Source organism: Hyla sarda, chromosome 6, assembly GCF_029499605.1.
Source record: "Hyla sarda isolate aHylSar1 chromosome 6, aHylSar1.hap1, whole genome shotgun sequence".
Taxonomy (NCBI): domain Eukaryota; kingdom Metazoa; phylum Chordata; class Amphibia; order Anura; family Hylidae; genus Hyla; species Hyla sarda.
In genome coordinates this window covers 267154571-267226659 of record NC_079194.1, presented here as the reverse complement: position 1 = coordinate 267226659, position 72089 = coordinate 267154571, and the positions used below count along the sequence as shown (strand labels likewise).

The 72089-nt window shown below is 44.0% G+C and overlaps 1 protein-coding gene across 4 annotated transcripts; it reads left to right on the top strand.

Annotated features, from left to right (window-relative positions):
* Positions 1-24467: 24467 nt before the first annotated feature.
* LOC130277025 (actin, alpha cardiac muscle 1) lies at positions 24468-58686 on the top strand. Of its 4 annotated transcripts, none has more exons than XM_056527230.1 (7): positions 24468-24517; positions 55540-55687; positions 56628-56952; positions 57059-57220; positions 57681-57872; positions 57963-58144; positions 58363-58686. In XM_056527230.1, exons 2-7 carry the CDS (start codon positions 55559-55561, stop codon positions 58504-58506), a joined length of 1134 nt encoding a protein of 377 aa, XP_056383205.1. In that variant the 5' UTR covers positions 24468-24517; positions 55540-55558; the 3' UTR covers positions 58507-58686. The 4 variants fall into 4 exon arrangements, with proteins under 4 accessions (XP_056383205.1, XP_056383201.1, XP_056383202.1 ...); XM_056527226.1 differs by lacking the exon at positions 24468-24517 and adding an exon at positions 25422-25447; XM_056527227.1 differs by lacking the exon at positions 24468-24517 and adding an exon at positions 44617-44667 and having other exon boundaries at positions 58363-58685.
* Positions 58687-72089: the final 13403 nt, after the last annotated feature.

Below are 72089 nucleotides of genomic sequence, written 5' to 3'. Positions count from 1 at the left end.
CTAAACTGGTGATTTGCACTGGGGTGGCTGCTGGTTACAGCAGTTGTGATATAAACACAATAAAAAATAAAAAAAAACACCCACATGTGACCCATTTCAGAAACTACACCCCTCACGGAACGTAACAAGGGGTATAGTGAGCCTTAACACCCCACAGGTGTCTGACAGATTTTTGGAACAGGGGACCAGGAAAATGAGAAATGTAACATAGGAACATAGTTCGTAAGGTTGAAAAAAGACCAGAGTCCATCAAGTTTAAGCTATTACACCGAAGGAGTCCCTACTGAGTTGATCCAGAGGAAGGCAAAAAAAAAAAACTCATATTCAAAAATTCCTTCCTGACTCCAAATATGGCAGTCAGAATAAATCCCTGGATCAACCTTCTGTCCCTATAGATCTAGAATCCATAACCTGTAATATTAGTATTTTCTAAAAGTGCATCCAGACCCCTTTTAATGTAGTTTTCATTTGCACAGCCCAGTGTTCCAAAGATCTGTCAAATGCCAGTGGGGTGTAAAAGCTCACTGCACCCCTTGTTACATATTGTGAGGGTGCAGTTTCCAAAATGGGGTCACATGTGGGGGGGTCCACTGTTCAGTTCTGGCACCATGGGGGCTTTGTAAATGCACATGGCCCCCGAATTCTATTCCAACCAAATACTCTCTCCAAAATCCCATTGTCGCTCCTTCCCTTCTGAGCCCTGTAGTGCACCCTCAGAGCACTTTACATCCACATATGAGATATTTCCTTACTCGAGAGAAATGGGGGTCACAAATTTTGGGGGACATTTTCACCTATTACCCCTTATAAAAATGAAAAATTTGGGGTAATATCAGCATTTTAATGAAAAAAATAATGTTTCATTTTCATGTCCAACTTTATTGAAAATTCGTCAAACCCTGTGGGGTGTTAAGGCTCACTGTACCCCTTTTGACATTCCTTGAGGGGTGTAATTTCCCAAATAGTGTGTGCCATGTGGGGTGTTTTTTGCTGTTCTGGCACCATGTGGGCTTCCTAAATGAGACATGCCCTCCAAAAACCATTTCAGCAAAATTCGCTCTCCAAATTCCCATTGTCGCTCCTTTTCTTCTGAGCCCTCTAGTGCACCCACAAAGCACTTTCCATCCACATACTGTATGAGGTTTTTCCTTACTCGAGAGATATTGGGTTACACATTTTGGGGGGCTTTTTCTCCTTTTACCCCTTGTAAAAATAAAAAAAATATGGGTCTACAAGAACATGTTAGTGTAAAAAATGAAGATTTTGAATTTTTGCCTCCAATTTGCTGCTATTCCTGTGAAACATCTAAAGGGTTAACAAACTTTCTGAATGTCATTTTGAATACGTTGAGAGGTGCAGTTTTCATAATGGGGTCCATTATGGGGTATTTCTAACATAAAGATCCTCAAATTCACTTCAAAATTCAGATTTAGAAATTTACGAGAAAAATTTGGAAATTGCTGCTTTAATTGTTTTAATTTAATTTGCCCTCTAATATCTTCAAAAAGTAAAAAAAAACATGTCCACTTTATGATGCCAACATAAAGTAGACATACCTTAAATGTGAATCAATATATAATTTATTTGGTATGTACACTTTCCTTACAAGCAGAGAACGTCAGAGTTAGAAAAATGCAAAATTTTGAAATTTTTCATGAAATTTTGGAATTTTTCACCAAGAAATTATACAAGTATCGACAAAAATTTACCACTAACATAAAGTAGAATATGTCACGAAAAAACAATCTTGAAATCAAATTCATAAGTAAAAGCATCCCAGAGTTATTAATGCTTAACCCCTTAAGGACCCAGCCCATTTTAACCTTAAAGCGTACCTGTCATAGTGAAAAAAAAAGAAAAAAAAGTGATATGTTACTCAGGACCCAATCCTGATCATGTGCATATAATATTTATGTGTCTCGGACCTATATATCCAGAGATATAAGCATTTATCTGCTGGTGAGCTACTTTTTCATTGTGCAAGCTGGAGGGGGCGTGTCAGTCTGTCTCCCTCACAGGAGCAAGCCTGGGCAGTCAGCCAATCAGTACTCTCTACTCTGTAACCCTTTCCTCTCTGGTTTTATGCTATGTCATGTGTCAGAGGAAGATACTTGGAGCTTGCCTGCAGTAATCAGAAGACATTATGGTGAATTCATAACAGGATAAAATGTATAAATATAAGAATAGATCTTTATAAAATTAGTGCAAGGATTTTTTAGATAAAAGTACAGCATTTTTATGAATGCATGTTCTATCTGTTTTATCTTCTCCTAGTAAAGCTGGATGCTAATCAGCATAGCTGTCACTATGTGTGTCATTCATCTTTCACAGACTCCTGAATGTCTGATCAACTTCTTTGTCATTCAGGAGTCCGAGAAAGCTTTGACTATTTCAGCATGCTGGGAGTTGTAGTTTAGTAACAACTGAAGCTGCAATGTTTGTAAATAACTGTGTTAGAGCAGCGTTGCCTCCAGCTGTTTTAAAACTACAGCTCCCAGCATGTCCACACATCCTTTATCTGTAGTTTTGCATACACAATAGAAATCTCCTATACTGGATACCGGTATGCTTTACGGCCGGTATCCAGTATGCTGTAAAATCTAGACTAGTCTGTCTGGCTAAAAGACAGGCGACCCCTAGTGGTGGCTATTTTGAGCTTGAATTTCAGGTGAAAATGTAAAAAAATGTTAACAGGTGTATATTGTGAAATGTCATATTATAATGAGTCCTGCAATATATGAAAAGTTTTTAACAATGACAGTGCCTCTTTAAAGGAGAACTCCGGAATATAAAAATTGTTGCCCATACTGCCGGCAGTTAAAAATAAAGATGTACATACCTTCCCCTCCGCTCCCCTGGGGCATTCGGTAACCGGCTCTGGTCTCCGCCGCGATCCACTTCTTGGTTGCCGGTGGTCGGATGAATCATACTGCGCTCAGCCAATCACCAGCCGCAGCGAAGTCAGACTCGTCCGGCGATAGGCTGAGCGGCAGTGTGAAAACGCTTCAGGACACAAAATTCTTCACTACACCGGCACCTGCGGCCGGGGCCAAAAACGTCACACTGCCGCTCAGCCTATTGCCGGCCGAGTCGGGACTTCACTGCGGCCGGTGATTGGCTGAGTGCAGTAAGACTCTCCGACCACCGCCAAGCAGGAAGAGGATCACGGCGGAGGCCGGAGCCGGTTACAGAAGGCCCCTGGGGAGCGCAGGAAGGTATATTTTTTTACTGCCGTCAACATTTTTATGTTCTGGAGTTCTCCTTTAAGGACCCGAGCATTTTTTGCAAATCTGACCACTGTCACTTTAAGCATTTATAACTGGGAGATGCTTTCACTTTTCATTCTGATTCCGAGATTGGTTTTTCGTGACATATTCTATGTTATGTTAGCGGTAAATTTTTGCCCATACTTGCATCATTTCTTGGTGAAAAATTCCAGAATTTGATGAAAAATGTGAAAATTTAGCATCTTTTTTTTAACTTTGAAACTGTAGGGTTCTTACCGTAACGGCAGAGGAGAGGTGGACCTGCTGTCCTGTGTGGACTATGACTGAACCTTACCAGAGCCTGCCGCAAAGCGGGATGGACTTGCAGTGGCACGATCCATCCACACAGGTTGCCCAGGTGATGCTTGGCACAGAAGAAGGAGAAGTCAGACGAAGCACGGGTCAGGAGGCAGGAAGCAAAGTAGCGTAGTCAGGTCACAGGCACAAGGTTAGGAGGCAGGTGGCAAAGGAGCATAGTCAGGTCACAGGTACAAGGTCAGAAGACAGGGGGCAAAGGAGCAAGGTCAGGTCACAAGCAAAGGGTCAAGAAAACAATATGGCACACAGAAGGTCACGCTTTCTCTTAGGCACAAGGCACGAAGATCCGGCGAGGGTTAAAGGAAGTGCGGGGTAAAATAGGGTCAAACTATACAAGCACCAATTAATGGTGCGCTGGCCCTTAAAACTTTACAGAGCCAGCGTGCACGCGCCCTATGAGGCGGGGCCCGCGCGCCGCTGGACACAGGAAGCAGAGGAGTGGGGAGGTGAGTGGACGCTCGGGACTCGGATGCGGGCGTGTCATGCATAGCGAGGCCCGGAGCCGGCGGGGGCACAAGTTGGGGAGTGCTCACGGCCAGACGGAATGGCCAGAGTGTTGCCCCTAGCAACACCCGGGACATGCGTTTGTGCGCGTCCCGCCCCTTGACTCCCGGATCGAGCAGTAACAGAGGAGGGGGTGCGCTCACGGCCAGGATGGATGTCCCTAACAGAAACTCTCGGCTTATAAGGAAAATGGACATCCCAAATAAATGATATATTGATTCGCATATACAATAAGTCTACTTTATGTTTATGCATCATAAAGTTACTTTTGGAAGACATCAAAGGGCTTCAAAGTTCAGCAGCAATTTTCCAATTTTTCACAAAATTTTCTAAATCTTAATTTTTCAGGGACCAGCTCAGTGGATTTGAAGGGCCTGCATGTTAGAAATACCCCATAAATGACCCCATTATAAAAACTGCACCCTCAAAGTATACAAAATGACATACAGAAAGTTTGTTAATCCTTTAGTTGTTTCACAGGAATAGCAGCAAAGTGAAGGAGAAAATTCAAAATCTCAAATTTTTTTTTACACTAACATGTTCTTGTAGACCCAATTTTTGAATTTTTACAAGGGGTAAAAGGAGAAAAAGCCACCAAAATGTGTAACCCAATTTCTCTCGAGTAAGGAAATACCTCATATGTGACAGTAACCTGCTCTGTGGGTGCACTAGAGGGCTCAGAAGCAAAGGAGCGACAATGGGATTTTGGAGAGTGAATTTTGCTGAAAGGGTTTTTGCGGGGCATGTCACATTTATGAAGCCCCTATGGTGCCAGAACAGCAAAAAAATAAGTTGTAACCTCATTTCTCCTGAGTATCGAAATACCCCATGTGTGGACGTAAAGTGCTCTTCATGTGAAATGCAATACTCAGAAGAGAAGGAGCCACATTTGGCTTATTGAAAGCAAATTTAGCTGAAATTGTTTTTGGAGGGCATGTTGCATTTTGGAAGCCCCTATGGTGCCATAACAGCAAAAAAAAAAAAAAAAAACACATGGCATACCATTTTGGAAACTACAACCCTCTAGACATGTAACAAGGGGTACCATTTCTTCTGAGTATGGAAATACCCCATGTGTTGGTGTAAAGTGCTCTGCATGCGCACTACAATGCTCAGAAGAGAAGGAATCACATTTGGCCTTTTGAAAGCAAATTTTGCTAAAATGTTTTTTCGGGGGCATGTCGCATTTAGGAAGCCCCTATGGTGTCATAACAGCAAAAAAAAAAAAAAACAACACTATGGCATACCATTTTGGAAACTACACTCCTCAAGGCACGTAACAAGGGGTACAGTGAGCCTTAATACCCCACAGGTGTTTGAAGGATGTGTAAATGAAATATTTTTTTCTCACTAAAATGCTGATTTTTTCGTCCCAAATTTACAATTTTTACAAGAGGTAATAGGAGAAAATGCCCCCAAAATGTTTAACCCCATTTCTTCTGAGTATGGAAATACCCAATATGTGGATGTAAAGTGCTCTGCGGGCGCACTACAATGCTCAGAAGAGAAGGGGCGCCATTGGGCTTTTGGAGAGAGAATTTGTTTAGAATGGAAGTCAGGGGCCATGTGCGCTCATTCTCTTCTGTGCCCTGTAGTGCGCCAGCAGAGCACTTTACATCTACACATGGGGTATTTATATACTCAGAAGAAATGGTGTACAAATTATGTTTTTTTTTTTTCCAATTACCCCTTGTGAAAATGAAAAATTTGGGATAACACCAGCATTTTTGTGAAAAAATAAAACATTTTCATTTTCACATCCAAATTGAAGGAAAATGCTTCATACACCTGTGGGTGTTAAGGCTCACAATACCCCTTGTTACGTTCCATGAGGGGTGTAGTTTATGTCAGAACCGCTGTAACGATCAACCACCCCTGTGCAAATCACTTCAAAATGAACATGGTGCGCTCTCACTCCTGAGCCTTGTTGTGCGCCCGCAGAGCATTTTACGTGGGGTATTTATGTACTCAGGAGAAATTGCGTTACAAATTTTGGGGGTCTTTTTTTCCTTTTACCTCTTGTGAAAATTAAAAGTATGGGGCAACACCAGCATGTTAGTGTAAAAATTTTTATGTTTTACAATAACACGCTGGAGTAGACCCCAGCTTTACCTTTTCATAAGGGGTAAAAGGAGAAAAAGCCCCCCAAAATTTGTTAGACAATTTCTCCCGAGTATGGAAATACAACAGGGCTCCAAAGTGAGAAAGCGTCATGCGCATTTGAGGCTTAAATTAGGGATTTGCATAGGGACAGACCCGGATGCAAGAATTGCCTCTGATACTAAAATGACCCTACGGCAGTGTTTCCAAAACAGGGTGCATCCAGCTGTTGCAAAACTCCCAGCATGTCTGGACTGCCAATGGCTGTCCGGGTATATGTTTATGTAGTGTTTTACTTTTTATTTTGTGTAGTGTAGTGTTTTTAGGGTACATTCAGATGGGCAGGGGTTCACAGCAAATTTCCAGCTGGGAGTTTGAGCTTAAGTGGAAAATTTGCTGCATCTCAAACTTGCTGTAAACCCCCGCCCATGTGAATGTAACCTATACATTCACTTGGGGGGGCGAGTGAATACTGGGGGTTGTAGTTATGCAACAGCTGAAGGCACACTGGTCGCAAAACACTGAGAGTTTGTTACTTAACTCAGTGTTTCGCAACCAGTGTGCCTCCAGCTGTTGCAAAACTACAACTCCTAGCATGTACGGTCTATCAGTGCATGCTGAGAGTTGTAGTTTACAACAGCTGAAGGCACACTGGTTGCGAAACACTGAGTTAGGTAACAAACTCTGTGTTATGCAAACCAGTGTGCCTTCAGCTGTTGGAAAACTACAACTCTCAGCATGCACTTGCAGCCGTAGGGCATGCTGGGACTTGTAGTTATGCAACAGCTGGAGGCACAATACTGCAACTCCCAGCATGCCCTTTGGCTGTCAGTGCATGCTGGGGGTTGTAGTTATGCAACAGCTGGAGGCACACTTTTCATAGTGTAATGTCCCAGTACAGGATGTAATCCTGTACAATAACCTTAGGCCCTGTCAGGTTGAGTTCCTCAGTGTCCTGGGGGCTCTCCTGCAGTGTCTCCCCCATAACGAAGTTGGTATTACTGTCTAGCCAGTCAGGTCACATGATATGTTCACATGATGTTATCACATGTTACCCAGAGAGCACCAGCTTAACACATGACCCGCAGCTTGACCAATGGGCTTCTAGTACAGCCCCCCCTTATAAGGAAGGGAGGTGCTGCATTCTGCCTCTTTTGCTGCTGAGGAACAGAGAGAACAGATATCTCAGTGCTAGTGTCCAGCTACCTGGAAGGCCTCAAATCTACAGCCACTTCCAGTAAGTCAAGTCTATGTCTGCTGTCACTACCTACAGTCCAGTCAAGCCTAAAGTCAATAATCTAAAGTCCATTACAAGTATAATTGGTCCCAATTGGTCCTTCTGTGTTCCTGGCCACCTCTCTGGGATTCTGTAGAGACTATAATAACTGTCTGACCTCAGTAAAGCCTCCATTAAACCAGATCATCTGAGGAAGGGGAATTTACCCCGAAACGCGTCATGATCCTTTTGTTGTTTTGTGTACAATAAAATTGCTTGATTAAGAACACCTACCTGCATCCTGTGTATACCTGGATAGAGCAGCGCCTGGATCCATTGGTCCTTTTTCTTACAAGTATTCCAGTTCCTACAGGGCGTTGACACGCTCCTGTGACCATCAGGCTCGGCAGCTCATCCAACTCTATCTGGTACCCCAATCAAGGGGTGAAATGCGCAATTCTTCAACTTTAAGGTGAGCGGCCACCCTGACTTAAGTCCTGGGTGTACATTTAGCATACTTTTTGGTTTCCTCACCTGCCAAGGGTAATACACGAGGCGCTGCCTCCCGGTTGTCTTTTTTGTCGTTATTTCTCCATTAAACCATAACCTGGTTGTGAACTCTCATTTCACTGCCTAGCCATTGGGATAGCTGAGATATACCCAAAAACCACTCTGTGTGGGGTTAATAACACCTTGTCCCTGGGGTTAATACCATCTGCCCAATCCACCTACACCGCTACAACCCATGGTCCAGGCTCACCACAATAGAAAAAACATTCCTCCAGCTGTTGCATAACTACAACCCCCAGCATGCACAAACTACGAAAGGGCATGCTGGGAGTTGTAGTTGTGCCTTCTGCTGTTGCATAACAACAACTCCCAGCATGCTCTGCTGGGAGTTGTTGCTAGGCAACAGCAGGAGGCACAGCCCCACCGCCGATGACGAGGATCGAGGGCCCCCAGTTCCAGGTGACAACTCCCGGCACCCTCTCTCGCCCTCCGTATTAGGGGCGGAGCTGGTGCCATTAGGGACACCCCCACAGCAGGAGTCCTGATTCGTCGACCAGTAACGGCCGACAAATCAGTGCCACCTTACTCCTGCTGCTAAAAGGTGATAGGTGCCGCCTTGGACAGCACTATCACCCTTTTTTTCCAGGGTCACCGGGGACCCGATTGACCTGAAATCGACGCAAATTGCCGATCTGAATAATGTCAGCAGGCATCCCGGTCCAGTCCATGCACGGCAGGGACCGCAATTCCACGCAATTCCGTACAGGTACGCCCTGTGTCCTTAAGGAGTTAAAGTGACAGTGGTCAGATTAGCAAAAAATGCCTTAAGGTCATAATAGGCTTTGTCGCCAAGGGGTTAAGTCAGGAGTGGCCCCCAGCTGATTCCTTTAGCTATTAGCTGACATGTGGCGATCACTGCGGCCGGTTATTAACCCTTTATATCGTCTGAAGGGACATTTAATTGGACCATGGTTGTCTAGTGGGGTGGATCACATCATATCCCAGAGAAAATGAAGTAAAAAGCAATTGAAAAAAACTATCAATACCAAAATGTTACCGATAAAAACTAAATATCAACTAAAGATTAAAGCAAAAAATGAGGCAGATGAGGAACCATACAAGGTGGTGTACTAAAGCAGGGGGTTGTCATGCAGGGGTGCGCATACCCCTAGCCGTACGCCAAGGGTTATGTGGGGGTACGGCAAATCACTGACAAATACTGGCCATGCATTGGCCAGCATTTGTCAGTGCAGAGCGGGGATTGGATATATCGTACCGCTTCTGGAGCTGCAGCCTCTTTACGTGAGTTGCAGTGGCTGCCAGGCCTGACATGTGTCGTCCCTGATGTTGCACGGAGATGCCGGCACAGCGCCGACTCCCGCCGAACAGGATAGACACAGGCCTGGTAAGCATGTTAAACTAAGTGTAACACTGCATTATGGGAGGGTGTTATTGTATGTATCTCATATATTGGCCCAGGAATCAGAGGGGGGAATAATGGCACAAGGGGATTAAGATGGAGGGGGGGGGGGGGGATAATGGCACAAAGGGAATTATAGGGAGGAGGGGAATAATGGCACAAGGAGAATCATAGGGAGGAGGGGAATAATGGCACAAGGAGAATCATAGGGAGGAGGGGAATAATGGCACAAGGGGTGGATTTACAAATTAGCCACGCTAGTCTCTTCAGGGTTGAATGAATTAATCGAAAACGTTCAATAATTTATTTACTAAATTAATCTAAAACATTTAGCAACCAACTTATTTTATTATTATATAGATTAATATTGCCGGTTAGACTGTGGAGCATATTCACCACCTATTGTGCCATTTTCTAATGTAAATGCAAGCTAATTAGCCTTTTTCAGTTTTGTATATTTTTGTTTATTTTCCTTGTTTTTTATGATATATAACTGCTACAGGTGTATACATGAACCAGCGTTTTTATGTCCCGTTCACCTTCATTTTTTTTTGTTTTTTTCTTTGCTCATTGTCTTTTATAACATATATGTATTATAACTAGAACAATATAATAAATATTTTGAATATGTTTGAAGATTTTTTGTAAATTATGTGTCATCTAACATGTAAAGGGTTAAATCTTGGGTACATAACCCTGTCTGCATCTACGTTTGCCATGCCAGAGGAAGCTGCGCTTGCGCAGTGAAACGCGTTGCATCTTGGTCAAATAAATAAAGTTTTACCTGAACCACTGCACCTGGATTGTGTTTGTTCCGATCAGCGCCATGAAAATCCCTGCTATCCTCGAAGTTGCACCGAGCTGCTCAAGTTTCTATGGGAAGGCTGCAGACTGAAACCTGCTTACTCCTGCTATTCACTACCTGCTATTGTTGTGTATGTCGGTACACAATCGGAGCGGGTAAGAGACCACCTGTACCCCCTCCGATCCTATCCAACTTAAGCATGTGTTATCCTCCACATGGAGCGCCTCTGCTTTGTGTTTTAGGATGGTATGCTGGGAGTTGAAGTTTTGCAACAACTGGAGGCCCCCTGGTTGGGAAACACTGCTTTAAAAGGTTTATTAACATGTGGTAGCTTTATTGCAGAAAGTATTTGTTTCAGTTTCTAAGGGTGCTTCATTTTCTGGTAGTTGATTTTGCTACTCACTGAAGTCAATGGACATCAAAATCTGCAGCAGATCTGCAGCCAAAATAAGAATGTGTGAACTCACCCTAAGGGTACGTTCTCATGAACAGACCCACAGCGCATTTTATGCTGCAGATCCACCGCTGAAGGACTGCTGCATGGTGGCTTTACATGTGCCTGCTCGGAGTGGCAATACGCCGCTACGAGCAGACACACTGCGATGTGCGAGTTGCCGCGCATACGCTGTGTACTCGCACACATCGCGGCTGCTCCCCTGCTCCATGAGCTAGGCTGAAAGCTGCCGCGATGTGCGAGTATACTGCGCATGCGCACTGCGACTCGCATATCGCATTGTGTCTGCTCGAAGCGGTGTAATGCCGCTCCGAGCAGGCACATGTAAAGCCACCATGCAGGGGTCCTTCAGCGGCGGATCTGCAGCATAAAATACACTGTGGGTCCGCTCGTTTGAATGTACCCTAAGGCTAAGTTTCAACGGCAGAAGAAACATCAGAAAAACTGCCACAGCTTTTTCCTGCGTTTTGGCAGTTTTTCTTGCGTTTTTTCTGGTGTGTGGAAACAGCCATTTTTGTAACCTGTGGCAGTTTTTTCACTACCTTCAGGTTACCACTCTGGGGGTTGGATGTAGGCTGTCTGCGCTTTCTGGGAGTTGTCGTTTTGCAACAATTGGAGGCTCCCTGTTTAGGAAGACATTGCATTATGGGTGCCAAAAATGCAATAACCATTTTTTTGCGGATTTTTTTTCTTTTAATAAAATGACTAACAAGAGCTGTGGGGGAGTGTTTTTTTTTTTAAATAAAATAATTTTTCCAATATGTTGTGAAAAGAAGTTAAAAAATATGTACATTAAGGCTTTTCTAACAAGGTAAAAGTCCGAAATCTCAGACTGCGACCAGCACACATACCGAACACAGTGCCCCTCCCTGCCTGTCAATCAGACAGGCGGGAGCGAGAGCTGTGCCCGCAGTAGCACCGGCCTTCAGCTAAAGTCGAGGCAGGAGTGACTCAAAGCAATAAGGAGAGTTTTAGCAGTTTCAGTAGTGAGAAATGGGCGGATTCTGGAAATGCTTTTGAGATACAGGTGACAAGAATGTGAAAGGGACTGAATATGGGGAGTGAAAGACAGATCAGAGTCAAGTAGCACTCCAAGACAGCGAGCCTGCTGCCCGGGAGTTATGGTAGTACCACATACCGAGATGGAAATGTCAGGATTAGGTACAGTATCAGTTGATGGAGAAAAAACAAGAAGTTCTGTTTTAGAAAGATTTAGTTTCAGATATAAAGAGGACATGATGTCTGAGACGGCAGAGACAGTCACTGGTATTCTGTAGGAGTGCAGGGGTGATGTTGGAGGAAGAGGTATAGAGTTGGGTGTCATCAGCATAGAGGTGGTACTGGAAACCAAATCTACTGATTGTTTTTCCAATGGGGGATGTGTAGAGTGAAAAGAGGACCCAGGACCGATCCCTGGGGAACCCCGAAAGCAAGGGGAAGAGGAGAAGAAGTAGAGCCAGAAAACTAGGCGCTAAAGGAGCGGCCAGAGAGATAGGAGGAAAACCAGGCGAGAGCAGAGTCCTTGAGACCGATGGAGCGGAGACTACAGAGGAGGAGTTGGTGATCCACAGTGTCAAAAGCCGCAGACAGGTCCAAGAGAATCAGTAAAGAGAAATTTCCATTTTATTTGGCTGTCAGATCATTAGTGACTTTGGTTAGGGCCGTTTCTGTGGAGTGAAGGTAGCGGAAACCAGACTGTAAGGGGTCAAGGAGAGAGTTCTCAGAGAGATGGCGGATAAGGCGGGAGTAGACCAAGCGTTCCAGGAGTTTGGAAATAAAGGGGAGATTTGAGACAGGTCGATAGTTGGCTGCACAGGACGAGTCCAGAGATGTTTTTTTTCATGCTTATTACCAGCAATCTGACACTTAGGATAGGGGTTAAGTTTTTGTATTCTGGAATACCACTTTAAGGACAGTGGACATAAATGTACGTCCTGATGCGATGGGACTCAGTGCACCAGGAAGTACATTTACGTCCTGTACATTAAGCGATCCGTGATGCTGTAATCAATACCATGATGGCATCTATGGCATTAGCGGTGCTGCGGGTGACTGATCGGACACACCCACGCTGAATATGCTGGGGTTGGATCAGTCAAGTTGGCTGTCGGATGTCCCCTTACCTGCCTCCCGATGGCTCCGGCGATCTGCTGCTATGGTTTGCCTTCTAGCAGACCAGAGCAATAGATTGCTGATATCGCTGATCAGTGCTATGTATATGCATAGCAATGATGAGTAATAGCAATCTAATGATTACTTTTTTTTAATGTCCCCATAGGAGACTATACATAGCAAAGTAAAAAAGAAAGTTTTAATAAAATAAGAATAAGCCCCTCCCCAATAAAAATTAAAATCCCCTATTTTCTCACTTTACAAAAAAGTGTAAAAAAAAAATTTAAATAAACATATTTGGTATTTCCACGTGCGTAAATGTCCGAACTATTAAAATATAATGTTAATTATTCCAAATGGTGAACAGCGTAAGCGTAAAAACACAAAGTCCAAAATTGATGCTTTTTGGTCACATCACATCCCATAAAAATGAAATAGAAAGTGATCAAAAAGTCACAAAAGTTGGGGTTGGATCAGTCAAAGTTGTACTGATAAAAACTACAGATCTCAGTGCAAAAAAATTAGCCCTCATATACCTCCGTATACGGAAAAAGTTATAGGGGTCAGAATAAAGACATTTTAAACATACAATAATCCTGTCCATGTAACCATGGATAAACAAAAATGCAAAAATTAAATTGAGGGAAGCAGCCGTGGCATGGAACATGGAAGCTTGGAGCTTCCGTGTTTGTGACTTTATACCACGCCCCCTCCATTCATATCTATGGAAGGGAGCATGGCGGTTAGTACGTAGCTGTCACGCCTCCTCCCATAGACATGAATGGAAGGGGCGTGGCGGTTGTAGTCACCAGTCATCCGACACAGAGCAATGTTCGCTCCGCGCATAGATGACCGGGATGCCATGCCGGAGATTGCAGGGGTCCCCATCGGCGGGACCCCTGCGATCAAAGATCTTATCCCCTATCCTTTGGATAGGGAATAAGATGTTTTTCACTGGAGTACCCCTTTAAGGACCAAGCTTATTTTGACCTTAAAGGGGTACTCCAGTGGAAAACTATTTTTTTTCCAAATAATTGGTGCTAAGTTAAACATATTAGTAAATTAGTAATTAGTAAAAAATCTTAATCCTTCCAGTAGATTGGTCCCCTGACATATGATAGTTTCAACATACGATGGCCTCTCAGCGCCCATCATATGTTGAAGGAAGCATCAACATACGATGCGCCTGTGTGTCGGGGCTATGGCTAAAACGGCTATCCGGCAGCGATGACAGTTTCAGCAGCCGCCGGACGGCCGTATAACCAGTTAACCGGTTTAACAGCAACCAATGTATGGCGCGGGCTCTTGACTTGAGCCATACCGGCCGGCCCCCAGCTGATTCCTGTAACCAGCTGATTCCTGTGCCACGGCCGGCTATTAACCTTTTAGATCACCGCTGTCAAAGGTGACAGCGACGTCTAAAGGGACTGTAAAAGAGTCCCTGGTGGTCCAGTGGGGTGGGTCGCCCTCCTGCACAGTGAGGTAGCTTGAGGGCTTACCTCTCCTTCCATGGCTGCCATGGCTCTTTATTTGATTGAGGCTTAAAGGGGTATTCCAGGCAAAACCTTTTTTTTATATATATCAACTGGCTCCGGAAAGTTAAACAGATTTGTAAATTATTTCTATTAAAAAATCTTAATCCTTCCAAAAGGTATTAGCTTCTGAAGTTTTCAGTCTAACTGCTCAATGATGATGTCACGTCCCGGGAGCTGTGCATGATGGGAGAATATCCCTTGCATGATGGGAGAATATCCCCATAGGAACTGCACAGCTCCCGGGACGTGAGTCGTCAGAGAGCAGTTAGACAGAAAACAACAGCTCAACTTCAGAAGCTAATAACTATTGGAAGGATTAAGATTTTTTAATAGAAGTAATTTACAAATCTGTTTAACTTTCCGGAGCCAGGTGATATATATATATATATATATATATATATATATATATAAAAAGTTTTGGCCTGGAATACCCCTTCAACCAAATGAGCACATAGCACACAGATCAATGGAGTTCTATGGAACTCTATTGATCTGTATGAGAAATCTAATGATTCCCCTAAGGGAACTAATAAAGTCCAAAATTGTGTATTTTTGGTCACTTTGTATACCTTAAAATGTTTTATAAAAAGTCCCACCAAAACAAAAAATGGTACCGATAAAAACTACATACCACGATGCAAAAAGCTAGCCCTCATACAGATAAATTACGTATTGATTCACATAAACAATATGTCTACTTTATGTTTGCATCATAAAGTTGACATGTTTTTACTTTTTGAAGACATTAGTGGGCTTCAAAGTTTTGCAGCAATTTTCCAGTTTTTCACGAAAATTTGAAAATATAAATTTTTCACAGACCAGTTCACTTTTTAAGTGAATTTGAGGGTCTTTATGTTAGAAATCCCCCATAATGAAAACTGCACCCCTCAAAGTATTAAAAAGACATTCAGAAAGTTTGTTAGGTGTTTCTCAGGAATAGCAGCAAAGTGGAGGAGAAAACTCGAAATCTCTATTTTTTTTACACTAACATGTTCTTGTAGCCCCATTTATTTTTCATTTTTACAAGGGGTAAAAGGAGAAAAAGCCCCCCAAAATTTGTAACCCAATTTCTTTCTCATCTTCTTAAATTTTAAAAACAAATACACGATTCGTTTGTGCTTCATTTGTGCTTGTTTGTGCTGCAAAAATGTAAGTTTTTGCCGCTTTGGTTTCCGAGATATTACGCGCTCAAATTGCTGAAACTCCGCCCACTTTCCATCCCATGTTGTTAAATTTCAAAAAGAAATACACCATTTGTTTGTGCTGGTTTGTGCCTCAAATATTAGCATTTGTGCCGCTTTGATTTCCGAGATACTGCACACTCAATATGCTATAACCCCGCCCACCTTCCACCCCATGTTATTAAATTTTAACAACAAATACACCATTAGTTTGTGCTGCATTTGTGCTGGTTTGTGCCACAAAAATGAATGTTTGTGCCGCTTTGGTTTCGGAGATATTGCACGCTCGATATGCTGAAACCTCGCCCACTTTCCATGTTGTTACATTTTAAAAACAAATACACCATTCATTTGTGCTGCGTTTATAATAAATAAATAAACAGGTTATTATTAAGACGACGAGACGTGAATTATTAACAGAATTGGATGAAAGTTCACTACAATGCGTACCACTATAGACACTTTGGAGAAAAATTGTGATTTCAATACATTTCAAGATAGTTTGTGTAAGAAACTTGATTCAGTTGAATGGGAGATTATTGATAAAAAAAAATAAAAAAAACAATTGTGGAGAGAAAAGAAAGCAGAATAGGCGGAAAAAACTGAGAATGATATAGGTACACAACAGATACAATATCATCCATCCAAATACATCCCAAAAAATGTCTGCTCTCTCAGATGGAAGCCATTTTGTAGGGTCATGCCCCTCTCCAACACAACCATCACACCATCAATCACCACACCATCCATTCCTCGCACTCACCTCACTATCAGAGTCATGCATGATATCACAACAGATCATATCCGAAATATATTAACTCACTTCACAGAACATACACACATTACCACAAACACAAGCCACACTACAGATCACACTTTTACCAGTACACTCCAGAGAAAAGGTACACACAGCCAGATCACAGCCATTACCACCATCAACCAGTTCCATAATTTCACAACATGCCCCCAGTTCAGTCCCCTACGAGGAAGACTGTGGAAACAGATACACCCAGCTCCCCAAGCTTCATCACAAACACTGACCCCGATCACATCACAAAACCACCGAAAAAAAAAGGTGGTAGACATAATAGAAGAGAATGCGCAAACTGAGCAAAGCCTAATGAAGAAAGATGCTATTTTCAATCTAAGCTCTACCACCTAACTAAAAGTCAAGTAGATCTTCTAAATAAGGGCCTTACATTTGCTTCTAGTCAACCTTTGAGTTAATTTGACACATTTATTGGTGTTGAACAATATATGAGAAAACTTTGTCTTAACCCGTTAACGACCATGGACGTCTATGCTCGTCTATGCTGATTCCTGTAACTGGGGCCCGGCGTTAATAGCTGGGGGCCAGCGTTAATAGCCGACATGCGCCGATCACCGCGGCCGGCTATTGACTATTTAGATCAGCTTTGACAGGGGCGTCTAAAGGTGCCTGTATCCCATCCCTGGTGGTCCAGTGGGGTGGATCGCCCCCCCCCCCGGAGCGCGATCCACTGTGGAGGTAGCCTGAGGGCTTACCTTTCCTCCTATGCCGGCTCCGATGCTCAGAATGCTAAAGCCTGGCAGGACCCTTTTCCCAAATTCCATATAAAAAATATATAAACATAATATAAATAAACATATGTGGTATCGCAGCATGCGTAAATGTCCAAACTATAAAAATATATTGTTAATTAAACCGCACGGTAAATGGCGTATGCGCAAAAAAACTTCCAAAATACAAAATAGCATATTTTTTGGTCACTTTTTATACCATAAAAAAAGGAATAAAAAGCGATCAAAAAGACTGATCAAAACAAAAATGGTACTGATTAAAACTTCAGATCATGGCGCTAAAAATGAGCCCTCATACCACCCCGTGCGCGGAAAATAAAAAGGTTATAGGGGTCAGAAGAGGACAATTTTAAATGTATTTATTTTTGTGCATGTAGTTATGATTTTTTCCAAAAGTAAGACAAAATCAAACCTATATATGTAGGGTATCATTTTAATTGTATGGACCAACAGAATAAAGATAAAGTGTCATTTTTACCGAAAAATGTACTGCGTAGAAGTGGAAGCCCCCAAAATTTACTAAATAGTCTTTTCTTCAATTTTGTCGCACAATTATTTTTTTTCTTGTTTCGCCGTTGATTTTTGGGTAAAATGACTGATGTCATTACAAAGTAGAATGGGTGGTGCAAAAAATAAGCCACCATATGCATTTTTAGGCTCAAAATTTAAAAGGTTATGATTTTTAAAAGGTAAGGAGGAAAAAACAAAAGTGCAAAAACAGAAAAATGCTTGGTCCTTAAGGGGTTAAACATTTTTTTAAAATGAAAAATCAGTTGAAAACGACATCAGGAAAATGAAAACCCCAAAACAGGTACGGGGTAATTTATCTCCCAGTGAAACCAATGCCATTAAACAACTTGAATAAGATGTTTCCATCACTATTAGGCCTGAGGACAAAGGGATGGGGGGGGGGGGGGGGGGGAATCGTAGTAATGGATACTGATAAATATATTACTGAATGTGAGAGACAGCTGAATGATACAAATACATACATGAGATTAAAAGAAGATCCTACCATAGAATATGCGAGCGAATTAGTAAATTTCTGTAAAAAAGCATTAGAGAAAGGCATATTATCTAAATTAGAATTTGATTTCATCACAGGTACACATAATAGAACACTAATTTTTTTATACTATACATAAGATCCGCAAGCATGCCACTGAACCACCAGGGAGACCAATTGTATCTGGGATAGGTTCTCTTACAGCAAACTTATCCCAGTACATTGATCAGTTTTTACAACCGTATGTTAAAGCTACACGGTCTTATATACGTGACACCACACGCATTCAAGTTGTTGAATCTTTGTCTTGGAATCCTGCTTGGTTTTTAGGGACATTAGATGTAAGTTTCCTTTATACGATTGTCGATATCCAACAAAGCCATTCGTAATACATTTTTGAAACATGATGACTTACACATTGACCAGATTACATTTTTAATAGAGAGTATTTAATTAATTTTATCCCACAACTATTTCCTGTTTGGCTCCTCCTACTTTTCACAGACCACTGGCACAGCCATGGCCACAAGGTTTGCCCCAGTTATGCTAATCTGTTCATGACATGGGAAGATGGAGTCATCCAACCTGTTATTGTATATATTTGTATGGAGTGGAGCCAAACAGGAATTAGATGATTTTATTATTTCTCTCAATTCTATTACTTATAATTTACAGTTTACGCCTCATATTAGTTCCAGTTCAGTTGAATTTCTAGATCTTTTGATTTCAGTGTCCGAAAAAAACTTAATATGTAGTACTTATCGCAAGCCTGTGAACAAAAATGGCTTTATACTGTATACAAGTTGCCATTTACCTCACTGGCTACATGTACCGACTAGCCAGTTCCGTAGGTTGAAACGCAACTATACTTATCCAGATCAATTTGAAGCAGAAGCTGAGATACTAACAGAACCATTTTTGTAAATAAAGTATTCAATTCAAAATCTGAGATATTCACTGGAAAATTTATGCCAGTTAGATAGGTCTTTTTTTGTAGTTACAGAGACTAAAGATAAAACCAGCTCCCAAACAGAAGAAATACCCAAGCTTATTATTCCATATAATACACATCATAAAAAGGTTGAAGCCATCATCAACAAATATTGGCCCTTTTGTGTCGGGACAAAATACTGGGTGATCATCTACCAGCAAAATTCCCCATTATTTATACAAAAGCCCCTAATCTAGCCATAAAAGTGGCATCGACAGTTCGTCAACACACTACATCCAAGTCCAATTCAGACACTAATTTTCAAAAGAGGACATTAACAGTGACATCTCCAGTGAATAATTTTAACCCCTTCATGACCCAGCTAGTTTTGGCCTTCATGACCCAGTCCGTTTTTTCAAATCTGACATGTGTCTCTTTAAGTGGTAATAACTTAACCCCTTCATGACCCAGCCCATTTTCACCTTCATGACCTGGGCATTTTTTGAAAATCTGACCACTGTCACTTTAAACATTAATAACTTTGGAATGCTTTTACTTATCATTCTGATTCCGAGATTGTTTTTTCGTGACATATTCTACTTTATGTTATCGGTAAAATTTCACTGATATTTGTATCCTTTATTGGTAAAAAATCTAAAAATTTCATGAAAATTTTGAAAATTTAGCATTTTTCTAACTTTGAAAGTCTCTGCTTGAAAGAAAAATGGATATTCCAAATAAATTACATATTGATTCACATATACAATATGTCTACTTTGTGTTTGCATTAAAAAATTGACAAGTTTTTACTTTTGGAAGACACCAGAGGGCTTCAAAGTTCCGCAGCAATTTTCCAATTTTTCTCAAGATTTTCAAAATCGTAATTTTTCAGGGCCCAGTTCAGGTTGGAAGTGGATTTTAAGGGTCTTCATATTAGAAATACCCCATAAATGACCCCATTATAAAAACTGCACCCCCCAAAGTATTCAAAATGACATTCAGTAAGTGTTTTAACCCTTTAGGTGTTTCACAGGAATAGCAGCAAAGTGAAGGAGAAAATTCTAAATCTTCATTTTTTACACTCGCATTTTCTTGTAGACCCAATTTTTGAATTTTTACAAGGGGTAAAAGGAGAGAAATCACCCTAAAATTGGTAACCCAATTTCTCTTGAGTAAGGAAATACCTCATATGTGGATGTAAAGTGTCCGGCGGGCGCAGTAGAGGGCTCAGAAGGGAAGGAGCGACAATGGGATTTTGGAGAGTGAGTTTTTCTGAAAGGGTTTTTTGGGGGCATGTCCCATTTAGGAAGCCCCTATGGTGCCAGAACAGTGGACCCCCCCCACATGTGACCCCATTTTGGAAACTATACCCCTCATGTAATTTAATAAGGGGTGCAGTGAGCATTTACACCCCACTGGCGTTTGACAGATATTTGAAACAGTGGACTGTGCAAATCAAAAATTTTATTTTTCATTTCACAGACCACTGTTCTAAAAATCTGTCATACACCAGTGGGGTGTAAATTCTCACTGCACCCCTTATTACATTCCGTGAGGGGTGTAGTTTCCAAAATGGGGTCACATGTGGATATTTATTGTTTTGCGTTTGTCAGAACTGCTGTAACAATCAGCCACCCCTGTGCAAATCGCCTCAAATGTACATGGTGCACTCTCCCTTCTGGGCCTTGTTGTGCGCCCCCAGAGCACTTTGCGCCCACATATGGGGTATCTCCGTACTCACGAGAAATTGTGTTACAAATTTAGAGGGTCTTTTTTCCCTTTTACCTCTTGTGAAAATGAAAAGTATAGGGCAACACCAGCATGTCAGTGTAAAAAATTTATTTTTTTACACTAACATGCTGGTGTAGACCCCAACTTCACCTTTTCTTAAGGGGTTAAAGAAGAAAAAGCCCCCCAAAATTTGTAAGGCAATTTCTCCCGAGTACGGCGATACCCCATATGTGACCCTAAACTGTTGCCTTGAAATACGACAGGGCTCCAAAGTGAGAGAGCGCCATGCGCATTTGAGGCCTGAATTAGGGATTTGCATAGGGGTGGACATAGGGGTATTCTACGCCAGTGATTCCAAAACAGGGTGCCTCCAGCTGTTGTAAAACTCCCAGCATGCCTGGACAGTCAATGGCTGTCCGGCAATACTGGGAGTTATTATTTTGCAACAGCTGGAGGCTCCATTTTGGAAACAGTAGCGTACCAGACGTTTTTCATTTTTTGGGGGGAGGGGGGCTGTGTAGGGGTATGTGTATATGTAGTGTTTTTTACTTTTTATTTTAGGTTAGTGTTAGTGTAGTGTAGTGTTTTTAGGGTACAGTCACATGGGCAGAGGTTCACAGCAAGTTTGCCGCTGGAAGTTTGAGCTGCAGCGCAAAATTTGCGCCATCTCAAACTTGCAGCACTCACTGTAAACCTCCGCCCATGTGAGTGTACCCTGTACATTCACATTGGGGGGAGGGGGCAAACATCCAGCTGTTGCAAACTCCGAGCATGCCCTTTGGCTGTCCGTGCATGCTGGGAGTTGTAGTTTTGCAACAGCTGGAGGAACACTGGTTTGGAAACACTAAGTTAAGTAATAAACTTTCAAGTGTTTTGCAACCAAACTTAGTGTTTCCAAACCAGTGTGCCTCCAGCTGTTGCAAAACTACAACTCCCAGCATGCATGGTCTGTCAGTGCATGCTGGGAGTTATAGTTTTGCAACAATTGCAACAGCTGGAGGCACTGAGGTAGGAAACGGACAATGTTTCCCAACTAGTGTGCCTCCAGTTGTTGCAAAACTACAACTCCCAGCATGCCCAGTCTGCCAAGGCATGCTGGAAGTTGTAGTTCGGCAATATCTGAAGGATCAGATGTTGCCGAACTACAACTTCCAGCATGCTTGGGCAGTCTGGGCATGCTGGGAGTTGTAGTTTTGCAACATCTGGAGGTCCACAGTTTGGAGACCACTGTATAATGGTCTCCAATCTGTGCTCTTCCAGATGTTAGAGAACTACAACTCCCAGCATGCCTGGACAGACTGAGCATGCTGAGATTTGTAGTTTTGCTACATCTGGAAGAGCACAGATTGGAGACCATTATACAGTGGTCTCCAAACTGTGGACCTCCAGATGTTGCAAAACTACAACTCCCAGCATGCCCAGAAAGCCAAAGGCTGTCTGGGCATGCTGGGAGTTGCAGTTTTGAAACTCTCAGAGGCAGCAGTGAGATCGCTTTACGGCGACCTCACTGCTGCCGATGAAGATGCCGCACTGCTGCCGGAAACTCACCTCCGGGACGCAGCGCAGCCAGGACCGCATGGAGGACGCCGGGACCGCACGGAGGACGCCGGGACCGCATGGAGGACGCCGGGACCGCTCGGGACACCGCTCGGGACACCGCTCGGACGGGTAAGTGACGCCGGGGTACAGGTCAGGGACACTTAGCAGAGCGGTGTGTGTCCCGATCCCCGTGATCGGGACTCACACACCGCGCTGCTAAGTATTTTCATAGCGAAACGCTGCTATCAGCTAGTCAGATTTGACCAGCTGATAGCAGCGATCGCTGGGGGGGGTGGGGGACGAAACCCCCCGTGGTCGCACGGTAAGATGGCTGGCTATCAGTGATAGCCACCATCTTTCCGGGCGCTGCGGGATGCCGCAAGTAGCGGCAGTAATGTCCATGACGTACCTGTATGTCATGGGTCGGGAACACCTTGCCACCCATGACGTACAGGTATGTCATAGGTCGGGAAGGGGTTAAAGGGGTTATCCAGGAAAAAACTTTTTTTTATATATCAACTGGCTCCAGAAAGTTAAACAGATTTGTAAATTACTTCTATTAAAAAAAGCTTAATCCTTTCAGTACTTATGAGCTTCTGAAGTTTAGGTTGTTCTTTTCTGTCTAAGTAATCTCTGATGACACGTGTCTCGGGAACCGCCCAGTTTAGAAGAGGTTTGCTATGGGAATTTGCTTCTAAACTGGGCGTTTCCCGAGACACGTGTCATCTGAGATTACTTAGACAGAAAAGAACAACCTTAACTTCAGAAGCTCATAAGTACTGAAAGGATTAAGATTTTTTAATAGAAGTATTTTACAAATCTGTTTAACTTTCTGGAACCAGTTGATATATAAAAAAAAGTTTTTTCCTGGAATACCCCTTTAATTTTTGTTGATACAGGATGCGATTTTTGTGAAAAACTCTAAAATATTGTGAAAAATCTGAAAAATGTTCATTTCTCTATGTTTGAAACTCTCTAATTGGAAGAGAAATAGTCATGTAAAATAAATGTAGTTATTAATTCAATATCCACAACATGTCTACTTTGTGCTGGCATCATTTGTTAAACATTAGAAGGCTTACCGTATTTTTCGTCATATAAGACGCTGCGGCATATAAGACGCACCTAATTTTATAGGATAAAAATCTAGAAAATAAAGATTCTGAACCAAATACAATGTAAAGTATAGGACAGTGATCTTCAACCTGCGGAGTTGTAGTTTTGCAACATCTGGAGGTCTGCAGGTGCTAGACCACTGGTATAGGAGGTAGTACACGTGTCCCGCTCCGGACCCGTCACCGCTCGTCACCGCTGCCATGGATGTCGCCCTCCATCGCTGTCGCCACGTCCCCGGGGTGTCCCCGTCGCTCCGGAATGGCTCGGCTGCCCGGTATCCTCACTCTCTGTCACTACACACGCCGCTCCTATTGGATGACAGGATAGCGTGCAGGACGACGTGATGACGACGAAGGAGAGCACCGGCTATGCAGGGGATCCCGGCACGGAGCAGACACCGAGGAGGCAGGTAAGGTCCCTCCCGGTGTCCTGTAAGCTGTTCGGGACGCCGCAATTTCACCGCTGCGGTCCCGAACATCCCAACTGAACAGCCGGGTTAGTGTTATTTACGCTTCAGACGCGGCGGTCAGCTTTAATCGCCGCATCTGAAGGTTTAATACAGGGCATCACCGCGATCAGTGATATCCTGTATTAGCCGCGGGTCCCGGCCGTTGATGGCCACAGGGACCGTCGCGATAGGTCTGTATTCGCCTTATAAGACGCACCAACTTATTATTACGAGAATTTTTTCAAATATTCTACAAAAGTTGGGGGGGGGAACAATAACATTTTGAATATATATGTGTGTATGTATATATGTATATATATTTAATATACATATATGTATATATATGTGTGTGTGTGTGTGTGTATATATATATATGTATATATACACGTGTGTTAGGATTCGGCAGGCTGGAGGTGGATCCTCTGTGTCAGAGAGGGATTGGCGTGGACCGTGTCTGTGGACCGGTTCTAAGTTGCTACTGGTTTTCACCAGAGCCCACCGCAAAGCGTGATGGTCTTGCAGCGGCGGTAGCAACTAGGTCGTATCCACCGGCAACGGCTCAACCTCTCTGACTGCTGAAATAGGCATGGTACAAGGGATAAGGCAAGAGCAAGGTCGGACGTAGCAGAAGGTCAGGGCAGGCAGCAAGGATCGTAGTCAGGGGCAACGGCAGGAGGTCTGGAACACAGGCTAGGAACACACAAGGAAAGGCTTTCACTGGCACAATGGCAACAAGATCCGGCAAGGAAGTGCAGGGGAAGTGAGGTAATATAGCCAGGGAGCAGGTGGAAGCTAATTAGGCTGATTGGGCCAGGCACCAATCATTGGCGCACTGGCCCTTTAAATCCCAGAGAGCTGGCGCGCGCGCGCCCTAAGGAGCGGAGCCGCGCGCGCCAGGAAGTGACAGCCGGGGACAGGTGAGTGACTTGGGATGCGATTCGCGAGCGGGCGCGTCCCGCTATGCGAATCGCATTCCCGCCGGCAATGTCAGTGCAGCGCTCCCGGTCAGCGGGTCTGACCGGGGCGCTGCAGAGAGAGGAACGCCGCGAGCGCTCCGGGGAGGAGCAGGGACCCGGAGCGCTCGGCGTAACAACGTGTATGTATATGTACGAGTATATATATATATATACACACTTATGAAAAAAATTCCAGAAGAGCAGCACAACAAATTTGAGAAAAACGATGCAATGGTGCACGCTGGGTGTGTACCTTGGTGAGAGGTTCACATGTACTAGAGAAAAACAAGAGACCAGCAGCACACAGAAAATAGGTGCAAAAAAGGTGAAAAATGTATTGCATTATCCCAGTGTACAAAGAAAGCGACGTTTCAGCGACCTCTCGTCGCCGTTCTCAAGCTCCTTCTCGAGCTTGAGAACGGCGACGAGAGGTTGCTGAAACGTCGCTTCCTTTGTACACTGGGATAATGCAATACATTTTTCACCTTTTTTGCACCTATTTTCTGTGTGCTGCTGGTCTCTTGTTTTTCTCTATATACACACTTATATATATTTATTTAAAAAAATTTTTTTTAATACTGTACAACAGCTCCCCCCTAGTGCCTAGTGCACAAAACCTGTAGTACCAGGTTTAGGACACATGGGGGAGCTGTTGCACAAAAACAAAAAAAATGAAGTGGAAGTGAAAGTAAAGCATGCCGGAGGGCACAGAAGGCACATCGTCGGCAGCTCGGGATGGGTAAGGGATGCCGAGGGAAGGGGGGCAGATAAGGGACACTGGGGCTTCCTAGCAGAGCAGTGTGTGTGTCCCGATCCCGACCGGGCGCAGCGGGATGCCACGAGTAGCGGCCAGGATCTGCATGATGTACATGTATGTCACAGGTTGGAAAAACCTTCCTGTTCATGACGTACATGTATGTCATGGGTCGGGAAGGGGTTAAACACACAATTAAGGAATTTCTAAGCTGCTCTAGTAAGGGGGTGATTTACATTATTGAATGTCCCTGTAACAAACACTATCCAGTGATCCCTCAACTTACAATGGCCTCAACATACAATAGTTTCAATATACAATGGTCTTTTCTGGACCATCGTAAGTTGAAACCAGACTCAACATACAATGTACAGACAGTCCAGATCTGTGAAACGTGTTAATGGCTGGAAGAACCAACCAATCAAAATGGGCATTCACTGGTAAAACCCCTGTATTACTGAAGTGTATGCACTGACTGGTGCCTGGTATTACATGTTCTGTACACTTTACCTGTATCAGGGTTAGCTGCTCTTTTGGACACCAGGTGAGGGCGACTCCATTACTTGTTTGGGACATTGTGTACTGTACAGGACCCCTGAAGACGCTCCTGTCCTCTACATAGACCAGTGTTTCCCAAGCAGGGTGGCCCCATCTTTTGCAAAACTACAACTCCCAGCATGCCCGGACAGCCTTTGGCTGTCCTGGCATGCTGGGAGTTATAGTTTTGCAACAGCTGGAGGCTCCCTGCTTGGGAAACACTGACATAGACAGTGATTTACAGCTCCCAGCAGATCTTTATTACTTTTATATGTAAGGATTTGCTTTATCTATATTAGTTATCTACTTATTTTTCTTTGTCACTTTTTCCTATTTTGGATGACATTTTGGTGCCTTTAGAACCAATTACCAGGTTTGCATAGAGTTCTCGTCTAAACATACAATGGTTTCAACTTACAATGGTTGTCCTGGAACCAATTAATATTGTAACTTGAGGGACCACTGTATAGGGAGGACTTCACGAGCATTAAAAACTCATATTCTTGGACACAGGTAAAATATTAAGAATAAAAATGATAAACATCCTCTTTCTTTACATTTTAAAAAATATCATAATAGCAATCCTAACACACTCAAATATATGGCAATTTTATCTGTTAAAAAAGATTGGCAGAGTGGCAATTTTATTAACAAGATGTCACGTATTGAATCTAGGAAGATCTTTGAATTCGAATCACTGGCTCCAAAGGGGTTGAACACAGATTTTGAACTGTTCGGCTTCTTGAACTCTGCAACCTAACGGTAGGATCCATAGCGATGGCCCATTGTGGTTTGGCTGTTTTACCAGCACCCTGTTGGCCCCTTGCTTTGGACCCATCCACATTTCTACATTCACTCACCTCCCAGCGTCTCTGTCCCCACTGGTGTCCCTGGCAGCGGGCGCACGCGTCCGCGCCGGATTCCTGTGATTTAAAGGGCCAGCGCACCATTGATTGGTGCTGGTCTGGTCCTGACCTTATTTAACCTCACACTTCCTCTTGACCCCTGCCAGATCTTTGTGCCATTTAGCCTAAGAGAAAGCATTCTGTTTGTGTCTTGCCTTGCCGTCTATCTGACCCCATTGCTACGTATTGTGACCTTGCTTCTGTGCCGCCTGCCCTCTGACCTCTTGCTACGTGACCGGAGCTTGCTACAGTGATGCCAGTCCTGACCACCCACCTGTCCCTCACTACGACTCCGTCTCATTCTTTCTGTGCCAGGCATCTCCTCAGCAGCCTTTGTGGATGAGTCGTGTCAGGGGTAGTGACCTGGGAGTGCCTGCCGCAGCAAGTCCATTCAGCTTTGCGGCGGGCTCTGATAAAAACCAACGGCTCCTTAGACTCCGCTCCTTGGTACGGCTCATGCCATAGTCCACAACAGGTATAGTGAATCTATACCACCAGCCGTTACAGTAAGATCTGGCCATGGATCCCGCTGAGGTGCCTTTGCCTAACGTTGCTTATCACACCACCATCGTGGCTCAACAGTCGCAGCAACTAGCTCATGAAGCACAACAGTTGAATCAATTATCCACAATGATACAGCAGCTTCTCTACGTTCAATAGCCGCAGCAGCCTTTACCTGTTCCTGTGGCTCCTTCGGTGTCTGCAGCTTCCATGGCCTCCATCGGCTCCAAGCTACATCTGTCCCTGCCGACAAAGTACGAAGGTGATCCAATAATGTGCAGAGGGTTTGTGACTCAGTGTTAGATACATCTGGAATAAATAGCTGACAGTTCCTGACAGAGCGAGCTAAGGTGGCTTTTGTGGTCAGTCTACTCTCTGGAAAAGCCCTGGCCTGGGCTACTCCTCTCTGGGACCGAAATGATCCTGTATCTTCCAATTTGCAAGCCTTCCTCTCAGCTTTCCGCAGTGTTTTTGAAGAGCCTGCAAGGGCCTCCTCGGCTGAAACCACACTACTGAACCTCCACCAAGGGGACTCTACTGTTGGTGACTACGTGGTTCAGTTCCACCCCTCTAGCCTCCGAATTGGCCTGGAATGACGAGGCCCTGTGTGCCCAGTAGAGTGAAGGATGCTCTCGCTGCAATATCCTCCATCTTTCTTGAGTGATCTTATTCTGTTGTCAACTCGAATAGATGTGCATTTTGCCAAGAGGCAGGAGGATCTTTGCCAAGAACGTGAACCAGTTCAGACATGCCGTCTTCTCCATTTGGCTCCTGTGTTCCAGCGGCCACCTCAACCACCCTCCTTGCCCTCAGCCAAAGAAGCTGAGGTGCCTTTGCCTAACGTTGCTTATCACACCACCATCGTGGCTCAACAGTCGCAGCAACTAGCTCATGAAGCACAACAGTTGAATCAATTATCCACAATGATACAGCAGCTTCTCTACGTTCAATAGCCGCAGCAGCCTTTACCTGTTCCTGTGGCTCCTTCGGTGTCTGCAGCTTCCATGGCCTCCATCGGCTCCAAGCTACATCTGTCCCTGCCGACAAAGTACGAAGGTGATCCAATAATGTGCAGAGGGTTTGTGACTCAGTGTTAGATACATCTGGAATAAATAGCTGACAGTTCCTGACAGAGCGAGCTAAGGTGGCTTTTGTGGTCAGTCTACTCTCTGGAAAAGCCCTGGCCTGGGCTACTCCTCTCTGGGACCGAAATGATCCTGTATCTTCCAATTTGCAAGCCTTCCTCTCAGCTTTCCGCAGTGTTTTTGAAGAGCCTGCAAGGGCCTCCTCGGCTGAAACCACACTACTGAACCTCCACCAAGGGGACTCTACTGTTGGTGACTACGTGGTTCAGTTCCACCCCTCTAGCCTCCGAATTGGCCTGGAATGACGAGGCCCTGTGTGCCCAGTAGAGTGAAGGATGCTCTCGCTGCAATATCCTCCATCTTTCTTGAGTGATCTTATTCTGTTGTCAACTCGAATAGATGTGCATTTTGCCAAGAGGCAGGAGGATCTTTGCCAAGAACGTGAACCAGTTCAGACATGCCGTCTTCTCCATTTGGCTCCTGTGTTCCAGCGGCCACCTCAACCACCCTCCTTGCCCTCAGCCAAAGAAGCTATGCAGGTGGATCGTGCCCATCTAACCCAGCAGGAGAGGTTCCGCTGAAGAAATAAAAATCTGTGTCTCTACTGTGCCAGCTCGGAGCATTTCCTCAAAGATTGTCCTTTGTGACCACCACGTCCGGGAAACGCATGCATCTAAGAAACGTGGGAGAGACGTCCCTAGGTGTGAATTCCACCTCCCCTCAATTGACCACACCGGTTCAAGTCTATACCTCTAACAGTGCTTCGTTCTTTGCCTCAACCTTTCTTGATTGAAACTTTATCAATGTCTCCCTGGTCCAAGAATACAGTGTCCCGGTGACACAGTTCATTAAGCCATTGTACATTTCAACTGAGAATGGCTAATCTATGTGGTGCAATTCCGCACTGAACCTCTTTCATTTCAAGTGGGAGTATTGCACAAGGAGAAGATCGAGTTCTATGTGCTTCCTCGTTGTACTTCAGAATGTCTTCTCGGTCCCTACTGCCAGAACCACCTGTCTGGTGACTCTGCAACCCAAGAGTTGTCTCACCGCCTCCTTCCCTGCCGGGCCTGCCTCTTCCTTATACAGGAGTTACACGTTCTGCGAAAAGCCAGCTGAAAGTCTTACTCCACACCGTCCCTATGATTGCCCGATTGACCTTGAGGAAGAATCTACCCCTTGTCTGTTCCCGAATGCAATCTATGGCTCAATACATCAAGGAGAATCTCCGGAAGGGCTTCATCCGGAATCCTCTTACCCTGCGGGTGCTGGATTCTTCTTTGTGGAAAAGAAGGAAGGCTCTCTCTGCCCTTTTATTGATTACTGGGGACTTAATAAAATCACTGTCAAGAATCGATACTCCTTACATTTGCTATGCTACGGCCTATCTGGAGCTACTGCCTTATCCTTCGGTACCTCGCCTTTCCCAGCTACCTGTGTGGTCGAGCCATGTCGGGGGGTAGCGACCTGTGGTGTCGCCTGCCGCAGAAAGCCATCCTGCCTTGCGGCGGGCTCTGGTGAAGATCAGCGGCACCTTAGACTCCGCTCCCTGATACGGTCCGAGTCATCAACCACACAGGTTAGAGGATCCACATCCAGCTCCGTTACACTGATATGGGGTCATACATTTATTTTATCAAGATACTCCAATATAGCATGCGTGGAGGAACAAAGAATGTCGCACTCACCAGTCCAGGATAAAACTTCTTTACTGAAGACTAGTGAGTCAGGTTGATAGTTAGTGGCATTTAATGATAATCGAGCTATACCGTTTTTTCTATTTTAACTTTTTTTTTGCACTTTTTTGGTCCCCACAAATACTGTATAGTGCTAAACATAAGATCAGTGTTATCTGCGATCGAATTCTCTTGTCTGCTAGAAGGCAGACCAGAGAAGAAGAGCGCAGCAGCCGGCTGGAGCAGGTGAGTAGAGCTCTGCCGGCCATGTTAACACAGGAAAAACTGGGTTATAGTGTGGGGGAGTCGAACGAGGGGTCACTTACTAAAATACATCCAGTAGGTCCTAAGATATGTCCCCCAGAAGATCCTCTGCTGAATATAGTTGCACTCAGGAGACGGGGCTCCGCCCGATCAATTTACATATTCATTGTCACTGAATTCAGCAGAGGATCTTCTGGGGGGACATATCTCAGAATCAGTGGCATCTCCAGCATTCATATTTAGGGGGGGGGGGCATTATGGGGGGCCATTGACAAAAGTGGGGGGGCACAAAGTGCACAATATCTATTTATCTGTGGGTATGTAGATTAAAGTGCTGCTTTGGACAGCAACTCACAAATGACGTCTTCTCTAATCAGCAGGGGTGTAAGAGGTGTAGAGGAGTGTACATGAGTGGCAGAGGAGTGTACATGCGTGGCAGAGGAGTGTACATGAGTGGCAGAGGGGTGTAGAAGGGTGTACATGGGTGGCAGAGGGGTGTAGAGGAGTGTACATTGGTGACAGAGGGGTGTAGAGGAGTGTACATGGGTGATAGAGGGGTGTAGAGGAGTGTTCATGGGTGGCAGAGGGGTGTAGAGGAGTGTACATGGGTGGCAGAGGGGTGAAGAGGAGTGTACATGGGTCGCAGAGGGGTTTAGAGTAGTGTACATGGGTAACAAAGGGGTGTAGAAGAGTGTACATGGGTAACAGAGGGGTGTAGAGGAGTGTATATGGGGGGCAGAGGGGTGTAGAGGAGTGTACATGGGAGGCAGAGGGGTGTAGAGGAGTGTACATGGGTAACAGAGGGGTGTAGAGGAGTGTACATGGGTGGCAGAGGGGTGTAGAGGAGTGTACATGGGTGGTAGAGGGGTGTAGAGAGGTGTAGAAGAGTGTACATGGGTGACAGGGGGCGTAGGGGGTGGCAGAGGGGTGTACATGTGTGGATAGGGGGTGGACATGGGTGACAGGGGTAGACTGGGGGGTGGTAAGAGGGGTGGATGGGGGTGATCATGGGTGACCGGGGGGATGGACAGAGGTGAGAGAGGGGTGGCCAAGGTGGACATGGATGACAGGGGGGGTTGACATGGGAGATAGGGGGGTGACAAGGGGGGGGGGGGGGTAAAAGAGGGATGACAAAGGGCAGGGCCGGACTGGCCTAGCGGGATATCGAGAAAATCCCCGATAGGCCGACCGCACAGTGGGCCGGCAGGGGCCGGCCTGTGTGCGTCCACACAGTGGCTGCTCACACACACAAGGTGCTGACACTAAGTCAGCACCTTGTGTGAAGCGGCCACAGAGAGGCGGAGCTATGAGCTGTAGGCTCCCAGCCCCGCCACTGAAACCCAGTACCTGCGCATCCAGAGCGCAGTGATTCCCAACCGTGATTATTATTTTTTTTTTATTTTCCCTCCCCGGCGCCGCAGGGGGAGGGAAGTTTGAGTGCGCCGTAACAGGACCTGCGATGATGTCACCGTCATGTAATCAGTCACATGGAGGAGGAGGGGTCACATGATCAGGGGCCGTTGTTCTAGGCCTCAGCATACCCCTACGTCCCCCAGCATCCCTTAGCTTCCCCCTCCCCCCTGCGGCCCAGAGAGGGGAAGTATTCGTAAGCTGCGCCGGGCCGGTGTAGTGCCCTGTGCCCCAGCGTTCCCCCTGTGGCACAGTGATGATTGCCCTGAGTCGGTACCCTGCCGGAGAGGGGAAGAACGGGGAAGAAAAATTGCTTGCTTAAGGCAATGTACCATGTCCATCACCCCCCTCCCTCACCCATCCCCCCCCCCTCCCTCACCCATGTCCATCCCCCCCCTCCCTCAGCCATGTCCATCCCCCCCCTCCCTCAGCCATGTCCATCCCCCCCCTCCCTCCCCCATGTCCATCCCCCCTCCCTCCCCCATGTCCATCCCCCCTCCCTCCCCCATGTCCATCCCCCCCCTCCCTCCCCCATGTCCATCCCCCCCTCCCTCCCCCATGTCCATTCCCCCCTCCCTCCCCCATGTCAATCCTTCCCCCTCACCCATATCTATCTTACTGTCATTCATATCCACCTTGTCCACCCCCTGTCCATCCCTGTCACCCATGTCCATCCCCCTATTCATCACTCTGTCCCCCCTCTTTTATCCCCCTTGTCATCCATGTCCACCTTCGTCACCCCTCTGTCACCATTGTCCATCCCCCTGTCACCCATGTTCACCCCCCCGTCCATCCCTCTGACCACCCCCCTGTCTACATCTGTCACCTATGTCCACCCCCCCATTCACCCCTCTGTCACCCCAGTCCACCCTTCTTTGTCACTCCTGTCCACCCCTCTTTTAACCGCTTGTCACCCTTGTCCACCCCTCTGTTATCCCTGTCCATCCTCGTGTCACCCATGTTCACCCCCCCCATTGTCCACCCCTCTGACCACATATTTGTCACCCATGTACACCCCTATGTCCCTTTGTCACCCGTTACCACATTGTCACTCCTGTCCACCCGTCACCCCCTATCACCCCTGTACACTCCTCTACACCCCTCTGTCACCCATGTACACTTCTCTACACCCCTCTGCCACCCATGTACACTTCTCTACACCCCTCTGTCATCCATGTACACCCCATCATACCCCTCTGCCACCCATGTACACCCGTTTATACCCCTCGGCCACACATGTACACTCCTCTAAACCCCTCTGTCACTACTCTACACCCCTCTGTCACTACTCTACACCCCTCTGTCACCCATGTACACTCCTCTACACCCCTCTGTCACCCATGTACACTCCTCTACACCCTTCTGTCACCCATGTAATGTAACTGTGCGGGAAAACCTTGGTAATAGCGACCACAATATAGTTACTTTTGACTTAAAATGTAGAAAACAAAGACAGGCGGGGAAGGCAAAAACATATAACTTTAAAAAGGCAAACTTCCCTGGGCTGAGGGCTGCACTACAGGACATAGACTGGGGGGAGGTGTTGTCAAATACTGATACAGAAGGTAAATGGGACATCTTTAAATCAACTCTAAATAACTATACAGCTAAATATATACCAAAGGGGAACAAATTTAAACGATTAAAACTAAATCCTACATGGCTGACAAATGATGTTAAAAGAGCAATAAACAACAAAAAAATTGCCTTCAAAAAATACAAATCTTATGGGTCAGCGATAACATTTAAACAGTACAAAGAGCTTAATAAAATCTGTAAAAATGTAATAAAAACAGCAAAAATTCTAAACGAGAGACAGGTGGCCAAAGAAAGCAAAACTAATCCTAAATATTTTTTTAGATATATAAATGCAAAAAAACCAAGGACAGAGCATGTAGGACCCCTTAATAATGATAATGGGGAGGTTGTCACAGGCGATCAAGAGAAAGCGGAGCTACTGAATGGGTTCTTTAGTTCTGTATACACTATGGAAAAAGGAGCTGACATTGGCCAGGTCAGTGCTGGTAACACATCATGTAATGTACTGAACTGGCTTAATGTAGAGATGGTACAAGGTAAGTTAAGTGATATAAATGTAAGCAAATCTCCAGGGCCAGATGGATTGCACCCAAGAGTTCTTAGAGAGGTAAGTTCAGTAATATCTGTACCCCTGTTCATGATATTTAGAGATTCTCTGGTGTCTGGTATTGTGCCAAGGGACTGGCGCAAGGCGAATGTGGTGCCAATCTTCAAAAAGGGCTTTAGGTCTTCCCCAGGAAACTATAGACCGGTAAGTTTAACGTGCATTGTGGGTAAATTGTTTGAAGGACTTATAAGGGATTACATACAGGAATACATAGGGGATAATTGTATTATAAGTGATAGCCAGCATGGGTTTACTAAGGATAGAAGTTGTCAAACCAATCTAATTTGCTTTTATGAAGAGGTGAGTAGAAGCCTTGACAGAGGAATGGCTGTGGATATAGTGTTTCTGGATTTTGCTAAAGCATTTGATACTGTCCCTCATAGACATCTGACAGGTAAGTTAAGGTCTTTGGGTTTGTAAATTTTCGTTTGTAATTGGATTGAACACTGGCTCATGGATCGTACCCAGAGAGTGGTGGTCAATGATTGGTCCCCGGTTATTAGTGGTGTACCCCAAGGTTCAGTACTGGGCCCGCTGTTGTTTAATTTATTTATCAATGATATAGAGGATGGTATTAACAGCTCTGTTTCTATCTTTGCAGATGACACCAAGCTTTGTAGCACGGTACAGTCTATAGAGGATGTGCATAAGTTACAAGATGACTTGGATAGACTAAGTGTCTGGGCATCCACTTGGCAAATGAGGTTCAATGTGGATAAATGTAAAGTTATGCATCTGGGTACTAATAACCTGCATGCATCGTATGTCTTAGGGGGGATTAAACTGTCAGAGTCACTGGTAGAGAAGGATCTGGGTGTACTTGTAGGTCACAGACTACAGAATAGCATGCAATGTCAGGCTGCTGCTTCCAAAGCCGGCAGGATATTGTCATGTATCAAAAGAGGCATGGACTAAAGGGACAGGGACATAATACTCCCCCTTTATAAAGCATTGGTACGGCCTCACCTGGAATATGCTGTTCAGTTTTGGGCACCTGTCCATAAAAGGGACACTGCGGAGTTGGAAAGGGTGCAGAAACGCGCGACTAAACTAATATGGGGCATGGATCATCTTAACTATGAGGAGCGATTAAAGGAGTTACAATTGTTTAGTCTTGAGAAGAGACGTTTAAGGGAGGATATGATAAACGTATATAAGTATATTAATGGCCCATACAAAAAATATGGAAAAAAACTGTTCCAGGTTAAACCCCCCCAAAGGACGAGGGGGCACTCCCTCCGTCTGGAGAAGAAAAAGTTTAGTCTCAAGGTGCGACACGCCTTCTTTACCGTGAGGACTGTGAATTTATGGAACGGTCTACCTCAGGAACTGGTCACAGCAGGAACAATTAACAGCTTTAAAACAGGATTAGATACATTCCTGGAACAAAATAACATTAATGCTTATGAAGAAATATAAAATCCCATCCCTTCCCCAATATCGCGCCACACCCCTACCCCTTAATTCCCTGGTTGAACTTGATGGACATATGTCTTTTTTCGACCGTACTAACTATGTAACTATGTACACTCCTCTACACCCCTCTGTCACCCATGTACACTCCTCTACACATCTCTGTCACCCATGTACACCCCTCTGTCACCCATGTTCACCCCTCTGCAACCCATGTACACCCCTTTACACCCCTCTGCCACCCATGTAATCTCCTCTAAACCCCTCTGCCACTCCTCTACACCCCTCTGTCACCCATGTACACTCCTCTACACCCCTCTGTCACCCATGTACACTCCTCTACACCCCTCTGCCATCCATGTACACTCCTCTACACAAAGACAAAATAAATGTTCAGTACAGCTCACCTTAGCCAGCTTCTGTGCACGGATCCGCACTCGGCAAAGTGCTAGTGTTCAGCAGAGAAAACAAAGGATGGTCCGGCACCAGATGAATATTTGCAGCTTTATTTTCCGTATCAAAAATAGACTCCCTCCATAGTCATACGCGTTTCATGCGCATGCGCGCTCTTCCTCAGTGACGTTGTGGTTCTAACAGGTAAGGGCTTTTATTCATACCAACTCAGGTGAGGGGTAATTAATTACCTCTGCTCCATCCAGGTTACTTGCACTTACCAGTAAGACCACACTACTGGGCAGAGACTTTGTTTTTTAACACATACTTCAGTTAAAAGGAGGTATTAAAAGATAACAACACTGTATTCACCACCATATACATAGCAACATGTAACCATAATTACTTCGCAGCTATGAGCTATTATTTTATCATTCTCCGTACTTCCAATACATCTGTGTAGTTGTTACAGTGCTTGTGTTAATAATGGAAAAGCAATTCACGTCTTGCCTTCATACCCTCCGGGGCACCAGTGCCAAGAGTGAACTGCCAGAAGGCTTCTCTATGTTCCAACTTATTTCTGATGCAACCTTGCCTTATACCCATTTTTACAAGTTCAATTCCATATATTCGAAATCCAGATAAATTTCCATCATTCACTGTTTGAAAATGAAGAGATGCAGAAGATTTATTCCTGTTTAATGCTCCCACATCATTAAGATGTTCTAGCACGCATTTAAAATTTTCGGGTAGCATATCCTATATATTTTAATTTGAAATGCAAGCATTCGATCATATAGACCAAATTTTTGCTATTGCAATTCATGTAGTTTTTAATTGCATATTTCTTGCTGCCCTCCGCATTTTCAAACTCCTTCACTGTCTTCACATAATTACAAGTGCGGCATATTTTTAATTTTTTTTTAAACTTAAATTTTATTAATCATTTTTCAGGATATTACATATGATAACAATAAATGTAATATGGTTACAAAATTTAAGCAAGTTGCGCTGAAGCGTTATTGTAACATATCGCAAGAACATTACCACAATAACAAACAGGTACTAAATAACATACCGAAATAGAAGAGGCGAACTCCACGGGTGCTGATTGTCTTTAGAGGGGGTAAATGTCAAGGAGTAGCAAAGCATAACAAGATTTTATAGTTGAACAGTATTATGCGGGCCACTCAGCCACACATCCCATCTCCACAGAAAATGAGATAATCTGTTCTGGGAGTCAGCAATCTTGTATTCATGCCAACAATTGTTATTGACTCCTACAATAACCTCCTTTAGTGAAGGGATACCCGGAGAATTCCATTTATGAGAGATCTTTAATCTAACTGTTAGTAACGTATGTAAGATAATTGTTCTATGATGGTGGGAGAAGGAGTTAAGATCAACATTTAGTAGTGCCAATGAGCTATTTAAAATGACTGGAAATCCACAGATTGTAGACAGAAATTTACCTATCTTCTTCCAGAAGGTTAATAAAGGTGGGCATGACCACCATATGTGGGACATATCACCCTCACCCCCACACCTCCAACAACAGCCGGATGAGTCAGTGAATTGAGCCAATCTCCTGGGAGTCAAATACTACCTATACAGGAGCTTTTTTTTAGTATTCTCTAAATGGTTAATACATTTAGACAGTGATAGTACTATAGAATGTGCTTGAGACCATTGCTGATCTGAAAAATGTACTCCCAGTTCCTCCTCCCATCTTGATTTGTAGTCGTCAGGCAAGGAAGAATAAGAATCTAATAGGATGGAGTAGCAAAACGAGATTCCCTTTAGGGTAGAAGTAGGAGAGTCCAGCCAAGTAGCTAATAATGTTGGTGAATGTGAGGACTGTAAATCCAGTGTCTCACTTGTAGGAACTTATAAAATTCCTTATTGCTGAGCTCACATTTAGTTTTAATATAGTTAAAAGATGTAAAGTTACCATCCACCCAGAAGTCAGCCAGGGATGTTAATCCTTTTTCTATCCAGTTAGTGATATTCAGATCTGGAATTGGTGCTTCTATGACAGTACAAGGATTTGAAGAGGGTTGTACGTGAAACATATGTTTAGGGTTTACACACGAGTTCCATAGGTGCATAATAGCGCCCACCGTGGGATGTTTATGGGATGGATTTTGATTGAATAGGTGTGCCGCTGTTAATATGTTGCGTAAAGAGTGCCTTCCTACTACAGTCGACTCTATGTGCACCCAATGTTTAGACATATCATGTAACCAAAGAGGTTTAAGTTGATCTAGAATTACCGCTCTGTAGTATTGAAGTACCGAAGGACATCCCACTCCCCCTTTGCTTAGTGGTTTATATAAGATGTCCGCTTTGACTCTGGGCGGTTTATTACCCCATATATATTTCAGTAGGATAGATTGCAGGTTTTTTAAGTAGGCCATCGGGAGAATTATGGGAACATTGCGAAAAGTATATAAGATCCTAGAGAGTATCATCATTTTAATTGCTGCCAATCTACCCAGCCAGGATATACTATACCCGCTGTGGATAGATGAGATACAGTGTGTTTGATTTCTCTTAGCAATGCTACATAATTATCATCAAAGAGTTTGGCCGTAGGAAATGATAGCTGAATACCCAGATATTTTAACGAGGAGATGGACCAACTAAAAGGAAATCGCTCTTTTAGGCAGTTAACTCGTTTGACTGGTAATCCTAAATTTAGTATTTGGGATTTAGTTTCGTTAATTTTATAGTATGAGGCATCTCTAAAATCAGATAATATTGTACAGATAGAGGGAAGGGAAATTTCAGGGTTTGAGCAAAATATGATTACGTCATCAGCAAATAATCCTATGCGATGTTCTCTATCCCCCATTTTGAGTCCACTAATGTTAGGGTCAGTTCGTATTTTTTCTGCCAGGGGTTCCATGAGCATGGCGAATATTAAGGGGGAAAGGGGGCACCCCTGTCTAGTGCCATTGGTGATAGGGAATTTATGGGAAAGGAAACCAGATGTGTAAACTGAGGCCCTAGGAGCCGAATATAAAGCCCCTATAGCCGTTTGAATGTGACCCACCAGTCCAAATTTCGTTAAGACTGAATTAAGAAACCCCCAATGGACCCTATCGAAGGCCTTCTCTGCGTCAAGTGATAACAGCAGAGAAGGCACTTTGCGGGTTTCAGCTTCATAAATGAGATCTATAAACCTGCGCGTGCCATCTACTGTGTGCCTATTTTTTACAAAGCCTACTTGATCCCCACCAATCAAAGCAGGGAGAATATTGTTGAGCCTATTGGCTATAATTTTCGCATAAAGTTTCAAATCATTATTTAAGAGGGAGATAGGGCGGAAATTTTCGGGTTTGTCTGGTAATTTACCTGGTTTTGGGAGAGTTACTATTAGAGCGTCGAGCATTTCGGGAAGGATATTCCCTGTGTTAAAAATGTGGTTATACATCAGGCACAATTGGGGTGCTAAAATGTCAGAACATTTTTGGAAGTATTCCCCCGTGAATCCATCTGGGCCTGGGGAATTGTTAGATTTCAAAGAGGAAATAGCAGTCATGATTTCTAATGAAGTAATAGGTGCGTTTATGGACATAAGGGCGTCACTATCTACTACTGGCAGCGAAATTGAGGATAGAAAATTGTTAATAATCTCACTATTAGGTTGTGGGGTATTAGGATCTGTTTTCAAATTATATAGATTAGTATAGTATTCAGCGAAGATGTTGGAGATTTTTTGGGGATTAATGATTTTCTGATTCCTAGAGTCATAAACAAATGGAATTTTCTCTTTTGCTGTTATGGTTTTGAATTTGTTTGCTAAAAGTTTACTGGCTCTATTGCCGTACCAATAAAATAGTGTTTTAGTTTTTTTAAGCATGTAATCAAATTTATAATGTAGTATTTGATGTAGTTGACACCGGAGAGCTCTAAGTTCTTTTAATATCTGTGTGTCTTGGTTTTGTTTGTGTGAGTCTTCTAGTTGTTTGATCTTGTGGAGTAGATCTTGTGTTTTAGCTAGTCTGTTTTTTTTGTTTGCTGCAGCTATTTTAATAAAAGTGCCCCTCATAACTGCCTTGTGGGCACACCAATTTGTAAGAACATTGGTGTCTTCTGGGATATTGTTCTCAAAGAATTCTCGCAGTTCCCTCTCTACAGTAGACGCAACAATCTGATTGTTTAGGAGAGAATTGTTAAGCCTCCATGGGGAGAAAGAGGGAGAATTAAATCTCTCTTGTATGGACACCGAGACAGGAGCGTGGTCAGACCAGCTAATAATACCTATAGTAGCAGAGGCTATTCTTTGGAGTAGCCATTTGTCAGTGACAATTAAATCTATATGAGAGTAAATTTTATGTGGATGGGAGAAGAAAGTATAATCCCTCTCGCTTGCATTAAGCACTCTCCATGTATCATACAAATCCTCCTTAAATAGCATATTGTATAGGGCGGTGTTTTTTTCTGAGAGTTTTGAAGAAGATTTATCCATCATAGGGGACATAACTTGGTTAAAGTCTCCTAGCAATAGTAAAGCACCATATTTATGTTTATGAATGATTTCTAGTATTCGGGAAAAAAATTTGTTCTGTTTTTTATTGGGAGCGTATATGGAGACTATTGTGAATCTCTCATTGTTAATAATGCAGTTCAGTAAAATGTATCTACCATTAGGGTCGCAAACAGTGTCAATTAGCTGAAAGGCTACAGTGTTTTTAATAGCAATCAGAACCCCTTTTTTTCCCCTAGTATTTGGCGTGAAGAAAGTAAAGGGGAATCTTTTGTTTTTAACTCTGATGGTGTCAGATTCTAGAAGGTGTGTTTCCTGAGCACAAACTATGTCGCATTTCAGTCGGGAACACTCACTCCAGAACAGAGACCTTTTGAATGGGCTGTTTAGTCCCTTGACATTCAATGACGATACTTTAAGTACCATGGTGTATATTAGGGAGAACGTGGGTGAGCAGGTCACTTACCCCAGCCTGGGACCAGTACAGCATTAAGGGAAGTGAGGCATTTTGGAAAGATAGAGCGCCCGTGGAGTCGCATATCGTGAAAAACAACAAAAAGAAACAACAGTAAGTAGAAACAAGTAACATTTGTTCAAATTGAACCTGCCAGTACCTATTGTAATACATAGGCTAGGTTAGTGGGGGGTGGGGGAGATAGTGAATAGGGTATCAGACTAGAAATGAGAGAGTACCCAATTATAGTGCACTCTAGTAAAAAAGTAAGTATGGTATTTAAAGAATCCTGAATAATATCTCAGTTTTACAACCTAAATTATCAAATATACTTCCCTGAGAAAGTACGTCTCATTGCATTACATAACCAGTGCTAAGTTTCTATATAAGTATGAAGGAAATAAACATACTCTACTATATAGAGAAACAGTAGAAACTTATACTAAGTGTTTAGCAGATAACAATCAGTTCAAGTCGGAAGGTCACATAGATGGTCAGAGGCTGGAGATCTGGGTTGGGAGTTCATTGAAGAAGAATAGTTCTTGGTCGATGAGGGTCCCACTTTTTTCCAATCCTGTGTCAATGGTTCAGTTCTTTTTTTAGGAGGAGTTTTTTCTTTATCTGGGATTGAATCCGGGAACCACCTCTCTATTAGTTTTAATGCCTCTGAAGGGTTGCGAAGTTCATGGGTGGAACCATTTTTAGATATTAGGAGTTTGACCGGAAATCCCCAGCGGTATTGGATACCTTTGTCTCTCAAAATATTAGTTGAGACAGAGAAGGCCTTCCTCCTCTTCAAAGTAGCTGCCGATAAGTCCTCAAATAAAGATATTTGAGAAAAGCGCTCTGGAAGAGTTGGCGGTTTCCTGGCCTTCCTGAGTATTTCATCTTTGAAGTGATAGAAATGCAGTCTCGCTAGTACGTCCCTAGGCACGATTGCTGGTAAATGCGAAGGTTTAGGTAACCTATGTACTCTGTCTATAATCATGTCTCTTTGGTCCGCTTCAGGAATGAGAATGGTGAAGTAATCAGTTAAGAATTCTTTGAGGTCAGCTGCTTGCACAGTCTCTGGGATGCCACGAAAGCGGATATTATTTATGCGTGATCTATCTTCTAAATCCGCAAGTTTAAGCTTGACTGCAAACATATCTTCATTTAGTTTGTTTTGATCATCCACCATAGCATTGTGGGCCTCCATAAATTCGCCCATTTTTTCTTCCAGGTGGCTTGTTCTTTCGCCAATAGTAGTAACTTCCTTCGCTAAAGAGCTTAAAGATGTCATAAAGTCTTTTTGAAGGTTTTCTCTAAATTCTTGAAATAAAGATCTCATTGCTGCCTCCATATTAGGTGGTAACTTAGGGTCATCTTTAGGTTGGTGGGAAGCCATCTGGACTGGAGGAGGTGAGGGAGAATGCAACACTGGTACAAATGAAGATAGTTTTTCAGGCGGAGAGGTAGTGTTTTCCTTTTTTGCACCTGGTAGGGAAGTTGTCCCCCCTGACGTAGGTGAGTAAAACTTGGTGAGTTTAGTAGGTGCAGTTCTCCTACCCCGTCTTGCGGGCATAACTTGTCATGAACAGTCCTTTAATATAGGTGTGTAGATAGTGAGGTGGGAGAGCAGCTGAAAACTTGAGAAGGTGATTATAAGAGATTCAAGTGCGGTTTTCTCATATGCAATATCACCCTCTAGTGGCAGAAGACGGGAAGCACAGCAGTACCTTTAGAAAAAGATATTTGTAGGAGGCTTGAGCATTACATTGAAGTGCACACAGTTCCCAGTGTATAACTGTAGATGCTTTCTTTTCCGTCTAGAAGATTATAAGTATTTACTGATAAAAGTTTCGTATGCAAACTGGGTCTTCAAAGCTAATATCCAATAGGCTCAGCACAGTGTAGATCAGTCAATGAATGCAATCCTCTTCAGTTTATGGGTTCAACTAGGTGCACATAGACCATTGACAAAAAACAACTGGATAAAGTATATGTAAGATGAGCATCACAATAAACTTTGATTTAACTCCACCATCTAGTGGAGAAAGATGGGTAGTGCAGGAATAAAGATAATGGTGGTTGTCTGTAACTGATAAGCTGATAGAGTAGAAAAAGTAGACTGAGTCTTTTGTATCTCAAATGCTATATAGTTATGTCCTCTTGGTATATGCCACCTCAATATCCAGGGGGATCAACACACCACTGCTTGTTTGAGGGTTTGGTATCTTTTGGGTGTAAGAACAGCACTGTAATGGCGGTTCCGGGCAAGAGGAAGCCTTAAAATGGTGGTGCCACTAAATGTGATGTGTAATTGCTCCCTCTTCTCCTTCTCTTTATTCTTTTTCCCTTCACCTTCCACCCGACAGTACCTTTATGGTTGTAGAGATCTTTAGACAGTGTGCCTCTTGGGCGCTGAAGTGCAGAGTTCGCGGGCGCCTGTAGAGGAGGAGGTATCTTAGGTTATGGCGTCCTCACTCCGTTCGCGCAGGCTGTCTCCTTCTCCCAGCTCCGCAGTCAGCCACGAGTCCCCTTCCGGTTCTCCTCTGTTCGGGATCCGAAACACGCAGCCACTACCTGGTAAGGGTTATCTGTGCAGGGCATCAGGCAGCTGCGTCGGCTCTTTCTATCTTTCGTAGCCGGGACGGAGCAGCGGGAAGATGGCGTCTGTCTCCTCTCTGAGGCTCTGCCGCCGTCTCGCTGTTGCGGGCTGTGGCGGCTGCTGAGGACCCCGCAGCGCCAAACTAAACAGCCCGGAGAGTTCCTCTGCATTTGGGGGTGAGTGATCGGTGCCGGTCAGGTGCAGTCGGTTGAAAGCCGGTGTTAGCCGCGTTTTATTCAGGATGGGAGAGGGAGCTAGTCAGCCATGCGACCTCTCTCCTTGGCGGTTAGCCACGCCCCCCATATTTTTTGTCCACACTTAAAAAATCCTTTTTGTGAAAGCAACCCATTTGTACTAGATCGGGACTCCTCCACAAGACTTGGAGATAAATGATTTTTAAGAGTGGGAGCTTTTTTTGAGACTATGTGACAACCCTTTTGCAAAATTTTAGATACTATTTCATCTTGTTTCAATATATGTAAATGACGTAACACTACACTCTTAATTTTATTGAAAATGGGAGAATATGTTAGGGATAGAATAGGTTTATCCTCAAATTCACTTTTATTTTTTCTCCCATGAATAAGATCTATTCTATTTTTATTGGAAACTACTTTTTTTTTTGCTCTATTTAAGGTTTTGTTAGTGTCGCCACGTTCCTTCAATCTATTCACCAGGTTTTCTGACTGTGTGTTATATGTTTCATTATTACACTCCTCTACACCCCTTTGTTACCCATGTACACTACTCTAAACCCCTCTGCGACCCATGTACACTCCTCTTCACCCCTCTGCCACCCATGTACACTCCTCTACACCCCTCTGCCATCCATGTACACTCCTCTACACCCCTGTCACCCACGTACACTCCTCTACACCCGTCACCCATGTACATCCCTCTGTCACCCATGTACACTCCGCTACACCCCTGCTACCACTGTTAACCCCTTTATCACCCCCTACACCCCTCATTCACCCCCATATACTCCTCTACACACCTGTCTCCCATGCAGTGGCGGATCCACACGGGGGGGGGGGCAACGGGGCAATTGCCCCCCCCCCCACCGAGATTGCTGCCCCCTAGAATGGTGGGGTGACACCCTGTCCCAGCGTTCATCTCTTTCACCAGCTATATTTGTATACTGTACTCAGTCTGCAGTGCAGAGGGAGCGTGCACACAGCGAGTCTGTGGAGTTATCGGGCACTTACTCGGCTTCTCTTCCTCCTGATTGGCAGCTTTCTACTGCTCTGCTCGGGTCATGTGACACCAAAACATCACATGACCCCAGCAAGCAGGAAGTGCCTGGAGGATACAGGAGCCCAGCAGTGTTCTAAGGGAGGTAAGATAAACTACCCCCCACCATCCATGCCCACCCTTTTCCAGCATCATCCCTCCCCCCTTCCCAGCACAATCCCTGCTCACCCCCCCTCACCCCTTTCTCACCAGAGGTGCCCTCAGCTTTTGCAATACTACAACTCCTAGCATGCTGGGAGTTGTAGTTTTGCAACAGCTGGAGGGTTGGGAAACACTGACATAAATAAGTGTTTCCCAACCAAGGTGTCTCCAAGCAAAGCTACAATGCTGTCCATGCATGCTGGGAGTTGTAGTTTTATAACAGCTGGAGGCACTCTGGTTGGGAAACATAGAGATAGGACATAGATCAGTGTTTCCTTAACAAGGTGCCTCCAGCTGTTCAAAACTACAACTCCCAACATGCTAAGTTTTGTAGTTTTGCAACAACTGGAGTCCCCCTGGTTAGGAAACATTGATCTATGTCCTATATCAGGGGTACTGAACTGGCGGACCACGGTCCAGATCCGGACTACGTCCGCCAGTCATTCGGCCCATCCGCTGGATCTCCCCTTATTCATTTGTAGCTGTGTCTTTGAGACGCCAATACAAATGAATAGCCGCGGCTTGGAGCAAGGGAGCGATGTGTCCCTGCCCTGCAGTTCTCCTATGATGCAGGCAGCACCATTAGCTGCCTGCATCATCTGCTCTGGCCAGGCCTGACTAGAAGAGGCCAGAGCAGCGGAGCAGTGCGGGACCTGGGATGGCGAGCCTAAGCTCTCAGGTAAAAATTTGTGTTCCCCCATCTGTGACTCTCCAGTTATTGTAGAACTACAGCTACCATCATGACCTTTTGTCTGTGCATGATGGGAGTTCTAGTTTTACAACAGATGGAGAGTTACAGTGGCAAAGTTCATATGGGGGCACAGTGGCATTAATTCTGGGGCACAGTAGCATCATTAATTCTGTGGGTACCGTGGCATCATTAATTTGTGGAACACAGTGGCATCCTTAATTCTGTGGGCACAGTGGCATCCTTAATTCTGTGGGTACAGTGGCATCCTTAATTCTGTGGGTACAGTGGCATCATTAATTCTGTGGGTACAGTGGCATCATTAATTCTGTGGTCACAGTGGCATCATTAATTCTGTGGTCACAGTGGCATCATTAATTCTGGGGTCCCAGTGGCGTCATTCATTCTATAGGCACAGTGGCTTCATTTTATTGTTTTAAGAGACACAGAGGTGCAATTAGTCAGCGTTAGAGCATAGCATCTGCAAGTAATGTTGCAGGGGAATAGTTTGTGGCAGTAATATAACAGGTCCTGGTAGGTAGAAACAGCTGATCGGCACTCCTCTATCTCTCTCTGTGTTGATCGGAAGTGATTCGGAAGGGGGACTGCGTGTGGAGGTGCTCAACTACTTAGGAGTGCAGACTGTACAAAATCATACAGGTAAAGAAGAAAGCGTAGTGGCACTCACCAGGTTAGTTACTTCATAGGTAGCTTTATTCCATAAGAAGGTGCATTGACATGGGCGGCATCAGATCCGGCCGGACCGGGACGCCAGTGCGTTCGCTTGCTGGGTTACAATTGTTTCACGCTTGCGCGCTTCAACAGACCCTCCCTCTCACCGCTTCCCTCACCTGTATATGAACACCTACAACAGGTGATGTCAGAGGTGGGAGGGATTACAGCAAGCATAAGTTTAAAACCAGTTACAAAAGAAACTACATTTAAAACCAACATACAGTTACAAGAAAGTGCCCAAGTCTATTCTGTCATTAAGACCTACATTATCCTGTGCCCGTGTTTTTAAAATCCAACGGGCCTCCACTTCACGTAACTCTTTAACAATATTCACTCCTTTTCGCGGGGTTAACCATTTAATCCCTGTAAATTTTAACACACTTGTGTTTCCATCATGGTCTTTTTTAATGTGCTCAATAAGGCGCAGGGACCCTTTACCTGAATTTACAGACCAGACGTGCTCTCTGAACCGAGTGTTCATGGCACATATGGTACTCCCAATATAGAACTTACCGCACGTACATATGATTGCGTACACCACATAGCTGGTTCTGCAACACATGTACTCGGTTATTTCTTTGGTTACCCCGCCCACTGTCACATTTTTTCCAGATGAAAACTGAGGACACCATTTACATCTCTTACATTGAAAATTACCTTTAGCTGACATTTTCTTTAACCAATTTTCCGAACTCACTTCTTTAAACTTGCTGCTGACTAATTCGTCTTTTAAATTCTTCGTTCTTTTGAACGTCACTAATGGTCTTTGTAATCTGACAGCTCCTAACTGTGGGTCTCTTTCGATCAAGCTCCAATTTTTTTGGATCAAACTTCTAATTAAATCAGACAGGGGGCTATATTTGAATGAAAAACAAAACTTTTCACTAGTTTTATCAGCATTACCCTCTCTATAATTTTTCTTTTTCTTGCTACCCTTAAGCAGATCATTTCTAGTTACTTTTTTTGCTCTATCCAGCGCATCACAGAGGACTTCCCTCGGGTATCCTCTTAGCGACAATCTCTGCATCAGAGCAGTAGCTTGCTTTTCAAACGCCTCTGGGGAGCTATTAATCCGTTTCAAACGCAATAGTTGCCCATAAGGGATAGCTTTTCTGGTGTGAACGGGGTGGTAGCTGTCAAAATGTAATATTGAATTGGTTGCAGTTTCTTTTCTATAACCTTTAGTGACTAATTGACAGTTTTCTACGACCTCCTTCACATCCAGAAACTCAAGTTCAGTGTCACTACATTTAGACATAAATCGCATATTCATGTCGTTGCGATTTAGGCATGTCACGAATTCTTCGAAGTCAGACTGTGTGCCCTCCCACAACATAAAAATATCATCTACGAACCGCAGATAACATCGAATGTGTTTTAAATATTTGTTTTGTGTGGAGAATACAAATCTGTCCAAAAAGTTGGCTGCTCTGGGTGACATCCCCTGCCGAGAGGGACTCCTGTTAACATCTATAGACGTTGAGTCCCTTTACACCCGTATACCGCAAGGGGATGGGACCGAGTGCATCCGAAAAGTCTTGGAATATACAGACAAGAGTGATAGGTACATCAACTTTGTCTGTGAAGCACTTACATTTGTTCTAGGGAATAATGTATTTAAGTTTGGCGAGCAATGGTTCGCACAAAAACGGGGAGTAGCAATGGGCACGCCAGTAGCGTGTACATTCGCTAACTTGTTCTTGGCCCATTTTGAGGACAAATTTGTATTCTCCACACAAAACAAATATTTAAAACACATTCGATGTTATCTGCGGTTCGTAGATGATATTTTTATGTTGTGGGAGGGCACACAGTCTGACTTCGAAGAATTTGTGACATGCCTAAATCGCAACGACATGAATATGCGATTTACGTCTAAATGTAGTGACACTGAACTTGAGTTTCTGGATGTGAAGGTGGTGGTAGAAAACTGTCAATTAGTCACTAAAGGTTATAGAAAAGAAACTGCAACCAATTCAATATTACATTTTGACAGCTACCACCCCGTTCACACCAGAAAAGCTATCCCTTATGGGCAACTATTGCGTTTGAAACGGATTAATAGCTCCCCAGAGGCGTTTGAAGAGCAAGCTACTGCTCTGATGCAGAGATTGTCGCTAAGAGGATACCCGAGGGAAGTCCTCTGCGATGCGCTGGATAGAGCAAAAAAAGTAACTAGAAATGATCTGCTTAAGGGTAGCAAGAAAAAGAAAAATTATAGAGAGGGTAATGCTGATAAAACTAGTGAAAAGTTTTGTTTTTCATTCAAATATAGCCCACTGTCTGATTTAATTAGAAGTTCGATCCAAAAAAATTGGAGCTTGATCGAAAGAGACCCACAGTTAGGAGCTGACAGATTACAAAGACCATTAGTGACGTTCAAAAGAACGAAGAATTTAAAAGACGAATTAGTCAGCAGCAAGTTTAAAGAAGTGAGTTCGGAAAATTGGTTAAAGAAAATGTCAGCTAAAGGTAATTTTCAATGTAGGAGATGTAAATGATGTCCTCAGTTTTCATCTGGAAAAAATGTGACAGTGGGCGGGGTAACCAAAGAGATAACCGAGTACATGTGTTGCAGAACCAGCTATGTGGTGTATGCAATCATATGTACGTGTGGTAAGTTCTATATTGGGAGTACCATACGTGCCATGAACACTCGGTTCAGAGAGCACGTCTGGTCTGTAAATTCAGGTAAAGGGTCCCCGCGCCTTATTGAGCACATTAAAAAAGACCATGATGTCACCGGACTAGTTCTAATACGAGTTCTAGTTATGTTGCCTGGCACCCAGCCTGCTTCTGTCCATACTGCACCTTTGACGTGCCTTAGTTGATGATTTGTTGTTGATTATGTCTTTTCAACCAAGCGCCTGCGTGCGCAATGCAAGGTTTATGTACCTTATCTCTGTGTTTTAATAAATTTTCTCTTTTTCACACTAAAAAAGACCATGATGGAAACACAAGTGTGTTAAAATTTACAGGGATTAAACGGTTAACCCCGCGAAAAGGAGTGAATATTGTTAAAGAGTTACGTGCAGTGGAGGCCCGTTGGATTTTAAAAACACAGCCACAGGATAATGTAGGTCTTAATGACAGAATAGACTTGGGCACTTACTTGTAACTGTATGTTGGTTTTAAATGTAGTTTCTTTTGTAACTGGTTTTAAACTGATGCTTGCTGTAATCCCTCCCACCTCTGACGTCACCTGTTGTAGGTGTTCATATACAGGTGAGGGAAGCGGTGAGAGGGAGGGTCTGTTGAAGCGCGCAAGCCTGAAACAATTGTAATCCAGCAAGCGAACGCACTGGCGTCCCGGTCCGGCCGGATCTGATGCCGCCCATGTCAATGCACCTTCTTATGGAATAAAGCTACCTATGAAGTAACTAACCTGGTGAGTGCCACTACGCTTTCTTCTTTACCAGTAATATAACAGGGGCCCAGTGTGTGGCAGAATTATTTTCAGGGGCACAGTGAATGGCAGTATTATTTTAAGGGGCACAGTGGGTAGCAGTAATATACCAGGGGCACAGTGGGTGGCAGGTTTATATTCAGGGCAATGTATGTGGTAGTATTATATTCAGGGATACAGTGTGTGGCAGTATTATATTCAGGGGTACAGTATGTGCCAGTATTATATTCGGGGGTACAGTGTGTGGCAGTATTATATTCAGGGGCCCAGTGTGTGGCAGTATTATATTCAGGGGCCCAGTGTGTGGCAGTAATATATTCAGGGGGTACAGTGTGTGGCAATATTATATTCAGGGGGTACAATGTGTGGCAGTATTATATTCAGGGGGTACAGTGTGTGGCAGTATTATATTCAGTGGGTACAGTGTGTGGCAGTATTATATTCAGTGGGTACAGTGTGTGGCAGTATTATATTCAGTGGGTACAGTGTGTGCAGGATTATATTCAGGGGTACAGTGTGTGGCAGTATTATATTCAGAGGGTACAGTGTGTGGCAGTATTATATTCAGTGGGTACAGTGTGTGGCAGTATTATATTCAGGGGGTACAGTGTGTGGCAGTATTTTATTCAGGGGGTTCAGTGTGTGGCAGTATTATATTCAGGGGTACAGTGTGTGGCAGTATTATATTCAGGGGGTACAGTGTGTGGCAGTATTATATTCAGGGGGTACAGTGTGTGGCAGTAATATATTCAGGGGGTACAGTGTGTGGCAGTATTATATTCAGTGGGTACAGTGTGTGGCAGTATTATATCCAGTGGTTACAGTGTGCAGCAGTATTCAGGTCATACATCCTCCACACTTCAGTTGTTAGTTTGCTATTGCCTTCATGGTGCTGAGGCCGCTAGGTGTGCACCAAGCATTAGCATACAGCTTGGACCTTTACCGGATGGCAGACCTGGATAAGCGGACCCTCACTAAAATAGGTGAGAACCCCTAGTCTATATATATTCCCTATCTATGTCAGTGTTTCCCAACCAGGGTGCCTCCAGCTGTTGCAAAACTACAACTCCCAGCATGTTGGGGTGACACTATTTTCTACCGCAACGTGTGACACCAACCCTAGCAACGCCACTGGCTGTGAGTACACAGCATGTGAGCTGTGGGGTCGCGATCCACTGCAGGCCGGCGCGATGACGTCACATCATCACGCCAGCACCCGGAAATCCCGTCCCCACGGCCAGCATACAGTAAGTACTAAGAGTATGCTCAGGGCCCAGGGGATTTGGTGGACAGAATATGTGCCACTGTTAAGGGCACCATATCGTACAGGAGAAGGGGGATTTAAAAACTCAGGGGAATTTTTAATGTGAGGGGCTGCAAGGCAAAGCACTGGGGGCACTATATGTGAAGAGCACATGACAGGGGGGCCCCCTGTGCTGTGCCCCTCACATATAATGCCCCCTGTGCTGTGCCCCTCACATATAATGCCCCCTGTGCTGTGCCCCATACATATAATGCCCCCTGTGCTGTGCCCCCTCACATATAATGCCCCCTGTGCTGTGCCCCTCACATATAATGCCCCCTGTGCTGTGCCCCATACATATAATGCCCCCTGTGCTGTGTCCCTCACATATAATGCCCCCTGTGCTGTGCCCCATACATATAATGCCCTCTGTGCTGTGCCCCTCACATATAATGCCCCCTGTGCAGTGCCCACACATATAAATTATATGTGTGGGGGGCACAGCACAGGGGGTATTATGTGTGGGGGGCACAGCACAGGGGGTATTATATGTGAGGGGCACAGCACAGGGGGCATTATATGTATGGGGCACAGCACAGGGGGCATTATATGATATAATTCCCCCTGTGCTGTGCCCCACACATATAATTCCCCCCTGTGCTGTGCCCCACACATATAATGCCCCCATCATGTGCCCCTCATATATAATGCCCCATCCTGTGCCCCTCATATATAATGCCCCCATCATGCGCCCCCGCGATCAGGCATCTTATCCCCTATCCTTTGGATAGGGGATAAGATGTGTAAGCACCGGAGAACCCCGGGGTACTGCTAGAAAATAAACTTGCATAAAATGGGTCTAATCGTGGGGGGTCAGACCGCTGGGACACTGGGACGCTTCATGACTAGTGTTGAGCGGCATAGGCCATATTCGAATTCGCGAATATTCGCGAATATATGGACGAATATTCGTCATATATTCGCGAATATTCGTGTTTATTTTCACATATGCAAATATTCGTGTATGCGAAATTTAACATATGCGAAAATTCGCATATACAAAAACCTGTACAAGCAAATATTCGCATATGCGAAAATCAGCATATGCAAATTTTCGCATATGCGAAAATTCGCACACCAGTCTCATACAGTAGTATTAGAGCCTTCTTTACACCACACACACTGTTATGTGTACTGTGAAAAAAAAAAAAAAAAAACGAATATTCGTAATTACGAATATATAGTGGTATATTCGAGAATATTCGCGAATAAAATTCGTATTGCAAATATTCGCGAGCAACACTATTCATGACCTTCTGTACTGGGCCCCACTCTCGCCGCTATACTTACCAATCCCAGGAGCCCTGCAGCCCTCTCCTTCCGAGACGAGCAGGGATAATGGGCTACTCAGCCAATCACCAGCTGAGACAGGACCCTGTCCGGCAGGCAACTATGCTTGATGCCCTGGTGCTGTGCCCTATTTTAGTCTATGGAGCACTTAATGAAACAGATCCAGCTTCATGTATCTGACATATCAATCTGGAATGGCTCTTAGTTATTGGATATACATGTATTCAACCTTAATAGGATTTACAGTACACTAAAAGCTTTAAAAAGGGGTACTCCAGTGGAAATTTTTTTTTTTTCAAATCAACTGGTGACAGAAAGTTAAACAGATTTCAGAATTACTGTTCAGGGCGGGATAGGTTTGCTGTGGGGATTTGTTCCTGCTCTGGACAGTCACGCCCCCTCCCATAGGCTTGCATTGAGGGGGCGGGTTGTGACATCACAAGGGGGCGGAGTTGTGATGTCATTAAATTCTGGTCCTGTGGTCGTGAGGCTTCAGACACGGAGCGACCATCGCTTCATGCAGCTGAGACAGGTGGGTGCCGATAAGCCGATAATGCCCCGCCCCCCGAACCGCGAACGCACCCCCCCGACCCGCCGCACCGCGAACGCCCCCCCCGACCCACCGCACCGCGTCGCACCCCCCACCGTAGTGCTGGGCGGTATACCGGTATGGATTTTTGCCCATACCGCTATACCGGTCGGGCCCCTCCCCTATCCTCCGAGTCAATAAAAAAAAATTAAACTTACCCATAATGGGGGTGGTCCGGGCCATCCATCCTTCCTGTAGTGTCCAGCGGCATTCCGGGTGGAGGGTGAACCGGTCCGGGCTGTCCTTCTCCGGGGGTCATCTTCTCCACTCCGGGAAGGCTCCGGCCTAGTACGCTGCATAGACGCCGCTACGCCGTGACGTCAGGTGCGTCGCTGCGCACGGGCCTCACTGCGCAGCGGCGTCTATGCTGCGTTACTAGGCCGGAGCCTGCCCGGAGTGGAGAAGAGCCCCCCCTGGAGAAGAAGGACAGCCCGGATGGGTTCACCCTCCACCCGGAATGCCGCCGGACACTACAGGAAGGAAGGATGGCCCGGACCACCCTGACAGGTAGGGGGAGAGAAGCAAGTGGTGGTGGCGGCGGCGGCGGCCTATGGCACCGCAAAAGCCAGTGCAGTGCATCGATTTAAAGCGCCCGCTTTAAATCAATGATCTGCAGCGGTGTCGCGGGGGGATAAATAGCCAATAACTTATACCGGAATATCGGTATAAGTTATCGGCTATCAGCCCTAACCTCCACCGATTATCGGCCCTAAAAAAAATGATATCGGTCGATCCCTAGTCCCCAGCAGCAGGACCCCCGCGATCAGACATCTTATCCCCTATCCTTTGCATTGGGGATAAGATGTCTTAGGGCCGGAGTACCCCTTTAACGTCCGTTTGTAACAGAGCCTTTCACATAGTGTAAAAATGTAGCCTTAGAGTGAATAGTTTTGCAAATTCATTAAGGGGGCAGGGGAATGCAGTGCGCTGGCTCCCTGCCTCCATTGTGCAGAGCTGCACAATAGAAGTAATAATTCAAGTAGGTGACCTGTAATTGTAATGCTGCTCAACCGCACTATATCTCAGTATATTGGGTCTAGTGCGGAGAAATCAGTTTCACTTTAAAGCTTTTGGTTTACTATAAATCCCATTAAAGGGCAGGGCCACACAGGACGCATTCAGTGTATTTCATGCTGCGTATGCGTCAATGGCAGTCACAGAGGAACTGTAGAGTGAGCTCCCGGCTGTGGCCAGGTAGCTCTGTGTGTCCGCTGGTAGTGGCAGATTTCCCGCTGTAGAAAACCACCACTACAAGCAGGCACTGCAGTCTCTCTGTAACTGTCGGTGCATCCGCAGCATAAAATTTGCTGCGGAAGTGCCCAAAGTGACCCTGCCATAGGCTGAGTAAGACCTGTCATTTTAATGCTGTTAACCTGCACTATAACCCAGTCAGTTTCGGTTTTAAGGCCTTAGATCATAATGAAAACATTACTAAAATTGTCAAACCTGATTTTTTGTACAGTACTTTAATAGTGAATTCTTTTTGCAGTTTGTCATATAAAATGTATCTTCTAGTGAGCATTATAATACAGTGTTAACTGTGTTCATGGTGTTACATGATTCTTTTTAGGGATATTAGGCTTGTCTATCAAAACCTTAATCAGAGCTTTCAACATACAGCTAGCTAGCCTGCACATAAAGTAATCATGTTCTATACCTTGCTAGTATTTAAATTGGAATGCTAAAATCTTTCTTATTGGTATATCTGTTAATCTTAGCTGCAAATCTGTCAATATATCTGTCTTAAGATATCTATCTATACACACACAGCACTTTCTAAGTAAAGCTTCTCAGGTTCTATATCCAGGAATAGCCATGTGTAAGTGTGTGCTCTATACAGACCTAAGGGGGAGGGAGACCCCCTCTAAATATGGTCAGTACTCAGACCCCCAGCTCAGACCCTCACAAGGCTGGCCAGACCTGGCTTCTCTCCAAATATGGAACTAAGTGAGTGTGGGATTTCCCTGATCACAACCACAGGGGCTACCAATATAAATACATGGCTGTGTACAGCACTTGCCAGCTCACAGCTATACCTACGCCCTCACTGCTGCAGCACGGTAAGTCCTATACAACACCATTCAACCTTCTATAGACAGAGCATCACTTGAATTTATCACTAAAAGGTTTAACATATAATTTTCTTATAGCAAAATAGATTAAAACTCAGATTAATCTCCTAATACTCATTATACTCATTAAGTTTACTTTCCAGACTAAGAAACACATACAATTTTCAACAATTTAACAATAACTTTATTGTAGTTACAAAAAATGATATACTAGTAAGAAAAAAATTACAAAGAATTATGCAATAATGTTATTTTAGCTACACAAAAATGCCACTCTAGAGACCAAATAAAGAAAACTATGCCATAACTTTATACTATTTCCACCCAAAAAAAAAATCCCTTTATAAAATTAATAGAAATCAGCACAGTTTCCTTTAAGTCTCTTAAAAAAGCCTACCTGATCTATACACATTTTAACCTTAAAATATGACATAGTTGTCATAGACAATGTTCTACCCATGGTGATTATATCTATCTTAAGTTTCTAAACTTAGCAAGTACTTTCTAAGGCAAGGAGTTAATTATATCTTGCTCTTGCCAAGTTCTAACTTAACCTCTTCTTAAGAAAGACAGATGAGTTTTTGACAGAAAGAAACAACTGGGTTTTCTCAACAGATGGGACAGCAGAGAGGACAGGTGCAACAGCCGGGGGGAGGGTGAAACTTCATTATTTGACAGCATGAAAGCGCCTGTGGTAACTTTAGTGTATTCTCTTTCTCTGCTCTCCCTATAGCTACTCTCCAGACTCCAACATGTGTGACGATGAAGAGACCACTGCCTTGGTGTGCGACAATGGCTCAGGGCTGGTGAAAGCTGGCTTTGCCGGAGATGATGCCCCTCGAGCTGTGTTTCCCTCCATTGTTGGACGTCCCCGTCACCAGGTAATATTTTCACACCTTTACAGTTATCTCTTCACTTTCTATTGTAACAGAGTTATATGTGGCCAGAGGTGACCCAGCTCTGGTTGGTCCTATTCCCAATGTTATTGGTAGGAAGTTTCCTACCAATAACAATGCAGTTCCCTGAGGAGAGAAGTCTTCTCCCCTCAGGGAACTGCATTGTCAGCAAATACAGGAATGGGGGTATTGACCTAAGGGTGTTTGAAAGCAAGAAGAAATAAACACCTGACTTTTCTATCCTACATATTACATTCTTTGATATAGGGCCCCATATCATCTTCTGTGTGTACCATCATTGTCACTATATTTTAATCATGTCAGGCACCCAGATATTAATGATGTCTGGGTGCCTAATATATTTAAAATAATAAATAAAATATACATCAGAGGTAGCTTATACATTGAGGCTTAGCTTTCTCCTGCCAGCAGCCATTAGTGTTTAGGCATAATCTATTATAATAGTATACATTCAACATTCAGGTTGTCCTCTATTGGCAACATATGTCCTAACTGCAGGAGATTGTATTACTCTACTTTAACTCGCCTTTAAGTGAAAAAAATATCTATTTCTCTTGATGATTGGGAAATGCTTAGGAAATCTCACGGCTGGGGTTGGAAACATTGGCCCTGAATAAATGTTCTTACAGGCATCAGTGGAAGAGAATTGTAATTAACAAGATTATTTGCAAAACGCTATTTAAACTCCAGTTTAAATCTGTATATATTCCCTTAATTTATGAATTCCAGTAGTTTTGAGATGTCAGACTGATTTGTTGTAGCCTGCAACAGATTTCCATGAAATATATATATTTGTGTAGCTAATACATACTTTAGGTTATTAGTAGTCTTGTTGTTTCATGACAATTATATATCTGTGTGTGTAGTTTTTCTTTTTACTTACCAAAACATTTGCCTTTTCCAGGGTGTCATGGTTGGTATGGGTCAAAAAGATTCCTACGTTGGGGATGAGGCTCAGAGCAAGAGAGGTATTCTGACCCTTAAATACCCTATTGAACATGGTATCATCACCAACTGGGATGACATGGAGAAGATCTGGCACCACACCTTCTACAATGAACTGCGTGTAGCCCCAGAGGAACACCCCACCCTGCTTACTGAGGCTCCCCTGAACCCAAAAGCCAACCGTGAGAAGATGACACAGATCATGTTTGAGACCTTCAATGTCCCTGCAATGTATGTTGCCATCCAGGCTGTGTTGTCTTTGTACGCCTCTGGTCGTACCACAGGTGAGATCCATCATAGAATTACATATCATAACTGAATTAGTTTGTGTGTCATTCTAAATAAATAATTGTCTACTTCTATAATAACAATAATGCAATCTCTCAACAGGTATTGTGCTTGACTCTGGAGATGGTGTCACCCACAACGTGCCAATCTATGAAGGTTATGCCCTACCCCATGCCATCCAGCGTCTGGACTTGGCTGGTCGTGACCTGACTGACTACCTGATGAAGATCTTGACTGAGAGAGGCTACTCTTTTGTCACAACTGGTAAGGACTGCTTACTTTGGAGAAGGACAATACTTACTCTACAATAAGTCTCTTTATTTATATCTATATATATGTATACACACACACACACACACACACACACAGACACAACCCCAAAAATTGCAGCACTACTCAGCCAGTATGCAGTTAGTGCCAGGGCCCTGAACTCTGATCACAGTTCATGCAGATAGGTAATAAACAATGGCACAGCACTCCAAGGTGAAGAAAATTTATATTTATTTGCTCATGTCAAGTACAGCAACGTTTCTGTAGGAGCAAAATCATTGTTGTATTTGACATGAGCAAATAAATCTATATTCGTTTTAGTCACCTTGAAGTGCTGGCCATTGTTTGTAACATATGTTTTGTTTTTAACAGTCATGTTTTTTTTATAAAAAAACATGGATTTCTGATGTTTGCTATTTTACATTGAATTTACACTTTACCTTTCTTTATTCAGCTGAGCGTGAAATTGTTCGTGATATCAAGGAAAAGCTGGCATACGTTGCTCTGGACTTTGAGAATGAGATGGCAACAGCTGCTTCTTCTTCCTCTCTGGAGAAGAGCTATGAACTTCCAGACGGACAGGTTATCACTATTGGAAATGAAAGGTTCCGTTGCCCAGAAACCCTCTTCCAACCATCCTTCATTGGTAATAAGACAGCTATGTTCACCCCATCTGCAACTGCCATTTTGTTGTGATAGACTTTGATCTCACACTATTTGTTGTACTCCACCATAGGCATGGAATCTGCAGGTATCCATGAGACCACATATAACTCCATCATGAAGTGCGACATTGACATCCGCAAGGACCTTTATGCCAACAATGTGCTCTCTGGTGGTACCACCATGTACCCTGGTATTGCTGACCGTATGCAGAAGGAAATCACTGCCTTGGCACCCAGCACCATGAAGATCAAGGTAAAGATTAGATAACTGCTATTGCATATTGGCATATTTATGTGTCCTATAATATAATAGATGTCACAGCATACATATGCTGATTTGCATTGTCCACATTAGGAAAAAAGCAATGGCTTAAATATACAGTCTATCCCCTCAAAGACACGATCAAGTATTTCCAGAAGGCATGTCTATTTTAACAACGCATAACCTATTCTAATGTTCTTTCCTCACAGATCATTGCCCCACCTGAGCGTAAATACTCTGTATGGATTGGAGGCTCCATTCTGGCTTCTCTTTCTACCTTCCAACAGATGTGGATCAGCAAGCAGGAATACGATGAGGCTGGTCCTTCTATTGTGCACAGAAAGTGCTTCTAAACTGACTACATTAACAGTTACTGAGATTATCTCCTATTCCTACAAAAAATAAACTCACCTTTTGAATAAAGTTTTGTGTCTTAGTCTAACATTTTTCTCAATGTGTGGGCTAAAGAAAGAATTCTGGGTTTTTTATTACAAAACACAATTCAGTAACATACTGTATGACATCTAATTAGTCAGTAAAGGCTAACATGTTGATTGTCATAGGAAGACAAGAGATTGCCAGGCATCTCTGATCAAGTGAATAAAAGATAAGTCTTCTTATGGCCTTGGGATAACAAAGGATTGGATACCAGCAAATATTTTGAATTCATAGGCCTCCACAACCTATTGACAAAGAAGTAAAACACTAGCAATAAGGTATGCTTAGAGTTTGTGGGAGCTCACTCAAGTGCAAGAACACTGTGTTAAATTTGTGGCCTTTTGCTATCTAGCACTCAGTGGGTTCTCTGATATAGAGAGTTATTTAGTGCTAGATGGCAAAAAGCCACAAACTTAAAGGGCTTATCCAGGAATAGAAAAATAAAGATAATTTCTTTAAAAAATACCCGCTCCGTCTGTCTCAAGGCTGGGTGTGGTTCGGCAGCTCCGTTTCATTGAAGTGAATGGAGCAAAGTTGTAATACCACAGACATATTGGGGACAGATGTGGAACTGTTTTTGTGAGAAAAAAATAGCTCTGTTCTATTCCTGGATAACCACTTTAACTTAGTGTTTTTGCGCTTGAGTGCGCTCCCTTAAAGGGGTACACCGGTGGTTAAGATTTTTGGCTATATTGCATCTTCTTTTAATGTTCATGTTTTTTGCAATTGACATGTATTATATGTTTGTGTAGCATGTGTCTTTTTTCTTACCTGTTTGTGGGCCAGGAAGTTCTGTAGTTCTGTGTTTGATCTCTTACTGTTGTCCACAACGTCGGCCATGTTAGGATTAGGCTGTGGACAACATGTCAGGGCTTTTTTTTTCCTCTGTTCTTTCAGAACTGCATGAGAGAAATAAGCCACGCCCCTTCATCTCCCCCTCCTGGAGGACACAGGTGTGCATGAGAGAAAGAAGCCAGAGCAAGGGGAGAGAGAGCACATACACAGCTCCTCATCTCCCCTCCCCCTGCTCTGTCTACTGAGGACACAGGTCTGCACTGAAGGAAGATAAGAGTGTTATCTGAAGGGGAGGATAACAAAGTGCACGGGCTGGGGATGTATAGACTGCAGGGGAATAAATCTCAGACTGGGGATGATTTCTATGTGTGAAGGGGGGGGGGGGGGACTCCTGAATGACACATGCTGGGAGTTGTAGTCCCTGTTATGTGTGTGTATGCTAGTGTTTACAAACCAGTGTGCCTCCAGCTGTTGCAAAACTACAACTCCCAGCATGCCCTGACATTGGGCATGCTGGGAGTTGTAGTTTTGCAACAGCTGGAGACACACTGTTGGGAAACACTGTCCTAGCCTATTCAGCATACACATCATGTTACACCAGTGTTTAAAACCAGTGTGCCTCCAGCTGTTAAACTGCAACTCCCAGCATGCCCTGACAGCCTTTGGGCATGCTGGGAGTTGTAGTTTTGTAACAGCTGGAGGCACACTGATTGGGAAACACTGGCCTAGCCTATTCAGTATATTATAAACCAAGTGCATTGTTTCCCAACCAGGGTGTCTTCAGCTGTATCAAAACTACAACTCCCAGCATTCCCGGACAGCTTTTGGCTGTCCGGGCATGCTGGTAGTAGTAGTTTTGCAACACCTGGAGGCACCCTGGTTGGGAAACACTGGTGTATGCCCTATAGAGGTGAGGAGAACTATAACCCCCAGGAAACTACAGAGGCAGCATGCTGGTGTTATAACACAGACTGAAGACTCCTGAATGACACATGCTGGGAGTTGTAGTCCCTTTTGTGTGTGTATCCCAACCTGGGCTGATTATATTAGTGTGCGGTGTATAAGGGGGGCCGACCCGGGAAAATAGTAGGGTGGGTAAAGGGCGGAACAAAAAAAAAGGAGCCGCCTAAACCTGCACCGCATGTGGCATGCTGGGATTTGTAGTTTTCAGCACAGCAAGAAACAGGAAAAAGAAGCAAAGATAGGAAAAGAAACTGGGGGATAAAAATAAGAGTATGATTTCTTGGATGGATTGAGCTTCTTTGCATATCTTTTCTTCCTAGCAGAGTGCTAAAGAAATCTCACCCCTCTGGCCCTGTTTTGACAAACCATGACAAAGCTGGTCCAGTCCTTGTATGGTCAACATTTCTTTAAATTGGGGTACTCAAATGCACAGAACATGGGAAGAAATGTTCAGCCTTTACTCAAATACGCAAGGTTAGAAGGTTGTATAAGAGCAATTCCTACGTTGGGGATGAAGTTCTCTAGTTTTCTTGGGTAAGTTTGTTGCGATATTTTGGCACAGTGCGTATTTTTGCAATGTTTTGTGCAACTTTTCATTCAAGTGTGTTCTTGTTATTTTGCTGTGGTAGACGTGTTTTGAATTGTGTTTTTGCAGTGGTCATGGATTTATGATTTGCAACTTTAATTTGTCGCAAAGTTAGGTGCAACTGTGCCAACTTAAGTGCAAATCTACACCAGTCCTGACTTGGGTTACAAGCTGACTGTGGACAGCATTAACAAAAAGTTGCACATTTGTCGCATGGATTAAAAAGTTGCACAAAAAGTCACAGAGGGGGCAACATACAAAGTGAAATACTGAGGTAAGAAATGTGATAAACCATATTTATAACATGCCCTGCAAATAAATTTGGAGCAGGTATACAGTTTTCATCACATGAATTAATGGAGTAAAAATAGGTTCACCTACTCCACTTTTTATAAATACACCTGTATATCTTAAAGATTAAAACAGGATCAGAAGTTATAAAAGGAGTATTCCTGAAAATAATTTACTGTTAAAAGGGTCCCAGAAGGAAAACCCCAAAACATATTCACCTGCTGCCGATCACAATAATTTGTGCTTCTTATCCTCAGCACACTAGCTAGGTGGGCATTTCTCATGTGAATGTCAATGTTTTTTATTTTTTTCCCCCCTAATTACCTTTAACTCCTTCCCACTCTATAAATAATATCTGTTAACACTTTGTGACTCATATATGCACCACAGAGTGTTTGTAGGCTCAGAAGCTGAGTGCATTGGATTGGCAGCGGGAGCCATCATTTACAGCTGGGACCTCACCACAGCCATCAGGAGTGGAGTTGAGCTCTGTTTCTGGCAGTTAAAGGGGTTGCCCCGTTACCAAAAATGTTTGCATTGTGTGATATTAATCCCTTAAGGACATAGGGCGTACAGGTACGCCCTGACGTCCTGGTACTTAAGGACACAGGGTGTACCTGTACATCTGTGGGAATTTTAGTGCCACCCCGTGCAAAACCCTGGGGGGTCCTGAGACCCCCATGTCGGCAATCACCACAAGTCGCTGGTCAATTCAGACCGGCGATTTGCGGCGATTCCAGGTCAATCGGGTCTCTGGTGACCCGGAAAAAAAAGGGTGAATGGGGCTGTCCGAGACAGCCCAATTCACCCTTACCCAGCAGGAGTGAGGTGGCACCCGACCAATCACTACCAACCTGCTGGGCGGTGATCGGGGCAGTGATCATAGTGGCGATCGGTTCCGGCGGGGGTCTCTTACCTCTCCCTGGTCCGGCGGTGGTTCCCTCAGGAGCGGCGGCGGCGGCGACAGGAGCAGCAGGAGCGGTGGCAGCAGGGTCGGCAGTCCCGGTGGCAGGATACAGCAGGAGGTGAGGCCTGTTCACCTCCTGCTGTTGCTTAGCAACACTCTCAGCATGCACAGCCAATCGGCATGCTGGGAGTTGTAGTTTTGCAACAGTTGGAGTTCCAACTACAACTCCCAGCATGCCCTTCGGCTGTCCGTGCATGCTGGGGGTTGTAGTTATGCAACAGCTGGAGGCACATTTTTTTCTATGAAAAAGTGTGCATCCAGCTGTTGCATAACTACAACTCCCAGCATGCACGGACAGCCGAAGGGCATGCTGGGAGTTGTAGCAGTGTGCCTACAGCTTTTTCAAAACTACAACTCTCAGCATGCCCTTCGACTGTCAATGCATGCTGATTGTTGCAGTTTTGCAACAGCTGGAGACACATTGATTGTGAAACAGAGTTTGTGTCCTAACTCAGTGTTTTGCAACCAGTGTGCATCCAGCTGTTGCAAAAATACAACTCTCAGCATGCACTGAGAGACTGTACATTCTGGGAGTTGTAGTTTTGCAACAGCTGGAGACACACTGTTTGCGAAACACTGTTAAGTAACAAACTCTGTGTTTTGCAACCAGTGTGCCTTCAGCTGTTGCATAACTACAACTCCCAACATGTATGGTCTGTCATGCTGGGAGTTGTAGTTTTGCAACAGCTGGAGGTTTGCCCCCCCCCCCCCCCGCCTGTGAATGTACAGGGTATATTCAAACGGGTGGGGGTTTACAGCGAGTATTGCTGGAAGTTTGAGATGCCACAGCTCAAACTCACAGCTCAAACTCACTGTAAACCCCTGCCCGTGTGAATGTACCCTAAATACACTACACAAAATAAAAAGTAAAACACTACATATATACATATAGCCCTACACAGACCCCCACCCCAATAAAATAAAAAATAAAAACGTCTTGTATGGCACTGTTTCCAAAACGGAGCCTCCAGCTGTTGAAAACAACAACTCCCAGTATTGCCGGACAGCCACTGACTGTCAAGGCATGCTGGAGACACCCTGTTTGTGAAACACTGCCGTAGGGTAATTTTTGTGGCGGATTCAAATCCACAATTTAGGCCTCGAATGTGCATGCCCCTCTCTCGATTTGGAGCCCTGTCGTATTTCAAGGCAACAGTTTAGTGCCACATATGGGGTATTTCCGTACTTGGGAGAAATTGCGTTACAAATTTTGGGGGGCTTTTTCTCCTTTTACCCCTTATGAAGAGGTAAAGTTGGGGTCTACACCAGCATGTTAGTGTAAAAAAAAAAGTTTTTTTTACACTAACAAGCTGGTGTTGCCCAATACTTTTAACCTCTTCAGGACATAGGGCATATGGATACGCCCTGCATCCCGAGTCCTTAAGGACCGAGGGCATATCCATACGCCCGTGGGAATTCCGGCCCCCACCGCTAGCCGGTTGGGGGACCGGAGCCGGATGCCTGCTGAAATCGTTCAGCAGGCATCCCGGCATATCGCCCAGGGGGGGTCATTATGCCCCCCCATGTCGGCGATCGCCGCAGATCGCTGGACAATTCAGTCCAGCGATCTGCGGCGATTCCGGGTCAATCGGGTCTCCAGTGACCCGATGACCCGAAATTACTGGCTGTTCGGGGCCGTCTCTGACGGCCCCGAACAGCCAGAGCCTGCAGGGGTGAGGTGGCACTGGTGCCACCTCACGATCGCCCTGATTCACCGGCCGACCAATCAGGGCGCCTGCTGCGGGTGTCACTCCCGCACCTGCTCCGCCCCTCTTCTGGAGGACGTGAGCGGGTGCGGGACGTGCACCCCGGGTGCCGGGGACCCCGATCCCCGGCGCCCCTGTTGGGATCGGGGGCCCCAGGAGCAGCTGCGGTGGCGGAGACGACGAGGGACTGACCTGCAGCGTCTGGATCGTTGGAGGTGAGTGACAGCCTCCTGCTGTTGCTTAGCAACAGCTCCCAGCATGCAAAAAGGGCATGCTGGGAGCTGTAGTTATGCAACAGCAGGAGGCAGACCACCACAACTCCCAGCATTCCCTTATGGGCATGCTGGGACTTATTGTTTTGCAACAGCTGGAGGCACATTCTTTCTATGGAAAAGTGTACCTTCAGCTGTTGTATAACTACAACTCCCAGCTTGCACAAACAGCTAAAGTGCATGCTGGGAGTTGTAGTGGTGCATCTGCTGGCTGCATAACTACAACTCCCAGCATGCCCGTTGGCTGTCGGTGACTGCTGAGAGTTGTAGTTTTGCAACAGCTGAAGGCACACTGGTTGTGAAACTCAGAGTTTTTTTTTACCTAACTCAGTGTTTCACGACCGGTGTGCCTCCAGCTGTTGCAAACTACAACTCTCAGCAGTCACCGTACACCATGCACCGTACATGCTGGGAGTTGTAGTTTTGCAACAGCTGGAGGCACACTGGTTGTGAAACACTGACTTAGGTCACAAACTCAGTGATACATAACCAGTGTGCCTACAGTTGTTGCAAAACTGCAACTCTCAGCAGTCACCGACAGCCAACGGGCATGCTGGGAGTTGTAGTTATGCAACAGCTGGATGTCCCCCCCCAATGTGAACGTACAGGGTACACTCAAATGGGCGGAGGATTACAGTAAGTATCTGGCTGCAAATTTGAGCTGCCGCAAACTTTCTGCTGCAGCTCAAATTGCCAGCGAGAAACTACTATGAACCCCCGCCCGTGCGACTGTACCCTAAAAACACTACACTACACTAACACAAAAAAATAAAATAAAAAGTAAAAAACACTACATATACACATACCCCTACACAGCCCCCCTACCCTCCCCAATAAAAATGAAAAACGTCTGGTACGCCACTGTTTCCAGAACGGAGCCTCCAGCTGTTGCAAAACAACTCCCAGTATTGTCGGACAGCCGTTGACTGTCCAGGCATGCTGGGAGTTTTGCAACAGCTGGAGGCACCCTGTTTGGGAATCACTGGCGTAGAATACCCCTATGTCCACCCCTATGCAATCCCTAATTTAGGCCTCAAATGCGCATGGCGCTCTCACTTTGGAGCCCTGTCGTATTTCAAGGCAACAGTTTAGGGTCACATATGGGGTATCGCCGTACTCGGGAGAAATTGTGTTACAAATTTTGGGGGGTATTTTCTGCTTTTACCCTTTTTAAAAATGTAAAATTTTTGGGAAAACAAGCATTTTAGGTAAAAAAAAATTTTTTTTTTTACATATGTAAAAGTCGTGAAACACCTGTGGGGTATAAAGGTTCACTTAACCCCTTGTTACGTTTCCCGAGGGGTCTAGTTTCCAAAATGGTATGCCATGTGGGGTTTTTTTTGCTGTCCTGGCACCATAGGGGCTTCCTAAATGCGGCATGCCCCCAGAGAAAAATTTGCGTTCAAAAAGCCAAATGTGACTCCTTCTCTTCCGAGACCTGTAGTGCGCCAGCAGAGCACTTTTCACCACCATATGGGGTGTTTTCTGAATCGGGAGAAATTGGGCTTCAAATTTTTAGGGGTATTTTCTGCTATTACCCTTTTTTAAAAATAAAACATTTTTGGGAAAACAAGCATTTTAGGTAAAATTATTATTATTTTTTTTACATTTGCAAAAGTCGTGAAACACCTGTGGGGTATTAAGGTTCACTTTATCCCATGTTACATTCCCCGAGGGGTCTAGTTTCCAAAATGGTATGCCATGTGTTTTTTTTTTGCTGTTCTGGCACCATAAGGGCTTCCTAAAGGTAACATGCCCCCCAAAAACCATTTCAGAAAAACGTACTCTCCAAAATCCCCTTGTCGCTCCTTCCCTTCTGAGCCCTCTACTGTGCCCGCCGAACACTTTACATAGACATATGAGGTATGTGCTTACTCGAGAGAAATTGGGCTACAAATACAAGTAAAAATTTTGTCCTTTTACCCCTTGTAAAAATTCAAAAATTGGGTCTACAAGAACATGTGAGTGTAAAAAATGAAGATTGTGAATTTTCTCCTTCACTTTGCTGCTATTCGTGTGAAACACCTAAAGGGTTAAAACGCTGACTGAATGTCATTTTGAATACTTTGGGGGGTGTAGTTATTATAATGGGGTCATTTATGGGGTATTTCTAATATGAAGACCATTCAAATCCACTTCAAACCTGAACTGGTCCCTGAAAAATACTGAGTTTGAAAATTTTGTGAAAAATCGGAAAATTGCTGCTGACCGTTGAAGCCCTCTGGTGTCTTCCAAAAGTAAAAACACGTCAATTTTATGATGCAAACATAAAGTAGACATATTGTATATGTGAACCAAAAAAAATGTATTCGTAATATCCATTTTCCTTACAAGCAGAGAGCTTCAAAGTTAGAAAAATGCAAAATTTTCAAATTTTTCATCAAATTTACGGATTTTTCACCAAGAAAGGATGCAAGTATCGACAAAATTTTACCACTATGTTAAAGTAGAATATGTCACGAAAAAACATTCTCGGAATCAGAATGATAACTAAAAGCATTCCAGAGTTATTAATGTTTAAAGTGACAGTGGTCAGATGTGCAAAAAACGCTCCGGTCCTTAAGGCCAAAATGGGCTCCGTCCTGAAGGGGTTAATTTTCACAAGCGGTAAAAAGACCCCCAAAATATGTAACGCAATTTCTCCTGAATACAGAACTACCTCATATGTGGGCGTAAAGTGCTCTGCGGATGCACAACAAGGCTCAGGAGTTAGAGCACACCATGTACATTTGAGGTCTAAATTGGTGATTTGCACAGGGGTGGCTGATTTTACAGCGGTTCTGACAAACGCAAAACAATAAATACCCACGTGTGACCCCATTTTGGAAACTTCACCCCTCATGGAATGTAACAAGGGGTATAGTGAGCCTTAACACCCCACAAGTGTTTGACGAATTTTCATTAAAGTTGGATGTGAAAATGAAAAAAAAAAAAAAAGTTTTTCTCTAAAATGCTGGTGTTACCCTACATTTTCACAAGGGAGAATAGGAAAAAAGCCCCGCACAATTTGTAGCCCCATTTCTTCTGAGTAAGAACATACCCCAAATATGGATGTAAAGTGCTCTGCGGGCAAACTACAATGCTCAGAAAAGAACGAGCGACATTGGGCTTTTGGAGAGAGAATGTGCCCGAAATTGAAGGCTTTGTGTGTTTACAAAGCCCCCATAGTGCCAGAACAGTGGAGCCCCCCCCACATGTGACCCCATTTTGGAAACTACACCCCTCACGTAATGTAATAAGGGGTGCAGTGAGCATTTACACTCCACAGGTGTCTGACAGATTTTTGGAACCGTGGTCCATGAAAATGAAAAATTTTATTTTTCATTTGCACAGCTCACTGTTCCAAAGATCTGTCAAACGCGAGTGGGGTGTAAATGTTCACTGCACCCCTTATTAAATTCTGAGGGGGTGTAGTTTCCAAAATGGGGTCACATGTGGGGGTCCACTGTTCTGGCACCACGAGGGGCTTTGTAAATGCACATGGCCTCCCACTTCTATTCCAACCAAATTCTCTCTCTAAAAACTCAATGGCGCTCCTTCTCTTCTGAGCATTGTAGTTCGCCCGCAGAGCACTTTACATCCACATATGGGGTATTTCCATACACAGAAGAAATGGGGTTATAAATTTTGGTGGCTTTTTCTCCTATTACCCCTTGTGAAAATGAAAAATTTGGGGTAACACCAGCATTTTAGTGAAAAAAAATCTAATTTCTCATTTTCACGTCCAACTTTAGCGGAAATTTGTCAAAGATCTGTGGGGTGTTAAGGCTCACTGTACCCCTTATTACGTTCATTGAGGGGTGTAGTTTCCAAAATAGTATGCCATGTGTTGTTTTTTTTTTTTTTTTGATGTTCTGGCACCATAGGGGCTTCCTAAATGGGACATGCCCCCCAAAAACCATTTCAGCAAAATTTGCTTTCCAAAAGCCAAATATGACTTCTTCTCTTCTGAGCATTGTAGTGTGCACTTGACATCCACACATGGGATATTCGCATACTCAGAAGAGATGGGGTTACAAATTTTGGGGGACATTTTCTTCTATTACCCCTTGTAAAAATGTAAAATTTGGGGGAAAACCAGCATTTTAGTGAAAAAATAAATTAATTTACACATCCGACTTTAACAAAAAGTCGTCAAACACCTGTGGGTGTTAAGGGTCACTGGACCCCTTGTTACATTCCTTGAGGGGTGTAGTTTCCAAAATAGTATGCCATGTTGTTTTTTTTTGCTGTTCTGGCACTATAGGGGCTTCCTAAATGTGACATGCCCCCCAAAAACCATTTCAGAAAAACTCACTCTCCAAAATCCCATTGCCGCTCCTTTCCTTCTGAGCCTTGTAGTGCACCCACAGAGCACTTTACATCCACATATTAGTCAAGAGAAATTGGGTTATCAATTTTTTTTTCTCCTTTTTCTCCTTTTACCCCTTGTAAAAGTTCAAAAAAGAACATGCGAGTGTAAAAAATGAAGATTTAGAATTTTCTCCTTCACCTTGCTGTTATTCCTATGAAACACCTAAAGGGTGAACACACTTTCTGAATTTCATTTTGAATACTTTGGGGGGGGGGGGGGGGGGGGGGGGGAGTTTTTATAAGGGGTATTTCTAATAAGACCCCTTCAATCTACTTCAAAACTGAAAATAGAAAGTAGACATATTGTATATGTGAATCAATATATAATTTATTTGGTATGTCTAATTTCCTTATTAGCAGAGAGTTTCAAAGTAAAAAAAAAAAATGCTAAATTTTCAAATTTCTCATCAAATTTTAGGATTTTTCACCAAGAAAGGATGCAAGTAATGCCGAAAATGTACTACTATGTTAAAGTAGAATATGTCACGAAAAAACAATCTCTGAATCAGAATGAAAAGTAAAAGCATCCCAGAGTTGTTAATGCCAGTGGCATTTGAAAACAACGCTCTGGTCCTTAACCCCTTAAGGACACAGCCCATTTTCACCTCTAGGACGCAGCCCTTTTTTGCACATCTGACCACTGTCACTTTAAACATTAATAACTCTGGAATGCTTTTACTTATCAATCTGATTCTGAGATTGTTTTTTCGTGACATATTCTACTTTAACATAGTGGTAAATTTTTGTGGTAACTTGCATCCTTTCTTGGTGAAAAATCCCAAAATTTGATGAAAAAATTGAAAATTTTGCATTTTTCTAACTTTGAAGCTCTCTGTTTGTAAGGAAAATGGATATTCCAAATATTTTTTTTTGGGATTCACATATACAATATGTCTACTTTATATTTTCATCATAAAATTGATGAGTTTTTACTTTTGGAAGACACCAGAGGGCTTCAAAGTTCAGCAGCAATTTTACAATTTTTCACAAAATTTTCAAACTCGCTATTTTTCATGGACCAGTTCAGGTTTGAAGTGGATTTGAAGGGTCTTCATATTAGAAATACCCCATAAAAGACCCCATTATAAAAACTACACCCCCCAAAGTATTCAAAATGACATTCAGTAAGCGTTTTAACCCTTTAGGTGTTTCACAGGAAAAGCAGCAAAGTGAAGGAGAAAATTCAAAATCTTCATTTTTTACACTTGCATGTTCTTGTAGACTCAATTTTAGAATTTTTACAAGGGGTAAAAGGATAAAATTTATACTTGAATTTGTAGCCCAATTTCTCTCGAGTAAGCACATACCTCATATGTCTATGTAAATTGTTCGGCGGGCGCAGTAGAGGGCTCAGAAGCGAAGGAGCGACAAGGGGATTTTGGAGAGTACGTTTTTCTGAAATGGTTTTTTGGGGGCATGTTGCATTTAGGAAGCCCCTATGGTGCCAAAACAGCAAAAAAAAAAAAAAAAAAACATGGCATACCATTTTGGAAACTAGACCCCTTAAGGAACGTAACAAGGAATTAAGTGAGCCTTAATACCCCACAGGTGTTTCATGACTTTTGCATATGTAAAAAAAAAAAAATTTTCACTAAAATGTGTGTTTCCCCCCAAATTTCACATTTTTGCAAGGGTTAATAGCAGAAAATACCCCCCAAAATTTGTAACCCCATCTCTTCTGAGTATGGAGGTACCCCATAAGTTGACCTGAAGTGCATTACGGGCGAACTACAATGCTCAGAAGAGAAGGAGTCATATTTGGCTTTTTGAGAGCAAATTTTGTTCGGGGGGCATGTCGCATTTAGGAAGCCCCTATGGTGCCAGGACAGCAAAAAAAAAACGACATGGCATACCATTTTGGAAACTAGACCCCATTTTAAAAAAAGGTAATAGCAGAAAATACCCCCCAAAATTTGAAGCCCAATTTCTCCCGATTCAGAAAACACCCAATATGGGGATGAAAAGTGCTCTGCTGGCGCACTACAGGTCTCAGAAGAGAAGGAGTCACATTTGGCTTTTTGGAAGCAAATTTTGCTCTGGGGGCATGCCGCATTTAGGAAGCACCTATGGTGCCAGGACAGAAAAAAAAAAACACATGGCATACCATTTTGGAAACTAGACCCCTTGGGGAACGTAACAAGGGGTTAAGTGAACCTTAATACCCCACAGGTGTTTCACGACTTTTGCATATGTAAAAAAAAAAAAATTTTTTACACTAAAATGCTTGTTTTCCCCCAAATTTTACATTTTTACAAGGGATAATAGCAGAAAATACCCCCCAAAATTTGTAACCCCATCTCTTCTGAGTATGGAAATACCCAATAAGTGGACGTGAAGTGCACTGGGGGCGAACTACAATGCTCAGAAGAGAAGGAGCATCATTGAGCTTTTGGAGAGAGAATTTGGCCATGTGCATTTCCAAAGCCCCCCGTGGTGCCAGAACAGTGGACCCCCCCACATGTGACCCCATTTTTAAAACTACACCCCTCATGGAAGGTAATAAGGGGTGCAGGGAGAATTTAAACCCCACTGGCATTTGACGGATCTTTGGAACAGTGGGCTGTGCAAATTAAAAATTTTATTTTTCATTTTCACAGACCCCTGTTTCAAAGATCTGTCAGACACCTGTGGGGTGTAAATGCTCACTGTACCCCTTGTTACATTCCGTGAGGGGTCTAGTTTCCAAAATGGGGTCACATGTGGGTATTTATTGTTTTGCACTTATGTCAGAACCGCTGTAAAATCAGCCACCCCTGTGCAAATGACCAATTTAGACCTCAAATTTACATGGTGCACTCTCCCTTCTGAGCCTTGTTGTGCGTCCCCAGAACACTTTGCGCCCACATATGGGGTATCTCCGTCCTCAGGAGAAATTGCGTTACAAATTTTGGAGGCTTTTTTTCTTTTACCACTTGTGAAATTTTAAAGTATGGGGCAACACCAGTATGTTAGTGTACAAAAATGTTTTTTTTTACACTAACATGCTGGTGTAGACCCCAACTTTACCTTTTCATAAGGGGTAAAAGGAGAAAAAGCCCCCCAAAATTTGTTAGGCAATTTCTCCCGAGTACGGAAATACCCCATATGTGGCCCTAAACTGTTGCCTTGAAATACGCCAGGGCTCCGAAGTGAGAGAGCGCCATGTGCATTTGAGGCCTAAATTAGGGATTTGCATAGGGGTGGACATAGGGGTATTCTACACCAGTGATTCTCAAACAGGGTGCCTCCAGCTGTTGCTAAACTCCCAGCATGCTTGGACAGTCAATGGCTGTCCGGAAATGCTGGGAGTTTTTGTTTTGCAACAGCTGGAGGCTCCGTTTTGGAAACACTGCTGTAGGATCCGTTTTTCATTTTTATTGGGGGCGAAGGGGTGGTGGTGGGGAGGGCAGTGTACGTGTGTATATGTAGTGTTTTACTCTTTATTTTATGTTAGTGTAGTGTTTTTAGGTTACATTCACACTGACGGCGGATTACACTGAGTCTCCCGCTAGGAGTTTGAGCTGCGGCTGCAGCTCAAACTTGAAGCAGGGAACTCACTGTAATCCGTCGCCAGTGTGAATGTAAC

Coding starts and splice junctions, on each gene's coding strand:
- LOC130277025 (XM_056527230.1), top strand. CDS start 55,559: ATGTGTGACGATGAAGAGACCACTGCCTTGGTGTGCGACAATGGCTCA. Junction 55,688..56,627: donor TTGGACGTCCCCGTCACCAG/GTAATATTTTCA, acceptor TGCCTTTTCCAG/GGTGTCATGGTTGGTATGGG. Junction 57,221..57,680: donor CTACTCTTTTGTCACAACTG/GTAAGGACTGCT, acceptor TTCTTTATTCAG/CTGAGCGTGAAATTGTTCGT.